General features: G+C 39.1%; 2 protein-coding genes and 1 long non-coding RNA gene across 4 annotated transcripts; 1 reads left to right on the top strand and 2 right to left on the bottom strand.

The window, feature by feature from the left end:
* Positions 1–31653: 31653 nt before the first annotated feature.
* Positions 31654–33453, bottom strand: LOC148223930 (uncharacterized). Its single transcript, XR_015803552.1, has 2 exons — positions 32113–33453; positions 31654–32002 (listed from the first exon to the last, which is right to left on the bottom strand). It is a non-coding gene; the product is annotated as an uncharacterized LOC148223930 (long non-coding RNA).
* A 111-nt stretch (positions 33454–33564) lies between these two features.
* Positions 33565–36103, top strand: SLC25A4 (solute carrier family 25 member 4). The gene is made up of 4 exons (XM_014889695.2): positions 33565–33773; positions 34016–34502; positions 34794–34934; positions 35269–36103. Exons 1-4 carry the CDS (start codon positions 33663–33665, stop codon positions 35424–35426), a joined length of 897 nt encoding a protein of 298 aa, XP_014745181.1. The 5' UTR covers positions 33565–33662; the 3' UTR covers positions 35427–36103.
* A 2099-nt stretch (positions 36104–38202) lies between these two features.
* Positions 38203–69314, bottom strand: CFAP97 (cilia and flagella associated protein 97). 2 transcript variants are annotated; one of them, XM_014889693.2, is made up of 6 exons: positions 69218–69314; positions 58961–59863; positions 58801–58872; positions 49723–49982; positions 40777–40927; positions 38203–40114 (listed from the first exon to the last, which is right to left on the bottom strand). In XM_014889693.2, the coding sequence occupies exons 2-6, from the start codon at positions 59841–59843 to the stop codon at positions 39987–39989; spliced, it is 1494 nt and encodes a 497-aa protein (XP_014745179.1). In that variant the 5' UTR covers positions 59844–59863; positions 69218–69314; the 3' UTR covers positions 38203–39986. The 2 variants fall into 2 exon arrangements, with proteins under 2 accessions (XP_014745179.1, XP_088019612.1); XM_088163486.1 differs by lacking the exon at positions 69218–69314 and adding an exon at positions 68984–69214.
* Positions 69315–70223: the final 909 nt, after the last annotated feature.

Below are 70223 nucleotides of genomic sequence, written 5' to 3'. Positions count from 1 at the left end.
AACACACTCAAAAACCCAGTGCTTGAAAGCAAAAGCAGCTGCCCAGATGCATTTGACTTTACTGCAAATTGCTCAGGTAGAAGATTGCCTGTCAGTCTTCTAATTCTGGCATATATATGATGCCAGCCACAAAGCTGAAGTCCACAGACATCATCTTCATTCAGCTGCTTTTATCCCCACTTTTGCAACATTACCTACACATTCCATCACATTCTTCCACTATCTTTCACTATCTTCTAAAAAACACAACCTATGAAAACATGGTCTGTTATTCCCTATCGTTAGTCATCGGTCTGTGCTTCACTCATGTCCTCTGCCAAGTTACATCCTCTACTGAAAAAACACTTGCAACTGAGTCTGTTTGAGGAAGCTGAAGCACACAGGGAAATGCACAACCAAAGCCACCCAGATCAGCCTTTCTCTACATCTGTGGTCTTCAGAGAAGAGTCAGCAGGAAAGAGGAGAGAATCTGATATCCACCTTACCTTTAATAGTATTGTTTGCAAATGGAGATAGAACAATGCCAGAATCCACTGCAGGGCAGAACAGCTGCCTGTATCAATGGTGGAGGGAGATGCATTTAAGGCAGAGAAAAAATGCATGAGGGAAGAGAAGCAGAAACAGGGAAAAGAGGCATGGATTCCAGAGAGGAAGCAGAAACAGTCTTCAGGAGAGATATCAAGAGGCATGAGATCCCTGAAAGAAAGGGTATGACAGACACCATGATACAAACTAAATTTTGATGATGGAGAAAGAAGAACTGAGTGGGAAAACGTGGATCACGTGCCATTTACTAGAAGACAAATAAGAAAGCAGAGGAAAAGACCGTTTACAGGTAAGAGAGACCACAGAGATAGAAAATAAGAAAATAAAAGTAGGTAAAAGTAAGCAGCAGAAAATCTAATACAGGAAAGATAAACCTCAGATGAACATGATGAGCCAGAGTCAGGAAAGAACACAAAAAGAAAAATAAAAGACAGTGGCATACATTGGTGAATCTTATTATTTATTGTCTCCTGTCCCACAATCCTTCACTGACAGGGCATCTCAGATCACTGCAGCTGTTCTTCCCTCTACAGTTCAGTAGTACAGTTACTTAACTGGAGAGCAGCAAGACTGCAAGATCTGATATCCCACCAGGATGTTCACAGCTTTCTGCCATGTGTAGGAAATTGGCCATAAGACTCCATGTGGTATATTTAGAACCATCCCTAAGGGACATATCTCCATCTCCTGACAAATATAGCTCAGCCAAGCAGAAGCTGGTTGACTGTACTTTTCATACTAGAGAAAAGATTTGTGCCATTTAGGGATGGACTTCGATAAGGTATGCCTGAACTACTAACTGGTGACTGAGCTGCTGTTCAAACTGATGGCAATAAAGACATGCAGGTGTATCAGGTTCATCCCCAAATGCCTCAGCTTTAAGGTTCTAATAAAAACCCTTCTTGGACAGTAACACAGCATTGCTCTGACCTAGTTTTTCTACCTACCTCTCTGTTCTTCACATCACCTGTCATTTTCCCCTCCTGTTCCTTCTAGCTAATCTCTCCTGTGAGTAGGAGAGCTCCTTCCTATCTGGCTTTCTGCCAAATCTTTTCTGCTCTATTGAAGCTTCACAAGATTCAAATAACATCTGAAAAAGTAGCTCTTTAAATATTCCTTTTCCTGCTCCAAATTTTGCTTCCAATTTAATATTGTGACTATAGTATTTCTTTTCCAAGACTGCTGGCAGTCAATTATTGTGAATAAAGGGCCCTACAGCTAAAAAATTAGGAAACAAAATAAGGCTGTATTGAGGCTGGCTGACCTATAGATCCAGCAAGGAGTGCAGGAGGGCATAGCAACCCACTGGGTACTGTGTTAAGGGGCTATGTCCGACAGCTGGCCAGGAATGAAAAATCTGTGTGTAAGAGAATGACTGGTAATTAGAAGATCAGAGCACTCCTCCTACATACAGTTTGGATTTGAGGAGACAACAGGGAAAAGAAAAGTTATTTTTAAAGGATGGGAGATTGAAGGGCACATATGGGTTAGGAAAAATGTTTTAACTTGTAGCTGACCTCTTGTCTTAGCTTCCTATCAGATGCAGCACTGAAAGGTGACATTCATCTTTCATCCTAGTCACTCCTGTCCATTGTCACAAACTGTCTCTGAAATCAAGCCCAAGTTTTAGCTATCAGTATAACTCTATACAGCAAACTAAATGGGTGTACTAACATGTATCTGCAGTACAGACTATTACACCCTTGTAGCTTTGAAACATGCTCAGCTCACTTTTCTGTAGGTGACACTATACTTCCCAATCAGCGTCATCAAAAACATACAGATTGTAAAAAAGTTGTGTGCAAGGCAAAATAACTGTTCTGCAGAGTTGTATGGCTGTCACTTTTCACCCAAGTGACTTGGTGTCAGTGATCCCTAATGAAGCTGTCACAGCTTACAATAGCTGACACAGTATTTTAGCACTCTAATTTCCTCTTCTTACAGAAGAGAAATAAATAAATTTGCCAAGGCTAGTTACTTAGGATTTTCAAAAACATTTCTTACGTAGTGCTCAATCTGAAAAGATGAAGTTTGGGAGAGGGTTTAACTACAGATTTCACTGCCATTAGGGTATATATTGAACACTTCTCAAACCTTATCCTACACAATTGGCATATATAATTTATTCCTACATGTACTGTACAAGGAATGAGCACAGCATAATATTCTTTCAAATACTGAAGGAGATAGTTCCAGTTGTGCCACTCACAAGGCAAGACTGACAACATAGTTCCACTGCAAGAGGCAAGGGATGAAAAGTACCATCATTAAAAAAAAATCAAGAAAACAGAACTGATCTAAACTTTTCCTTCTATGAATATACTGTAAGGGGGAAGAGGTTGCAGGCAGAAACATTGTAAACCAGTGCCTTAATTCTACCATACCATTTCCTTTATATTTAGTGTATGCAAACAGCCTGCTACCACAATAATAAGAAATTTGTAGACTGTGCCGGAGGAGCCAAGCTACTGAGGAACTGATGTACTGACGTACTACTCTTCCTGGCTAGTTTCCTCCTTTTGGAGTCTATGAGCAATAAATGCCACTATAACATAGCTAATTAAAGTCCATGTATCCATGTATCCATGATTAATATCAGATGCACACATATTACAGCATGAAGGTAACCATGATATGGTCTGTGGACATATCTCATTAGGTCAGCTGATAGAACTGGAGATAACAGAACAGCTTTGAGCACATACATCTGTCCTATTGTTTCAAAAATAATGTATAGAATACTACCTTTTCCTAGAAACCTTGTCTACTTATGGTTAATATCCCTGTGGCAGATTCTTAATAGCATTTTTTTCCTTTATTAATCCACTTACCATCCTTGCTAATATGAAATGCCATTATAGAATAACAAATTAGATTTTACCAATCTTGCTACACTAAACCTTTGTATGGTTTATCTTTGATGGTGGACAAAAGTTTCCATGCTATCCTTTCTGGTTATATTCCCTCAGACTCACACAACATCTTCTGCTTCTACTCAATAGAATTCTTTAAGTATTCAAGTTTAAGACAGCAAGTAAGTACCACACCCATCCACACCACATTAGGAGGGGGAGAAGAGATAAAAAAGTAAAACCTGTGAATTGAGATAAGAACAGTTTAATGACTGAAATGAAACAAAAATAATCTAATAACGATAACAATAAAATATAATTGCAGTAAAAAGGAAGACAACAAAAAGAGAGGGAGAGGAATAAACACCACTTGCTTGCTGACCAATGCCCAGTCTGCCCCTGACCAGCCATCAGAAGCTCCTGGCCAACTTACCCCCAGTTTATGTCCTGAGCATGACATTCCATGGTATGGAATATCCCTTTGGCCAGTTCAAGTCTGCTGTTCTGGCCATTCTCCCTCACAACTTCTTGTGAACTTCCTCACTGGCAGAGCCTGAGTGATGCCTTAGGATTTTAGCTTGTATATTTTTCATATATTTGCAATCCTGTAATTCTTTAGTGTATAGCTCCATATACAGTGCTAGCTACTGTCACATTTTGGTCAGACAAAGCAATTCCTCTCTAGGTCTGGGAATCAAGGACACCTTACTGTTTCAGGCCCCAGGAAGTGTAAACAAAAGTGAGTTTGGGGGGCGGTGGAAGCAAACTTGGAGTAAAATCACTTCATTAGCTAAAGCTGTAATTGGAAGATTAATCCCCAATATGCAAATGGACCAAACTTATAAAAGTGTGAAAACTAGTGACTCGTTGTCTATTTTTGGTGTAGTCCCTGGAGGGGCTTCTTCTGCCCAAAATGTACCTAAAGGCCCTTCAATAAATATACCTGCTTTTTATTCCCTTGATTTTGTCTGGCCCCTGTTTTTAGGTAAGCTCAAAAAGGCATCAAGGAAATTGAAAAGTCCTTGACTTGGGCTAAGCACTGCTTGGCAACAACCAAACATCAGTGTGTTATCAACATCATTCTCATACTGAATCCAAAACACAGCACTGCACCAGGAAACAAATTAACTCCATGCCAGCTGAAACCAGGACATTATGTTATCCTCTGGTTAGTATTTATGGGACTGGGAATTAACACATTTTGCTGAGTCTCCTGTACTTTTATGATCTGTCTCAGTCCTACCTGGCTGGATAATGCATGAGGGATGAAGGAGACAGATGACTATGGAAAAGAGAAAACCATCACAAGCCGATGTGGAGCCATCTTCAGCTGTGTTTAGACCTCCAAGAATACTCCTGTCCAATCAAAGTAACATCATATTTGAAGACATCGAATACATTTAATTTATAGCTCAATGAAGTCTCAACTCAAATGCTAATTCAGTACATTAAACTTCTTCATTGCCATTCTAATGACAGATTGTAGATTTTCCTAAATGCTTCTTTTAACTTCTGTTTCTGTATACATTATTTAAAGAAGAACCAGTATGGAAAAAAAAAAAAAAAAAGAAGAAGCAAGATTTTTCCTTTCCTAAGAGAAAATGGGTGAGAAGGGTCTAGGGAAGGTAAAAACACTCTGAAATTATGTCTAAACTGAGACACCTAGGTGCAGGTCCACACTCCTGGCCTGGCTGTGTACTGAGGTTACATCATATGTCAACAGTCTATCAATGCATCTCTTTCCTGTGCACTGTGCTGAAAAACCAGAAAAGAACCACAATATATTCGAGATTCATCCTTGATATGGAGAAGCTGGAACTGTGATTCCAGGGCATGCTGAAACTCCTGCAAACTCTGTGATTTAGATGTGGCCTCAATTTATCCCAGTGGAGGTTTCTTGATTTCTCCCTAGGTAAACTAGATGCCAAAACTCAGTTGAGAAGGAGCAATCTCTCCATGTGTAGGTAGGCACACTTACAAGAATAACTCTGCAGGAGTGCATTGTGGCTATCTCTGGTCAGATCCTCACAGCCCATTAAGCAACAGAGCTTCAGGACATAACTCAGCTACTGCAGACACATTCCTACCCTGCTGCCTTCCAGAGCAGGCTCCCCTCCATCCTGAAAGGGACAGCAGGCCACGGAAGACCCATGATAGAGCAGAAGAAAACAAGCAAGATGGAAGGAACAGCAGAGAGAAAGCATTACATCCTAAGCACAGACCCCTCCTCTCTACACACTGCTCCATTGGCTTCCTTGCTGAAGGGACTGAGTATAACTAGTAGTGGTAGCAAAGAGAGGAGCCTGGAGTAGAGGAGTGAAGTTGATCTTGGGAAAGGTAGGGGAGAGAGTTCTTTCCCCTATGTATCTTAATGTTTTTCCTTTTTATTCCTAAATTAGTAAACATATATATATATATATATTATTTTTTTTTAATATATATATGCAATAAATTACATTGAATTTCCCCAAGCCAAGCTTGTTTCACCCACAGTTGAAACTGGTAAGCAATCTCCCTGTGTTTAGTTCAACCCACGGGCTTTCTCTTTCATATTCCTCCTACTTTCTCCTGGTATCTCACTGAGTGGTTAGATGAGAGTTTGGCTGCTGGCTGGGGCCAACCCATTACATACAGCTGGGAATCTGGAACAATGCCTGCAAGCAAGATTTGGTCTTATGGAAGGAAAGATGGGGGAGTGGCTGATGAAAGTGAAAATTATATCTCAGTCCTACATTGCGTTCCCAGTTACACTCTAGTTTTGCACTAGAGTAAACAAAATTACCCCATATTAATATACAAGTAATCCAAGAGAAGCATCTGGCCTCTGGTTCTCACATTAAGACAAATAAAGGACTGTTACCTAAGCTTTGTTATGAGGCCTATGGACTCTCTCCAATTTAATCTGAGAAAAAATACTTGATATATATAGTGCTATATAATTATTTGTTTGGATCACATTCAAGCACAGAATTATGCCACTGAAGGTCAAAAGATTCCTGTATAAGCATTAATTACTTCTATACAACAGGTGTAAACTTGATAATAGTCTTTGAAATGGCAAAATTTAGTGAATTCTGGAGGTTCACTTCAGTCAGAAAAAAAGTGTTATAAAGAAAGCATTTCACCATCAAATGATCAGGTTCTATTCTTTCTACTGTGACAAAAGCCAGGCCATAACTTTAGTTCCTGAACCCCCCTCTTCCCTTATTTTGAGTTTCTGATCTAACAGATTAATCTGTTTTGCCTGCAATTAAGATAGAGCACAGCTGAGTGCAAAGCAAGAGAAAGGAGGTAGGGTCCAGTGTGGTCTCTGTGTGGTTTATTTTTTATTCTTTCGGTTTCTCAAAGCTTTTCCAGATGGCCTCTATCCTCTGTCTTTCCTCTTTACACCCTTACCACAGGACAAACAGAGAAACTCCTGGAGCTATGACATGTCACAGAAATTCATGTGCTACCTAACCCATGATAACTGCATCCCAGTCAGAGAACTACAAATTAAAGAAATGGAGTGGAGGCATTGGCATAAAAGTAAGTGAGGAACAAGAGCCCACCCAAATGCATTCAAGGGTTATTTGGAACATGTTTGGAGATCGCCTTGGAGATACCATTTAGAAGGTCACATACATCTCATTAATCCAGTGTCATATCCAACCACCTCATGTGCAAATATGTAGACAGATAATTCAGCCCCAAAACTTCCTGAAGCAGGAAGACAAGGACAGAGGAAAGGAAAGAGTGAAAGATGTTTGACTGGAATGGGAAGGAAGACACAATCTCATCAGGTCTGCAGTACTCAGTTGGTTTGCTACCTGAAGTTCAGGAAGGTACCCCATGTGGTTTCTGTACAGTGAACTCAGACTTCTACCTCGCCTTGTGTATATGCAGACTGGATATACCCTTACCTGCTAAATAACTCAAAATCAATAACTGTGCAGTCTCTTATGTGCACATACAAATATCTGGGACATTGCTGGGATTTACTTCTCTGGTTTTCATGGGTGGAATGGCTTTCTCCAGTCCTAGATTCCATAAGTCTTTCATTCACTTCAGAAATTACACTGGCTTCTGCCCTTCTACTGGCATGACAATTCTGGGCATAGTTTTAATTTTTGGGATATAATAGAATATCTTTATCTGGTCCAGTGCTTTTTTATTTTAATTAAACTAATTCACAACTAGGCCTTGGAGGGTGCACAGAGTTTCTTTTAACCAACATCAGCATCTCAGAAGTACTTCAGACTATATATAGGGCCTGTATATATATATATATATATATATGTTACTGTAAATGCTTCAAGTTCTCAAATATATATCGAGTACATTTATTACCATTTTCTGGAAATATTTAGCTTTTATTTAGAAGTCCGACATTTTTCACAGCCTTCAGAAAACACAAAGATTTATTATATAACTTCGAAGTCTTTCTTCTAAAATATGTAAATAGCATGTAAAGAGCAACTAAATTACAAACAGCATACATCCACGACATCAGCTAATTTGAAATGTAATCAGCACACTCTGTGCAAGAAATATGTCATAAAGGAGCACAGTTAAGAAATGAGATTCAGCCTGGAAATGTTATGCGAGCCTTTTAGATTAAAAATAATTCTACTCACAAATGAGAAATAAAATGCATATGCTGCATACCAGGAATCAAACCTGAGCATGAACTGGGGGTATCTGACATTTCCATCTTCATCAAGGGGGATTCTGTCAAGTAGCAGCTCAAACTCTTCATCAGTAATCTCCACACCAAACCTGAAACAAACAGGAGTTAGCAGCACTTGCTTGCAGAGTTCACATTTGGGTCAACAGTACCCACAATATCCTGAGCATATGGCTGCCATTAACTCTTTGTTACTGCTTTGGCCCTCAAGATCAAGAGCACCACGTGAATATCAGAGGTTAATCAGGGTTTTGATCGCTTCAGCTTTCTCAAAGAAAGAAATTCTACCCTAGAATCCCGGCATTGGTGGGGCACAGAAATAGAAATACTAGCATATTGAACTGTGTGCAATTGTCTTCTATAAAAAGTTATTCATTACACTAAAACACTGGTATTGCTTTAACTAGTTAACTCTGAAAGGCTTTTCATTTGGACTGTTTAGCATGAAAGAAAATGTAGAGAAAAACTGTCTTTTTGGGAAATGGCTTCTTAGTGCTTTTGGAAAGCATTTCATAATGGCTTTAAAGACATTTTGCATACAAATATTTAAAAGTGGCAGTGTTTATTCACTACTGTTTATTCAGCAAGAAAGTGTTTTCACCTCTTCAGAACAATCAAAACATAATCCTTGAAATACTGGCATAAACAGGAATGACTTAAGCAATAATAAAGAACAAGGCATTCATTCATCATTTTGCAAAGCTGATAAACTCAGCTGACTTTTGGAGGGATATATTTTATTTTTGGCAAGGCAATTGAAATGTATACAAAATAAAGTATTTATTTGTTGTTTCAGTTTTATCATCATGCTTTCCCATTTTACGTAACTCAAGAAATCTTCCTGTGAGAGTGTAATTTGTCCTTAACTCCTTTTGGGGATCTCTGATTCAGAGGCTTGGTGCATGGAGAACAGCTCATTCTGTAGCATCCTTTACTCTGCTTTATTTCTGAGGAAGTCTTTTGAGGAGAGCAGATACAACTGCTTTTGCATTTGCCCTCAGCTGACAGTATCTTATTTTACTAGCTTTGCACTTTACTTACCAACACTCACTTATCAATTACACACATGCATTTAGAGAAGCTTTAGTACAGTCAACAATAAACTCACACAGAAATAATGCACACCTGCAGCATTTTTTACCTGTTGATGAAGATAAAACCTAACTTGACCAGGGAGTGTCAGTGAGAACAATTTTCCAGGAATCCATAACTATTTTGGGGTTACATACTGTTGCACAGGTCATTTGAAGACTAGCTATTTGCACCTGATGAATGGACAAAATCTATTTGCTTACGTGATCAGTTAAACAAAAATCTCCAGATTGTTGCTCTCTCCTAATCATTCCCTTCACCTCTTGCATCAAGGGGTGTCATACAATAAAGGAGTTTAGGTCGTATATAAGGCATAACCAGCGGGAATCTCTGTTGAAAACCAAAAAGTTCGGTAAATTGGCCAATTTTTAACTCTGAAACTAGAACAGATAGATTATTTAGTCATTATATTACTTCTCTGTGTCTAACCACAGTCACAAAGAAAGCTAAAAAGGTTCCACATAAAGTAACACATGAGATCCACAGAAGAAAAAGAATAGCATTTACTGCAATATTTAAAGAAAATGCCTTTTCATATTCTTCATTAGTATCTTCAAAAACGAAGAGGAGCAACAAAGCCACAAACTGTTCAAAAAGCAAAATGAAGCTCTTCGAACAGTGTTCTGGATTTAAAGGCAAAAAATTGCTGTGATCTAAAAAATGGGAATAAGGACAGGAACATAAGTTCATAAGATTTGAAGATTGTCTTAATATTTATTACCCAATTTGTCCTCTCTTAGAGTAAGACTAAATAGTTACCGAAGGGAGGCTTCTCTCACAATGTCATTTGCCTCACAACAACAATTTTTATAAAGCATAGAAGTGGACAGAAATTCACACACAGATGATTTAGCACATCTAGTTGAAAAGAAACAGTCTTTCAAGCATTAATTAGGTCCAGTTGTCTCCAGGCTCTGGCTTATATTATTTTTTCCTCTCCACAGTAAAAGATGTGTCGTCTCATATAAGTTCCAATATAAGTCTATGAAAAAAACCACCAGAAATTGTAGGTTTTGTTTGTTGGGTTGTTTTTTTTTTTTTGAGCTAGAGAGATTTTTGATGCAAAATGAGAGAAAAATCTTCACTTCTGGTAACCAAATGGGAAAAAACCCCAAAACCAAAGTGCCTTAACAGGCAAATGAGTAAGAATTTTCTTGGTGATGAACCCAATCTGACCGTGATGTGTTACTGAGAGTATTTTATTCTATAGGTTCAATACTGCTCTGAATAGCTGCTCATTTAATTTCACTTAAGGAAATAATAATGATAATTCATTATTAACTGGTAACCTGAATTTGAGAGGCAGGTCTCTAACCTGGAGTGAACCAGGCCACTGAAGCAATCACAACAAAGGCTTCTGATCAGACTGCTTTCGTAAGAAGAATGTCTCAAATTGCTCTCCATACCCAGCCAGGTTAGGAGACCACAAAATAAAAGGTTTGTCTATGTTTAATGCTCAAGAAAGTTAATGAACTGTAAATTGCCAATATGAATATATTTATACTCACATGGAGAAGTTAACTACCTCTTTCCTGTAAATAATTTCCCATCCCCAGCCTTATTAGCCTATAACTGTGACCTGTAATACCCAATCAGGACAGCTGATCTCTGAAACTCCAGACATACACTTGACAGTGTGTAATACATTTTATGAGGAAAATACCATAGTCATTTTAAAAGCTAAATAAATAATATCATTTCTATAAGGAGGGCGGGTCAGAATCATATTCTCTTCAACACTTCACTGTTCATCAGCCTTCAAACAGTTTTAACTGAAGCATTGCTATTGACACACAACCCATCCCTGAATATGGTTGGGGAAAACAGCAGCTTGGAAAGAACCCAGTGATTTCTGGGTGCCACAGTCCCTCTTATGAGATGTCAGAAGTCATTTCAGTGCTGAAGGTCTCCAAGCTTCCCAAATGCATCAAGGAGACAGAAGTTAATCCTGAAGGTGTGATCTGAAAGCTTGTCTGTATATATTTACTTTTTAGGGTGGTCAATCCTACTAATGTAGGAGAGGTATCAATGTAAGGTCCTTGAGGGTTTCTTCTCCCTGCCATATATTGTGTCTACAAGGTCAGAAAATACATAGGCTGGCCCAAGGGAGTGAAGCTGGGGGAAGGGAGAAACAAAGCTGCACCAACTTTGCATACTGACATTTTCTCCATTATTAAAATTCCAAAGACCTATTTTACATTACTGATCTCAGGATTTCTGGAAACATGCTGTGACTACATTACATCCATCGTGCTCACTGGTGTGGAAACAGAAAAAGCATTGAATGAAAAGAGTGTATGGCCTAAACCATTTGTTATCCCAAACACTGATATTATACCTCTCATTCTGAACTTCCCCTCAAGCTTTACAAACACTTCCACGATGTACAAAAGCAGTAAACAGGAGAATCAAGTGTTCCAGCACACAAATGCAGCCACCTGAAACTAAGCAATGATTTAATCAAATAACAACAGCACATAACAGATGAATCACTGGGTTCTCTGGGGCACATTTTCAAAAGCAGGTGCAATGGGCAGGGCTTGAGAAAAAGATATCTATTAACTGGAGGGCTAAGCCTATTTAGACAGAAGCTGATGCAAAACACAAGGGATTGGTTAAGAGTGAGGTTGAGAGAAAATGCTTTGGCAAGAAGCCCAGAACCCTGGCAAAGGGAACACCTGCAAAAAAGTCACATGTGGTTTATTGTACCGATACCTACATTTGCACATGCAAACTAAGAAATTGTTATTTCCATTTTATCCCATATTTAATATCAGCAATATCCCCAAATAGAAGTTCTTACCTCTCATATCTTACATCCAGAAGACAGAGTAAATTAAGGTAGATTGGGAAATTCAACAACTGTTTCAGTCAGTTACTGAAGTGTCTTTTAATCATCTATAAAGACAGTACCACTGGGTACCTATGCCACAGCATGCTTTTAAAAGGTCATTATTGGAAAAGAGAAGATGCAAAACCACATCCTCTGCAAGAAAGCAATTGGGAAGAAGCACAGAAAGCAGAGGCGAAGAACTTAATAGGTGTCAAGACTAGCATGCTACAGGAGCAGAGATGGCCAGACAAATAAGACTGCAGACCATGTCAGAGGGATAAGCAGTCTAAAATTCTGATAGGCATTTGAAGCAAGAATGAGGCATTTATACTGATCTGATTGTAAGCAGAAGTAAGTGGGAGGAATTTTCAAACAGGACATGATATACCCAGAAAGATAAGCTAAGGGGATTATTCCAGCAGTGTGACCTCAGATCTGTCCCAGGAACAAGGGCAAGGCAGAGATACTTGCAGCTGTTGAGAAACTGCAGGCAGTTGTGGGGTGCACAACTCTACAGTTCCCATGTGCAAACATGTGCACAGAAACCATGGTTTCTGCTGGCAGGCAGAGCGTGAAATTAACTACCGTGCAGCATTTGGTTAAAAAAACATAGCCTCTGTCAGCACCTCTTTTGCATTTTCTAAGGGATCACCAGGTATTTCACCTGTGAAAGCAACATTAACAAATCAGTGTCATAAGGGAACCAGAAGCAATCTCTCTCACTGGGCAATTTTTAAGGAATCAGCAACAATGATTTGGGCAAGTACTTAAACATTTATGAAAGGTGATTTTAACAACAGACTTTAAAAAATAGGAATTTTATTGTATTGGCATAAATCACAAGTTCCACTTCCTTCCAGAAACCCTTCCTTTTCCCACCTCTCATGACACAAACACTGAAAGTATTGGCACGTCCTTATCCGTGGTGTTGGATGTCTATTTGGCACTTCAATCCTCTCATAGATCTCAAGGAAAACACCAACTGTAACTTAGTATTACTGTCTAGCAATTTTCTTGAAGAGGAGATACCTAATATATAAAAATTAGGCTTGGAAAACTGAACCACTGCAATCTCTGGGTAAAACACTGGCTGAGAAAACTGACGTGCAAAATTTAGAGGCAGGAAAAAGAAAATTAACCAGCTTTTTATTAATTCTTTGCTTATATGCTGTTGCCCCTCTGGTTTGTAATGCTTAAAATAACCTAGCCACTGCAATTCAACTCCAAGTCATCATTAGTTCATGATATCTTTCTTGCAGGACATTTTTCCAGCTAATCCCCAACATTTAACATTAAACAGGCCCCTCCATTCTTGGCACTTCTATTTACATACTGGAACACTGTTTCAGAGCATGCTTAATTCAAAAGCCAGATCCTTCAGCCACCTAGGCAAGCAGCAGTACAAATGTTTTCCCATTTAATTACAATTTCCCCATCAAAGCATCAGCAAGGATGATGCACACTTCAGCAGCAAAGTAGGGCTTAACCTAGTGCTCCAGCCAACATAGTGCTCCTGTTATTGGATCACATGACCTGCTATTCAGAGCCTGGTCTCCTAACTCGAGTGAGTTACTTAAATGCTTTCCAAAATTTGGCCTGAAAGTCTCTTGTTATTTAAATACAATCAAAGCAACAAAAATTTGTTCCATGAGAGCAGTGTGAAACGGAAAGGTAGCACCAGGAGTGCCTGTCTCCCTTTTGTTTCCCTATAAAAACTAAAGAGGTCAAACATTTCAGTAAGCACACAACAGCACCAGGGCGCTGATGGGAGGGGACAGAGTTTGGCAAGGGAGTTAACACAGACCACGATGTTTCAGGCTCTGGATTGCTGGTAAGCCAAGATCCCTGGAGTCTCACTAGCACTGCAACTCTCTTATTCACCCTATCAGTAGCACTTCAAGGAAAAGGCTCTCATGTTGCTAATGAAAAAACCAAGAAGCAAAGAGAAAATACTCCCCCTGTTATAATCCCCATATATATTGTGAGAAACTGTAAGCAAGTCCATACCATGCCGAATTGGCTATTATTAAGAGCTAGCAATGCAGCATGTGGCATGAGTACAGTATTTTGTTGAATCTTCCAGTGTGTTGTGTCTTTCCCTCCTGTAGCTTGTACTCTTCTACTCCGTATATGCATTAACCAGATTGCTCAGTATGTCTAGATGATTTTCTGTCGTCCCCAACACCTGTGCCCTTCATAAACTGATGGATTTTATAGTTACTGACATCTGCCTGCCATAGAAAGGAAAAGAGATGCATTGTCTAGTGTCACACAATGGTAGGAAATAAAACCAGGTATCATGAACCCTCATGCTATGCCTCTTAAACCATCCCTTAATACAACACCTTTCTTCCCTTACCAAAGGAATCCCCCAGATCCCAGCTCCATGTGTCTTCCCTTCAGGCAAAGCTATTTCAATAATACCATAGGTTTTATGTGTTACTGTAAAACTCAGACGTAGAGGAGGCTTAAAAGCTAAGTAGTGGTTAAAAGGCTGCAAGCTGTCACCACCTATCGATACTAAATATCCCACAGCAGCACCTCCCTTGCTGCTGAGTCAGTAGTAGAAACAACAGGAAGTGGGAGAAAATGAAAATGGAAAAAAGTAATTGTGTTAGACTACTAAGCACCTTTCCATAGTAAAACAGACATCCACAACAGCATTGTAAGGATCTGCTGCTGTTGCAAGCATTTCTTATCAGTCATGGGAAGTACAAGGCCTTTGCATCTTCTTACCATGGCTTCAACAGCACGTAAAAAGTGGAAGAATATCGAGAGACCTCATGGAGATTCCACCAGAACATCTGATCAAGCATTTATCAGAGTTATCTTTCTGTGGATGCAAAGCTCAGAGATGGTGTCATAAGCGGGGACACCATACAGAACTATAAAGCATGGGTGAAAAATCCAGTCTGGGTAACAAGCTACCAGACAAAATAAAGGATTATTTCTCACTGAAATGGACTTCTTTCAGAGGCAGATTCCTGAATCAAGAACTGCAGTGTTTGGTACTTGGGGGGTACAAAAGTAGCTATTTCCCAGCTCTGAAGTTCAAACAGATGGAGATGTTACAGCAGATTTCTGAAGTGAAATGTAGACACAGCAAAAGGAAGCCATTCAGATAGTGCAGGTGGCAAAAGAGAGTTATTATTATTAAAAAACAAAACAGAAAAAAACAACCAAAAAAAAAGGATTGATATTTGAAAGAAGAAGAGCTTTTCACTCACACAGGATGCTTTCTCTCAAAAAGGACTTTAAAAATGTCCCAGATAACTTGGAGGCATTTTTGCTACAGTAAAGCCAGAAATTTTACATTATATGCAATAAAGCAGCTGTTATTCCATTCATTTTAACTGAGGCTGCCTGGGCAATTCCACCAGGCACCTCTCAGCACGAAGCAGTGTACCAGCTGCAGCTTTGCCAGCACTGCCTGCTCTCCTCACAGCTGGGATCTGCACGCTGCATCTGCTCCCTCATGCCCACAAGGACGCTAAAAATATAGCATCTCCCACTGGAGCACAAGAGATACTTCATGTCTGATACCCTGGAAAAACACATGTCCAACTCCTGTTCAGATGTGACTGGAAGGCCACCAGTTAGGTCACCCTGCTCTGAATCTGCCCTTGCATGCAGATAAGACAGATAAAAAGGCTAAGGGCAAGCCTAGTGGTGTATGAATAGTGTAAGTGCAATACAGGCAGCCTCAAAAGGGAGATACTCTTGTGTAACAGACTAAGAATACCTTTTTTCCTGTGAAAACAGATGTGGATCGTTCCCAAACTGAACACAGGCAAAACACTGCAAAAAAATTCCTGTATTTCGCTATAGCCAAAGGATCTAAGTCATGATTCAACAGGCTTAAGAAGTGTCATTTGTAACAAAGCTTAGCCAGTGGAAAATACTATTAGTAAGTAACTTCTGAAAATGTGATTTGAAATTTGCACAATATGTCACACCATGTACCATTTAAAAATACCTTTTGCACAAGTTGAAGTGTCCTGTCTGAAACAGCTTTTCACAAAATATTTGTTTCCCTGAAATTACACTTTTCATTTTGTCAACCACATTCCTTTTATAATTTAACTAATTTAAAATATTTTTCACCACTTTTTAAAAATAAAGTATAAAAAGCATTCCAGAAAAAGAAAAATCAATCAATTTCAAACACCACAAAATATAAACTTGAAAATGTTGTCATTTTTATTAAATAATTTACTTAGTTTTGAGGAACTTTGTTAATAGGATCACATATCCTGATAAAGTCAATGTTAGCTTGTCATTATACTTATTAAATAAGTCAACTAATTAAAAAATTACCTATTTATCCACTAAAATGATAAAAGTTCAAAATTTTGAGAATTTCCCTACAAGTTTTCTAGATGTGTTAGTAAAGAAGTGCAATGCTACAAAAGCCATGACAAAGCACCCAGTTTGGTATATCTTTTACCTTCACCCCTCATGAGCTCACAGACTCGGTGATGTGGACCTGATCTTAGTGTGGTCATTTCAATTTAGCAATGTTTAGGGCTCCATTTTTTCAGAATAGAGGAGTGTTACACACAACTTGCCCACATACATATTTGGGATAGCAAATGTGTGCAATTTCCTCATCGTAATATTCTATATACTATAATAATTCCACTCTAAACGTAAGTATCCCTACGGTTTGTTAGCACCATTACACAAGCTTCATTCAGTTGAATTAATTAGATGAAGATCTAATCCAAGATGAAATTGGTGTGAAAGAGTGAAAATTAAAGCCCTCAAGTTCTCGAAATGCTAACTGGATCCTCCATCTGCAGCAAACTGTCGGTCTAAACTATTTAAAGCCAGATTCCAAGGTCACAGCTTGGGCTAGTCTGCTCTTTTGAATTCACTTCAAGGACTGAGTACTTCAAAACTTGGCACAGTAAAAACAGCACGTGCACAAGAGGCAGAGGTTTCTCCAACACATTCACTAACATATGGTTTAATTGCAGCTAAATCTCAGCTTTTCTTTATTATTTTATTGTGTCAAATTTGACAGAATTCAATCAAGGTCTCTATTTCACTGGGGAAAATTTAAAAATGTATGTTAGTGCTGTCAAAGTGCCTTACATAACTAGAGTTCTCCAGAGCTGCAGGCGCTTCTCACTCCAGCAAACCCCTTGATAATCTCAGTAAGAGGTTTGGACACTGAGAGCAAATTAGCGTCCAACACAGCCTAGCGCTGCCTTTATTCCAAGGGCACCCTGCCATCTAGTGGCCAGGACATTCCAGAAATATCACTCTGCCTTTTCAGCAGAGGAACTTTATAGGGAAATCCTCCCACATACGTTGCACGTATTTTAGATTTAAAGAAGAAAAAGAAAAATTGAAAAGCATGGCAATACTCCATATCTATTCGAATGACCTGTGTAGAGACTCTCGAAGAAAAACCATACAAAGTTAAATATTAATCTCCTCTGTCTATCTTGCACTGGCATAGATGATGCCTATGAGTGACTTTTATATCTAGTTCTATACTATACATTAAACATTAAGTTTCTTTTTCTAGTTAACAGCTAATGAGAGATCCGTGCATCATAGCTTCAGAGAATCAGATCATTGGATCCTTTTTTGCATGTACAATTTTCTCTAGCTAAATGCTCTAAGCTGAAGTAGCAGCTACAGACCACAGGATGATAGTAGGCATTTAGAAGGAGCAAAGTGGAGGCGGGGGACATTAATTAGGGATATATAAAAATGAAGAAGTACAACCAGTGTATAACAACCACCCAGCTATGTCACAAACTGACACATTTGTTCCTGAAAGGTCACTTCTGTCACTTTTCCCAACTCCCTGCTGTTGTAACAGCTTTGATTCACTATTGAGGACATGCTGAAAACTCCGTTTTTTTAAGACTTACACGATTGCTAGTGCTGACACAAGAGGAGATGGGGAACATATGATGGGAATGGAGAAAGAGTTGAGCTGTCACTGAGTCATCAGGATCCTTATGCCATCCATGAAACTATCCTGATCTACTATGAATTAGTGTAAAGAAGCCATGTTCTACCAGGTCTGGCTAGAACTGTGTTCAATTAATGAAAGCCCATATGTATTTAGGATTTGTGACTAAGCCAGTGTTGTTGATAACACACCAGTCTTTAGGCTATTGCTAAACAATGTTTGCACAGCACAGCATCAAGGCTTTCTCTTTCTCATGCTGCATTCTGTGCCCACCCCCCCGAATGGGCTGCGGACAGCAGGCATAAGAATCATAGAATAGATTGGGTTGGAAGAGGCTTAAAAATCATCCAGTTCCAACCTTCCTGGCATGAGCAATGACACCTGCCACAAGACTAGATTTCTTAAAGCCTTATCCAACTTGGCCTTGAACACTGCCAGGGATGGGGAATCCATAACTTCTCTGGGCAACCTCTGCCAGTGCCTCACCACCCTCACAGTAAAGAATTTCTTCCCAATATCTAATGTAAAGCTGCCCTCTTTCAATTTAAAGCTATTACATCTCATCCTTTCAAGAAGATGGGAGGGAACAATGCCAGAACAGCTGACTCAAATTGGACAAAGGATTATTCCACACCATATAATATCATGCTCAGCATTAAAAATTGGAGGTGGGGTTGTCTCCCAAGATAGCCCTTGTATCTGTTCCTAAGAGACAGCTTGTGGAAGGTGGCAAATGATTGGCATTGCATCTCTTTGCATTTTTTCTTTCACTTATTAAAATCTTTACTTGAACCCAAGTGTTTTATAACTTTTGCTCTTCCTGTTCTCTCCCCTGTCCTGTTTGGGAATGACTGAGTGGCTGTGTGGATATTTAGATGCTGGCCGGGGCCAACCCATCACATCCATCCAAGTAGCTTGTCACAGCAGATACCAGATAGACATTCCAGAATACATAGTTCAGTGCCACCCTTTTGCTCCACTGATAGTGCAACAATGTACTGAAAAGGCACCTCCAAGACAAGCAAGTCTTTAAATATACCCAAAGGAAAAGTGAGGTAGAAGGAAGCAATGAAGAATTATAGCTACTGGTGACAACCAAGACATCTGTTATTTCCTTGTTGAAAATGGACTGTAGGAGGTGCAGCAGAGCCTCCTGTTCCCAGCCGGGAATAAACAATGTAAAAAAAGGAATCTATTTGCAGAGGTGGACACAGAAGAAAGCTCTCTGTGAACACCAGTTTCTAAGCTGTTTGACAGGATAGCTTCAAATCCCCCACAATCTTGAAGAGACTTCAGTTATATTTGTGGTAGCAGGAAGTACATCTCTTCCAGTCATCATCTGTTACTTTTCACTCAGAGTGACTCCCCTCTGTTCAGGACAAGACCGAGAAATGTCCGCTAGTGAAATGGGTGAAATGACTAAAGAATCTCAGACACTTAGTGTGAGCCATCCACAGGCACATCTTGGTTAGAAAAAACAGAAGATGGGTGCAGCTGGACTTCCAGCTGAAAGGATTAAGAGGATCCTAATGTAAGCTATCTATTGCTGTGAAAGCACTAACATCAATAAAACCCTCCATATCTGAAATAAATGCAACTTACAGGGAAGTGCTGAAAAAGAAGAAAATCTGTGCTGAAGCAATATCAGCTGGTGACTAATAACCACCGTGAAGCTGATGCCTCCACACTTTCAGATAGACTGCAATCAAAGCATAATCAGGAACTGTCAAACTCACTCCTGCAGCGCTGAGATCTCCCTCTTAGAGATAGATGGCAGAAACTGCTCTCTGTATTCAGAATGAAGTACAAATAAAACATGCTAATATTCCCCTTAAAGATAAAGGATATTTGAAGCTACAGCTACGACACCATCATGAACAAAGGACAAGAATCTCCTACATGACTGAATGAAGAATAATGGAAAGATTTTCAGATTTTTAGTCTTCAGGTCATCGGTATGTTGGGCACACTGAGGATAGCAAGGTGGCAGAGGATTGTCCATTTGTGGCTTGTAAATGAAAAATCGACTGAAAAAATCCATTATTTCCTTGTCCCTTAAATAACACAGTTACTTAACATAGTTTCTCACCATCAGAAACATAAATGTCCTGAATACATTCAGCTGTAGGCACTATGAAAACGAGTGCTGAAGAAAACACTCCTAGGGAGTTAAAATTCTATGTCCCCACAGAGAGATTGTTTTGGACAAAGAAAGTAATTCTCACCAACATTCAACTGCTTTCTGAAATTCCTGATCATTATTCACCTTTGTCTTTAATTTGTCAGTTATTCCCGAGAAAAATATAAAAAAGACAAAACAATACTAAGAAAGCATATTTTCATCCACATTGAAAACAAATGAGGCCTAGGTTAGTGAAAAGATTTAACTACTTTAACCAGAGTCCATATTCCACTTGGAGAAAGGGTCCAATTCTATTTCAAGAAAGTTGCCCACCCTATATGGTAAGTGAAAAATTGTCTCCTTTCCCCCTCCTGGCGTAGAGGTTCAGCCTACACTGTTCAGGAATGGCATAGGACTTAATGGAGTTTACAAAAATACTGCCTTATATAAACAACATATCAGAGATCTCAACCAACCAACTAAACACAGCAATGAATTCTTTAGGACACTTTGCTAGCATATATAAAACTAAACAATTAGTTCTGAACTGGTCCTCTGTGACCAGTACTCCTCCAGAACAAAGCCTACTCCACTGAGAAACACACAAGTCCAGTTGAGAAGCATTAAAAAAAAAATAGCCTGAGAGCCACCTAGTTTTTTCCAATGATGTCAAACCCTAAGTGCAGGGATATTTCCACCTGCTAACCTAAAATGGTTCCTTAAACCATTTATCCAGCTTCTTCAAGAGGAGTGCAAAGGTGCTGAAGACTGAGGATTTCTCCAGTTTGTCTGCCTCTGTAAGGGACTGAGAGCACAATGATGGAAGAGGCTCTGCACGGCTACCGAAAGTAAAAAAAAAACAAACCAAACAAAAAACAAACAAACAAACAAAACCAAAAAAACCAACCAAACAAACAAAAAAACCAAAAAAAACCAAAAAAAAACCCAACCAACCAACCAACAAAAAAAAAACCACCAAAAAAAACCCCAAACCACCAAACTCCACCAAACCACCAAATACCTGGGAACTATAAAAGCCACATAATGAAAGAAGGATGATGGTCTTTGCAAGTCTGTGCAAATGTCCCTCCCTGAAATGAACTTAGTGATGCTGCCACTTTGCAAGCAATGGAGCCCACAAATTGTCACCCATCTTTCACTGCAGGGTTGGTGTAGGCTGGAATTCACCTGTTCCAATGCAGATATTCACAGAGTCTTTATCTACATGTCAATTCACTAACTATAAAATGAAGGATACACACGTTTAATGCATGATTTCTTAACACATCTCAGAAGGTGCTCATATGGTAGCATCAAATTGTGGATCCCTCCTATCACAGGCAATTTTCTGTGTAACAAATTTCACGGACTTCTTTGACTTCTGCAACTTCAGCAGTTTACACTCACAAAGGGGTCACAGATTAAATAAAATAAATGTGACTGGACAGATGTTTACCAGAATGTAGCCAAGAGTGAAATAAAATCAGACTGAACCAAATTTGCCCACTTTGCTTCAACTGCAGTCATACCAGATGCTGGACTAATTCTCTCATCTCCCATTTCTCTGTGAAATCTATGAAAGAAAAGATACAATCAAATTTTACCCAAGCTCTGAGACTACAAGTAAAACTGATCAGGCTTTTATCTTCTATTAGAATTGTTTTCTGCTGTAAATGCTAATGTGATGGAATTAAATACTAACCAACCAAACACCTAGGCTCTGTAGAAAGCAATATGATCACTTCTACTCAACAAGGTCCTCCTGCCGAATTGGCTGAGCTCTGAATACTGCTTGCACAAATCAGCATCCCAGTCAAACAATGGTGTAGTCTTGGTCTTCTGCTATTGGGAGCCTGGGAAATGAAGCCAAATGATAGCAAAAATGAAGAGTAAACCAAGTGGAGGTTAAACATGCTGGTTATACTGGTTCTCTGTCTTCCCTCAAACAGGCCCAGAGTTACGGCCTGGTTATGGTTTACAACACAAGCAGAAAAGTCCTGACCTTTAAAGTTCAGTTTGAGGTTGCAGGCTTTAATGTAAGAAAACAGTTGCTCTAACAGAATTAAAAGTATTCACTCCCGAAGGCAGGGGAAGCCAATAAACAGCCTCATAGCTCCACGATTACAGCCACTTCCCAAAGTGAAATCACACCTCTAATAATCATTAATTAACTCACATATTTTGAAAGAAGCTTTAATTTATTTTATTATTAATTAACCGCCTGCATAAACATGCCACCACGAGCCTCTGCACACTGTACAATAATTTGTTGAGTTGCTGACAGGATTAATGACTACAGTTGCTTTTATTTATGACTGTACAACATTAGCTGAGTCACAAGGTTCTGATCAGTTCTGCATTTATTTAGATTTTATAGATTTTTTATTATAGTCAGAAAATCAGAAGTTTTTTCCTTTGAAAGGGAGCCACCGGTACATTGATAGCTAAGTCAAAATCCCACACAGTCGGGACAGGATATTTGTGACAAAGAAATTAAAGGCAAGTGTTTTAAAATCAGTATCAAAAAGTGAAACATGCATATCACATTTAAAGACATAAGCATTAAGATGGAACCAAAGATTAACATTAACACTTGTTTTGCAAAGCGAAGTAGTGAGTTTCCGGAATCATACACCACAAGCTCATTTAATTCATTAGGGCCATGAAATCAGCCCAGCTCTTGCAGCTGTTGGGATGTCTGCAGATGTGCAAGCGTTCAGGGCTACACAGATTTCAAGTCTATCAGGAGTGTACTGCATCAGGACCAGGAAATACCCCTTATTGGCAATTCCCTCTAGTTCTGATGAAATATCGGATTACTTCCATTTTGCTTCCATGCTGCCTGATGGATTAGCTATGGTAAAAAGTTCCTAGACTCCTCCAGGTGTCATGTACTTAGACAAGATGGCTGTAGCTTTCTACACAACTTTGTAGGAAATATATGTAAGTAGGGAATGAAATAAATTTACATAATAACAATAAGTAAAGTTTTTAATATCTGAATTACTGCTGGAAATTCCTTACTCTGCATGTCCCCTGCACACTGAAACAAAAAAGTGTCAAAAAGCATGATTTCTGTCACAAGTTGCTTTGCAGAGCCACAAAGGGCCCTAACAGTGCTAACCCCCAAGAAAACGATTAGCTATGTTCTGTTGCTTTGAACAGAAATTATAGTGAAGATACAAGGGCACGTTTCAACTGGCTGAAGCACGGCCTGAAATGCGAGGCTGAAAGCACGTGTTCACCTGCTACAGCTTTCCTAGTTTTACTTTGTCACGGATTTGCGGGATTTCATCACAGATTTATTTTTCCTCCGAATCCAAACAGCAGAGGGCAGCACTAAAGCCTGGTTCAGCCTGGCATCAGCTTCTGGAAAAAGATTCCATATGGACTTTTTTGCTGTTTATCAGAAAGGTTATTCTAGGATACTTCTCTTGCACTGGGCATTGGCCCAGCAGTTATAGGCCCTGTCTACTTAGTAGGTATCTCTGCCTTCCTGAGTCACCCCAGCTATGAAAGGCCATGTTTCCTGGCTCTGCTCCAGCCTGACCTATTCAGGGGAAAATTAATCCTGCTTCAGAAGGCCAGTGCTAAAATAAACCCATGCTTGCTGGAGAGGTGGCAGGGGAAAGGAGACTATGTAAATGCATGCTTCTCATCCCTTGCTATAATCAACCACCTCCCATCCACATCACTGCTGCGCAAAACTGAGAACAACCTCCCCTGCTGAGCTGTGCCCAGTAGGAGAAAGTGCACGGCTTTAGGATAGCTTTCCCAAAACTACATCAACGGGGTCTCTTCTTCTCTTGAACTGAGGATGTTTCTGAAGTGGAGGAATAAAGGGAAGTGCTCTGCTTATGGTGCTTTGGTCTTTTAAAAACTTATTTTGCAGAGGTCAGGGGCAGAACAGGAGACAAAAGTATAGAATAAGCTGCTGGGTTCCTGCAACACTGCTATCTCACAATTTTTCAGTCGTTTAGCTCTTTTTCTCTGTGGATTATTACAGTGAACAAGAGAGCCTGCAACTTCAAAAACACCTCAAAAGAACGAAGCATGGCATTGATGGAAATGTACGGAGGCCAGAGAGATATTTAAATTGCATTAAGATCTATTTTATTTGAACTGTTTCTTCTGACCTGAGTCGCTGATCTAGTTCTGTGTAGAAAGAAAGGGTGCCAGCTTACAACAAAGGGAAATCACAAACTAGCAGCAGAATCACAGAGCTTCTGGGTGACTTCCCCATCACTATGATCCTGGAAGTAATTTACGAGATCCAGATAATTTATCCCTGGCTGACTATTTCAAGGCTGTTTCATGTCTGCACCATTGTTCCTAATATCTCGATTTTCCTCACTCTATATACTCAGAACATCTAGTCTTTTATCCCTTTATAGCTGTCTGGAAAATAGAAAACAGCTCAATCTCAACTTCTTCCATTACTGTATATTACTACTAAGGAAAAGAAATTAAATTGAGCAATAGGATAATTCCTTTTACAGTGTTGACCTGCAAGCCACTTTGACAGCATATATTCATTCATACCAACCTATAACTGTACATGCATATATGTCAATTTCAAATAATATAGCAACATTTAAGAATGTATGTTAAGACAGTATCTTCATTTATTTCTTAAGACTTATAAGAAAGTATTAAACTGAATTCTCAGTGCATCAGAAACTGGCAGTCATTCCCCAGGAATTAATGAAATACAGACTGTTTTTTTTCATCAAGCTGAGGTAATATACCACATAATCCAATTGTTTCCTGACTTCTGCTTTTGTCCCCATATTTTGTTCCTTTTCATATCATATATATCAGCTCAGCTGGGAAAATTCAAATTCAAAGTAATTTTTTTACCTGGGACTCAAACTGGAGTTTTTCCACAGTGAGTTCCAAAGCATTGAAATACCCCATGAAGGGAAAATGAGGTTTGATACCATGAAAACCATAAACTCTGGCATCTAAAGACTTTCTCACCAAGTTTTCTCACTCTTTAACAGGGCAGTTGTTATATTCAATATCAGCTTCCCACCTGCTGGGATTTTGGCTTTTCAGCAGCCCTTTGTTTTTTTTATGCATTTTAATAATGTGTGACATGGAACAGACCTTAATTTGTCATTTTCTTGCAAAATATAGAAAGATTAATGTTTCAATTTATTAAAAAAACATTTCTGGCATTATAATCAATGCAATTTGAATTACAACAATGTAATTGTGGGCCATTCAACCAGTATATAGGGTGACAAAAAATTGATGATGCATTCACTAAGTAATACAATTTATTCATTTCTCATTTATTTGAAAATAAGCTTGAAAGTCTATTAAAACTATTGTGCTAATAGCTATTGCAAGTATGAGTAAAAATTATATCTACATTTAATGCATGAAATTATCTCTTTATTATAAAAATATTTTACCTTGTTTTGCTATTGCAGTGCAGCTGACTGTGCACAAAACCATGATTTCATTAAATATATACTATTGTCAGAAATAGTTTCCGTTTTTCCTACAACAAATGAAAATAAAATTACTGTCAGCAAGAAAATTATTAACTATTGTGAACTATTTCACAGAAGAAAGACTAGTCTAAAGTAAAATCACAGCATGAGAAATTCTGCAAAATATCTTAAAACAAAGAGGTAACAACTTGAGCAAGAGCTAACAATATTGACACTTTTATTAAAAAGAAAATTATTAGATTATAAACAGGTGTATTGTCAGAAATAGCAGATAGAAAACAAATCACTTAAATAATTTAACAATTAAAATCTATCTGTCTGAAACAATAGATTTTAGAAAGAGCTAGAACAGAAAAATCACACAGAGAAACTACTTAGAAAATAGAAACCAGAAGATTAACAAAACAAACATAACATAAAAAGATCAATTAAAATAATTTCTGATACTCCAAAATTACTGCAACATGAAGGATGATAAAATGATGTATTGAAAAGAGCAAAGACCAACTTGAATTTAGCAGAGCAAAGACTTGCATTATCCCATTAAGATTTATACTAAGACAATATTTAGAAGAGTAAGCTTCAGCAAAATAGAAAAGAAAACCTTACTTAAAATGCTACATGAGATTTCCTCATATACTCTGACTTGAACCAATATTAAAATGGTAATTACTAGTTTATGTGGACCTAAAAAGAAAGAACAAGTTCCTACAACTCTAAGAACAGGCAGGCAATTGAAAACTATGCAAGAGTCACCAGAGCTACGGAAAGCTGAACACGAGTCATCACACAGGGTATTGCACGAATGATGTAAAGAATGTTGCACTACGCAAAGAGGGCTGGGTGTCACACTAGATATTCTTCCAGCCCAGAAGATTTTCTGAAGAAGAGCATGCTGTAAACTTCAGGTCAGAAAAGTCTGTATTAATACTTTAACTTTTTAATAGCCTTGTTTTGCCAGCCTCTGAAAACAAATCAGACCTATTTTCTAGGTCATAGAACTTAAGCAGGTGCATCTGAATTCTGCATTCACACAACTCAGTACTTCTCCAGTTTGGAAACAAACAAACATTTTTAAAAATCTCACTAGGTAAGCAGGAGAACTTGGTGAAGAACTTTATTTCCTGATCAGGACATAAAACACATTTGAAATGTTACTGCTAAGATGTGTTACTCACTAGCAGCAAGAGAAAATTGTGTCTTATGGAAAATACAGAGGGCTTCAGCCACAGCTTGGCTTTGCTCTGATCACACACCTGCCCAGGCATTGCTGAAACTGTTTGCAGCTGTCACACCTTCCAAGAGATCTGGTGAGCACCATGAGAAGCACATCCCTGGCAATATCCTGGAACATGTAGAAAAGCAAAGCACAACGCTAATCTTCTCTTAGCACAACTTCTAGCTGGGGAAAATAAGACAAAAAATGATAGTAAATAGAATATTTCAAGGTAGTAAATAGGAAAATGAAGCTTCAAGAATCATCAAATGTAACAATTAGGATCCTGGAAGTATAGACTTTGCTTGAGAGGCAAACCTTGCCCCGAAGGTCACAGATTTTGCACAGAACACTCTCCAGATCTTATTTCTTCAATGCAAAATTAGTTAAAAATAAAATTTAAAAACCCCCAACAAACCAATATATAAACATCAGAGATCCTCTCAGCATATATTTTTTCCTGGAAGCACAAAACTTGAAAATCACTGAATCCAAGAAGGGATACATTCCACCATGTAATGAAACATGTTTGGAAATTATTAAAAAAATTATTTCCTACAGAAATCTACACCAAAAGAAAAGTACAGAATTCCTTTCAGCTGCAAAGTAGGCTTTCAAATTTTGCTTTATGCTTGTTCTGAATAAGCTTTAATGGTATTATTGGAAAATATATAATCTTGGCTTTTAATATTATTGCATATATATAAAAAATGGCATGTGCAAGAGATTTGGCAAAACTACGAAGGCTCTATTCATGCCTTGCTCCACCACACACTGAAAAAATGACCTTGAGAAAGTCACTTCACTTCTCTTTGTCTTTTCTTCCAAAATGCAGACTGAGGATAGTGAGTTATACTTTATATCAAAATATATTTACCAAAGAAGAGCTAGTAAATAGTAAATTAACTATTATGGGGGTCTAACAAGTCATTAATTTGCTTATATAAATGGCTTGCAAATTGTCCACAATATCTCTGCTTTATGTGTTTCCCAAAATCTGTAATGTGTACTGTTATGTTTGTACCATGACTGCATTAATAATCAAACAATTAATAGATATTCTAGAGTACTTTAAATGTTTATGAATGTCTGTAGAATCCATTAATTATCCACTGTAAGGTACACCTGTGATATGAAAGATTATTTTTGTTTTCAAGTTATGTTGAGACCTATGAGGAAAAACCACAGGAGTTCTGAATCTTATCAATACTGTTATTCTGTCTACAGCATACCAAGTATTTACTGCACAGCCCTATAGAGAAGTAAAATTAATTTCAGAGTAAAGATTGTGATTGCAATTCTTCAAACAACTAGAGCAGCAGAAATTAGTGCTTGTCTGATTTGAGTACTGTAGCCGTGGAAAGAGGTTTTAACCCTTTAAGTGCAGCAGAAATAAGATGCACGGCTACATGGTCGTCTTTCATGATAGGAAGAAAGAGACAAGTTTATTCAGAAACACACTTGGTTTTATAGCATGACTCGCAATTCCAAGAGTAGAGAAGAGGTGATTGGTTCAGAGAGAAGACACCCCATTCCCAGGGCCTGGTCATGCACCACAACAGGTGTTCTATCTTTGTTATTAATTCCTTTTTATTTTGACCAAATGATCACCCTGGGAGAAATTCTCCCTAGCCTTGAGCTGGACCAGCTTATCGGCTGGGAACAGAGCTGAAAAGCTCCAGCCTGGAATATTTTTCAGGCTGTAATTTTCTTACTTTCTCAATATATGTCCCTACAGAGTACCAGAGAGTTTCTGGTTTAGTTCTGTTGCTCTGAGGATCTGAAACCTGTGTGAAATAAACAAATCCCTGATGAGGAACCAAATCCTGCAGTATTGGTGCTTGATTTGTTTCCTTCTCCCTGGTTCCTTATACCTCACTCTTTCCCAGTGATCTTTGCCTTCTCCAGTACCTCAGAGTGGCCACTGGTGAAGTCAATGAAGCATTGAAAAAGCTAATTAACCTTAGGTTAGTTGCCTTCACCAGGGCAATTTTTAATGTGGTAGAAGATATCCAGTTAACACATACACTTTCATTATTAGTTCAGTCAACAGGGAATGTCAAAAGTATACAAGAGGAAACCAGCCACTGCAGACTGGGGAGACTCAGTCTATCCTGGTTAACCTTGCTTGTGGGCTATTTCTCCACATCTCTCACTTGCTTTCTTAATACAACTTACTTCTGTAACTCCTCTAGTTTTCCTTCACCTGGTTTCCTGTCTCCCTTTTTATTCCTTCAGCTGCTGCTTCTTGTTTCTTAAACAATCCACCTGAGGCAATGAGCCCTACCCCCTACTCTGCCTCCTTGGTGCTATTTGCCACACCTACACTTCTCTATCCCCACTCTCAACACTACCATTGCTCAACTGGCCCTTCTTGTATTCCTGTTCTGTCCTTCCGCCTGGTCCACTCCCCTTTCTTCTCTTCACTTGCTGCAGCCGGGAGATACACTTTAAATACCTCCCGCAGGTCTATTAAATCCTAGCGTCCACACATTCTGGATGCCCTTGCCTGACTCTCTGCAGATTCAGTCTTTTACAGAGACCTCCATTCTCTCCACCCCATCCCACCCCTTACTCCCACACTGAGGCTATCTTTACAATCTCCATCACATTTTGTCTGGTTTTGAGCAATATCTCAGCTCTTTTCCCATCTGAAGAACTGCCAGCCAGTCAGCCAGCTCCTCCTGATCAGTCTTCTGTGATTTCTACTGACTTTCTTCCCTTCTCCACAATTTCTCACACTCATCCTCAGGAAGCTTCCAAGCTTCATGCTGGTGTCCTTCATGGCACTCTGTAGCAGTCACCTGTATGTCTCCTTGCCTTGGCCCACTCACTTCCCCTGCACCTCACGCCCCCTGAAAGAGCCATTCTTTTGACATGGTCTGCAGCAAGAATTGCTGTTCCTCTGACCTCTTCCCATCCTTCCTTCATCCCATCCTTCCTCTCTGATATTTTCCCTTCCCTGCCATGTCCTTCTTCATATCCTCTCACTTGCTTTTGCCATTATTTTCATCGCATCAGATTGAGAATATCCCATCTAATCTCAGCCCACTTCCTCCTTCTTTATCTTTCTTTTCCAGCACAAATTGATGGTAGACCTGCTCTGTTTCTTACTCTCCACTCCCATCTCATGAATTATGAAGTATGACTGCCAAACACATAATCCAGTCTGCCTTCAGCTTCAAATTCCTGGCTGATCTGTGATCAGGTTTACTTCATCCACAACCATTTAATCTCCTTTTCCAGTTGAGCCATCCTTATACATTTTCTTCCTACTTTCCAAGTTAAATGAAGACCTGCACTTTTCAAGTGCTCTCTTTCTAAACATCTTCTGCACAAATCCTTGCCAAAGGAAATATTAACATGCTCACTTCCTACAAGTTTATTCCCTGTGTTACGGGTTGGGTATTTTTTCCCTCATACTTCTATGTCCCATGCTTGTCCTGTTACAACAGAACTCCTGATCTATTTCATATTAATTTTTTTCCACTTTCTCAGTTTTCTTCGGAAATGTTGGCCCTCCTCTAACTCCTCATCCTCGCATTAGAGACATACTCTAATAAACAAATACACCTTATGTTGACTCTCACTGCTATTTCCAGCACTACTGCTTCCCTTCTCAATGTGCTGCTTACACTTACTGTCCAATTTTCCCAGCTCAGTGTAGAGTCCTAAGATAACTAACACCAACATCCAGCTAAAATAACCCTCACTAACACCTGCCCAAAACAAACTCAAAGTTCACACTACTTCATCCTTCTTGATCATCTTTGTCATCAACAGCTTCATTATTCGTCTTCAACTATTATCCCCAATAAGCTCTGGTCTGGTTCTCTTACTCTCCTCTTTCTGACTTCAAATATATATCAGTCCTAATAATGAGAACTTACTACAACCCCACAAATTCTTCCTGAAAAAAAACAACATATTTCTTCGTCATCTTCCCAATACACTCTCTACTCACCGCTATCTAGGCTGGGAGTCAGGATATTCTGACTGATTCCTTGTGCTCCCCCTTGTGTCTGCCATCCGGCTCAGACTGCTGACTTTTGATGAAAAGCTTTTTTATTTTGTGTCTGGCTTAGCCTCAGTGGTAGGGTTTCCAGTGTCTTGGATACGTATGTAAACAAGGTAGGCACTACTTTGGAAAAGTGAATCTCCTGTAGTATTTCAAGCTGACTATTCACACACCAAAGCACAATGCAGTCAGTCACTAATCTCTCTCAAAAATCTAGATCTAGGTTATTTTTAGCTCAGAATTTTTAAGAACAAAATGCAGTGTCTTAATGCTATGTCAGTAGTGCAGAGCACCCACAAACTCAGCCTAGAAAGAAAAATAATCCTTCTAAAGCTGTAAAGATCTAAGAAATATGAAGCTTGAAAGATTGCTTTAGTAATTCAGAGAGACTGCATTTTCAGAACTGTTTTAGCCATTTATCTAGGAAAGTATCAGAATATTGAATAATAAACACCAAGTTACTCCATGAAAAGCCAAAGGTTCTTCAGCTTTTTTAAATTACATGCTTAAGGTACTGGTGGAGTTAGCAGTAAATTCCTTACAGGATAAGTTTGAACTTCTACACTAAGTAGCAAACTGCCCCTCATCATCATATATAGGAAAAATCCAAATCAGGTGTTTGGAGCAAAAATCAAACAAATGAAGAATAATGCTCAAAGTGGCCAACACGTCTTGGTCCAGCCCTGCTTTTGTTAAAACTATTTGGAAGCAAAGTCTCTCGTGGAAATACATACCTGCGCTCAGAGAAGGGAGAACAGAAGCAGAAAAAGTGGCAATTCACTTGCTATGCAGTCCTTTCTTTAAATACTGGCAGTTGTAGGTAAACAATACTAGTGCTACAGAAATATCAGATCAAATAATCACTGTGGATGTGATGATGATACCCAACAATAACTTCAAAAACTAATTGGAACTCTTGTTAATAAAGACTTTATTAAAATGTCATTTTAAAAACCTCAACAATCTAAATGACCTAAAAAAATAATTAATACCCCCCACCAATCTAAATCAAAGATGGTGGGGAAGGGGCTGGTAAACAATCCTTTCAGGCAAGACCCCCCTTGCCTTTCCTACCCACAAGCATATCACTGCCACTCTTCCCACTCACCATACACCAGTCTGCAGGGTTGACACCTGAGTGCACACCCTGAGGAGACCTTATCAGTCTGGGCAGTCAGGCAGCAGCTGTGAGCATCACTATCCCAGGGGTCTGTGTGAAACCAGCAGCAGAAGCCTCGAGATGTTAAAGGGGGGTTTGCTTTCCTGTGAAAAGAGGAGACACCAGACCTGGCGAGTGAAGTATGAGGGAAAAAAAGGAAAGGTCAAAGGTAGCAGGCAGCCACATACGTTGAACAAAACTCCCTCCAACTCACAGTGTAATTCTAGGGATCCCCTAGCACCTGCTTTTGGTCCCTGCTTGGGGAAATATCTCTTTGCGGGGGGGTGTCTTTTTCTCTTTCTTAGAAGTTGAGGAAAGGCTCCATCTTCTTCTCAGGAGGCCGAGGTACAAAGGGTGCTTCTGGAAATCACACCTGATATCCACTTCTCACACTTGAGGCTCATGAGAAGAGACCTTAACAGACCTAAGAGCGGCAGAGGGCAAGAGAGACAGGGGATCAAATGTACCATCCCATTGACTCATGCTAACAAACACATTGGTGAGAAGAGGTGCACTGCCCTGTCAAGAATGTCTCTTTGTGGGACAGCCAAGCTTTCAGCATCTACATTAAGTTGAATTCTATTTTCATTACTGATACCATATTACCAAATCTAAAGAGACCCTTACGAGTTCCTCAGTATAACATTTTTCTCTCTTAACAGCTTTTTAGGGCAATCTCCTCAGTATGCATCTATACCTTGCCGCATTGCCTATTCCACACAACTAAGTCACCCAACAATTAATCATAAGCTCCTGCTTTCTTATGAGGGTCAGCCAGAAAGAACAAATGAGAAACAAATGGAGGAGCCATTTAATCGTCATTTGAGATTCAAGCATTTTTCCAAGAACCAGACCCTGCTTGAAGGCAGAGCTTCCCTACAGCCTTTACTCCTCTTTCTCGGTGCGAGTAAAGCAACTTCAGCATGCCTGGGGCATGTGCTTCCCACGGTCTCCTCCTTTCCCTCCCTCCCTCTCTGGAGAGAGGATTGTCTGTGGGCCTTGCAGTCTGACCTTGCAGGGGTGATATGAGGGTACAATGCAGAAAGGCATGCTGTCTCCTCCTCGGGAAAGCCGAGTCTCAGAGCATGCTGGGGTATTTAAAGACCTCGATGCCTCCGAGTTGCACACAGTGCGTACAGCATGAAGCAGCTCTCTGGCCTTGACTCAAGAGAGGTCGAGTCCAGCCCTGGTCACTGATGCCTGCGAACACAGCACCACCTTCCAGGCGAGCAGTACATCCCTGTGGAGCTTTGCTGTTGGGCACGACATCCATGTCGCCCCTCTCTGCGTGAATCCACACATATGAGGGCAAGGCTTAAAGCACTCTCAGCCGGCTGCTCGCACCCTCAGACCGCTCCGGGCAGGCTTTTAGCCCTGAGCCGCTGCCTCTCCTCTGCTCGGAACGGTTAACACGGCCTGAAGCTCCTGCCAGCTCCCCATATTCCCGGTACCTCCCGGGAGCTATAAATACAGCCGGCACATGCTCTGACACCGCGTTCCCCAGCAGGCACAAGATAACTTTAATTTGCCCTTTAAACGTCCCGGGCCCCGCGTCCGTCGCGGCCGCCGCTCGGGGGAACATGGCGGGGCGGGCCCGGCGGGCCGCAGCCAATGCCCGCGGCCCGGGGGGGCGCCTCCTCCTATCGCGAGAGGCCGCGGGCTATAAGCGGGGCGGCGCGGGGCGCGGGCACATTTGTCCGGCGGGGTGGGGAAGTGTCCGCTCGTTGCCTCTCTCCGGGCGGGGCTGTCGGACCGGCTCGCGGCATGGGTGACCAAGCGCTCAGCTTCGTCAAGGACTTTCTGGCCGGCGGGATCGCCGCCGCCGTCTCCAAGACGGCTGTCGCCCCCATCGAGAGAGTGAAGTTGCTGCTGCAGGTGAGGGGGCGACGGGGGGCGGCGGTGCCGTGCCACAGGTGGTGCTGGCGCCGCGGGCGCTGCTCGGCGTGACTAAATATGGGAAGGAGCTCTGCCGGCTCCGGTTACGGGGGAGCTGCCCGGGACGTTCGGCAGCGCCTCGCGGTGGCGGGAGCAGGGCCGGCCCCGTCCGTGCCCTTCAGCTTGCGGGGTCACCCCTGCGGTGCCCGTCTCTCACCGTGCCGTCCTTCTCCTCCCTGCAGGTCCAGCATGCCAGCAAACAGATCACGGCCGATAAGCAGTACAAGGGCATCGTGGACTGCATAGTCCGCATCCCCAAGGAGCAGGGCATCGCCTCCTTCTGGAGAGGCAACTTGGCCAATGTCATCCGGTACTTCCCCACCCAGGCCCTTAACTTCGCCTTCAAGGACAAGTACAAGCAGATCTTCCTGGGCGGAGTGGACAGGCACAAGCAGTTCTGGCGCTACTTCGCAGGGAACCTTGCGTCTGGGGGTGCTGCGGGAGCCACCTCCCTCTGCTTCGTCTACCCTCTGGATTTCGCCAGGACCCGACTGGCGGCTGACGTGGGCAAAGGAGCCGCCGAGAGAGAGTTCTCTGGCCTGGGCGACTGTATTGTCAAGATCTTTAAGTCTGATGGCTTGAGGGGCCTGTACCAAGGATTTAGTGTGTCTGTCCAGGGCATCATCATCTACAGAGCAGCCTATTTTGGTGTATACGACACGGCCAAGGGTAAGAAGTGCATGGAGGAGTGACTGCAAGGGAAGATCCATTCAGTAAAGGCACTCTAGGGCACTTGGCAGGACAAGGGCAAGCAGGGCTTGGCTCAGCACCAGTTGAGCGTAGTGCTAGAATGCACACAGGTGTTTCTGACATGCATTCCTGCCTCCTTCTACTTGCTGCTCTGAAAAGCCTTGGGTTTGTATTGATTCAGAGGTTGGTGGGTGATTATTCCTTCCACAGCCATGTTTCCCACAGCCCTTTCCCTGTGTACTTATTCTGTTCATTTGTTCTTGATGACAGGTATGTTGCCTGATCCAAAGAATGTGCACATCGTAGTGAGCTGGATGATTGCCCAGAGTGTCACTGCAGTGGCAGGGCTGGTTTCTTATCCTTTTGATACTGTGCGACGTAGGATGATGATGCAGTCTGGCCGAAAGGGAGGTAAGTGCTCCTGTGGTGTTCTGGCTGCAGAAAGTTTCATCAGGATAAGATAAGAGATACTGTGTATTTTTTTTGTCTTGTGGAAAATTAATAACCTTCTCATTGGAGTCCTTAAGCTTACGGGGAACACATTGCTGGTTATTTCTATCATGTTGATCTAAAGGACTGAGAAATTACTTGATTTCCTATGGAGGATTAATTTTCCTTAATTGATTACTAAGTTAGAAATCCTCAGCTGTACTTTGCTTATTCCTTGTTGTTTTAAAGATACAACAGTTGAAACATACTTGCTGTATAACTTCAACCCTTCTAACCTTTATGTTTATTTCCACAGCTGATATTATGTATAAGGGCACAATTGATTGCTGGAGGAAGATAGCTAAAGATGAAGGATCCAAAGCGTTCTTCAAAGGTGCCTGGTCGAATGTGTTGAGAGGCATGGGCGGAGCTTTTGTACTAGTACTTTATGATGAAATCAAGAAGTATGTCTAAAACTTAACATCATAATGCTGTAGTTCAATTGTTCTCAATCAACTTTTTAAAAAATACCAACTTGTGATGTAATGGACAACAAAATATTTCCTAGGGAAACAGAATAAAATTTGAGTAACATATCTGGCAGAGATAAGGATGCATTTATTTAAAAATTGTCCACAACATCACAGTTACATTTTCTATGAGAATTCTTCCACCATTTGTATTGGAACCTGTGTATATATTATACTTCAAATTGCAGGTAATAGATTTTGTCTAAAGACAAAATATAAGTGGTCTATACCTAGTCTAAAATCTACTATTGTGAATTCCTACTAGATTGTCGTAAATATTTATTATACTAAGTAATGTCTCTGGCTATCCAACACTGTGATGACATAACATGAATTAAAATCATGTTTTCTTCTAAAGCTCTATTTTTTAATATAAAAAGTGAAAAAAGTATGTCTGAAATAATAAACTATACTAAAGCACCAGGCTGAATTCCAGCCTCTTCCCTGACAAACTAAATGGTAATATGCTTGAAACCATAATCTGATTTTTCAGACATACTTTATATAATATGGAAATATAATGTTTCAAAAATTCCCTGTATTGTCTCAAAGGAAAAAGTTGTCTGCTCTGATGTTCAATTGAACTAAAACTGAAATGAAATAAATTAATATATTAATGAACTTTTTCCTGTGGTTTTCAGTACACTGAACACATTACAAGCATGTCCTCCAAGGTGATGTGCTAAGCAAGACACTGTTAGTGGCTGTTTCTCTTAAAAGTTTTTTTTAACAGAGCTTTAGGTAGGTGCAATTATTGATGTTATTGATAATTCTACAACTGCAAAACCAAGTGGATTCAGTTTAAGAGAACTGCAGTCAGAGATCTTAGAGATAAGCTTCCACCTAGTCTTAGCTGCTTGCATAATTTGTTTATATTATGCTTAACTTTGACACTTCCAACAAGAATGAAATTTTCCTCATTGAATACTGTAGTCATTACTGCTTATTTTACTTGAAAAATTATTCTAGAATTGAATACTCAAGAAAAAGAACAACATGTTGAACGACTATGCACACATTGCACTAATAATGACTAGTGAGATCAGAACATGCTCAATACACTTTTTAAACTTTAGATGCTGCAGGGTTGTGAATGCATGGAAGAACAGGCTGTCTGATTAGGCAAAGGAGGGGAAGTGAGGTGTGGCCATTGCAGTTGTTCAGTTAGACTACATACAGACAACCATTTGCTGTGTACCCACCTAGGGCAAAAACCATAGAATTAGAGCATAGTTTGTGTTGGAAGAGACCTTAGAGTCCATCTAGATCCAACCCCCCCAGCCATGGGCAGGGACACTGTCTACTAGACTCAGTTCCTGGCCTTGGACATGTCCACGGTTGGGGTGTCCCCCATGTCTCTGGACAATGGGGTAAGACTAAGCAAGTAATAATCAAATAAGCATTTATCTCACCTTCATCTTTTACTACTTCACACATATGGCTTCAGGTTATTCTTTTCTGATATTTGAAACACTTATTAGATACAGGTAAGTCACTGTCACTTGGTATGAGAGGCTCTGGTTCTCTGCCACGGCTCTGTTCTTGAAGACGGGTACCAGCTATTAACCACTATCTGGAAGCAACATCTATCCACTTGAAAAAAAGAAGCATTTGGGAAATACTGGTCCAAAAAATAAGACTATTTTTAAATTAATCAAATACAGATTTTATTTTTTGTCCCAGGACAAAACATGGCCTGATTGTTTCTTTCATCTCCCTTTTTCATGGTTACTCTCTTAAATACTTGCTTTTCTAGATACCTGGTCTGTTTTCTTTCCCATAGCAAATACCCAGAGTTGCAATCTATCAAACCGTAAGTTTGTGAAGATATTTCTACTGGTTTTCAAAGTGCATTAGTTTTCCTTAAAAACTGCCAGTTTCTGCTCCTTCTCTTTTTTCTCCTTCCTCTGCACTTTCATAATGGTTCCTTATGAGAAGCTTGCTAACACAATCTAGCGATCCAGTTCTCATTTAACTCCCTGATAAGGCTGCAAGTGGCATTTGGATTTGCTAAGCTGGCCACAAAGAGACACTAATAGGAAGAGGCAAAAAACCTTGGGGGAAACGTGTATCTGAATAAGATACTTAAAAGGAAGCAAAGAAACTTCAAATAAGTGTAAATGAAAGAAGTTACATTCCAGGGAAGGAGGCAAAATAGAGAGACTAAGGACTATTAAAAGGGAGAGTAAGAAGTATCAACGCAGGAAAATGCCACTGGGCTAAGAGAAAGTAGACGAGATAAAACATATGGAAAACACAGGTAAAGGACTCGTTTCTGCTTAAAAGCCAATGCACACTGTGGGAGATAGCAGGCAGTGCTCTCCATAAAGATACCTGTGGTTAGAGCCCAAAGCTGTCAATGAATTAACCATTCTTCTGAAAGCAGCTCTGCCCTGAGTCAGTAGCACTCAGCATAACACTTGCTGAAAGTGTAACCTAAATTGCAGCCATCAGCTCTGAGAGGTTAGAAATTAGAAGACTTAGGAGATGGTCTGCAATTGCTACTTGAACTCCCATTGTCACAGTCAACTGATACTACTGCTTTTGTACCTTTACAAGAGCTGGTCACAGACAAACTAAAGCCAGGGACAAAACCATTATTCCCTTACATCTAACACTTGAACAATGGAGAACATGCATTTTTTCTATATCCCAAGCTATTCAACCTTTGCACTTTAATATCAATTATAAAAATCTGCAAGAAGCCACTGCAATCACAATTCATGTTAAATATTTTATTTCTTATGATTTACAAATACAAAATTGACGCTCTTTCATACCAAAGTTAAATAAGATGAAGCAATTAAAAGTAATCCATTGTGTGAGTTTCTTCACAGAAAAAAATTACAATATGAACATTCAGAAGTATTAAACTGTTACTCTGATATTCACATTCAAAGACAAAAATCTTTAAATAGAGAATAATTTTCATTTGCACAATAATAAATACAGCAGCACTATACAAAGAAATCGTTAACAGTTCCTAACCATGAATAATAATTGCAATACAAATCTGTTTTTCACAATGCTGCTTAAAGTTAAAAGTTCCAAGTATTGTCAAACAGCTAAATTTGATCTGCGGGTCACCAAGTGAAGAAGCTCTGCCAAACTATCACAAGGACCGAGTAAAAAGTGTGTTACAATGCAGAATACCTGAAAGCCTAAGCCCTCATGCAAGCACTAGCAAAGAATAATACACTTTTTATGTCAAAGACCCAGCATTACCAAATACAGCTTTTTTTCTTTATCCATAATACAGCGATTTCCTTCCTGGGAAGAAGCTGGGGAAGCAAGCAAAGTTTCAGCAATATCCACACATAGTGGCATCACAATTTGTGCTGTTTATAAGGCTACAGTCCTACAAAACAAGCTCACTGAAAGTTTGCCTTTACGGACAGAGATAAACTACACCACCTACTATTGTGATTGCCAATACCATTAAATTTTACTGCTCTTATAAATGGATGTTGCTATTGGAGCTTATCTGACATTGCTACAAATGCTAGATATGAACATGACATTTAAAAACAGGTCAAGAAAAGTTAAAAGACTTGGTTTTCTACTGTCTTTTTTTTCCCCTAAATCCTGGTTAGTAGTCACTCAAAATCAATATTGAAGATGTTTCCTGCAACTCAAGTTTACATCTCCCCACTGAGAACAGCACACATCTGCAAAGCAGGGCCATGAACTATTTCCCTTACTTAACAGTATTCTCTAGTTTGATAAGTAACCAGAACTTACTCTTGTTTACACTAAATCTGAAACTGCTGTTTACTTCATTCTTTATTGTTGTTCAGATAATATCAGATGCTTCTTTCCTATGCAAAGATCCCAGTACGTCTTCCAAAATTCAGTACAACTTCCAAAATCATTTTGATCTGGAAGAGATGCAGCCTTGAATAGAAAACACACTCCAGGTGCTGAATGTTTAACAGTGGCAAAACATCATCTTCTGCATCTCAGTATTCTAGCTCACCATGGAGGAATACACAATCTGCTTTTCACCTCTTGACACTGCTGTTGAAGATTCTTTCAGTCAAAGAACATGACCCACAAGGTTCAGAAGGCTGTTAGATAAAGCCAGGATGTAAAGCAAAGACAATCCAGGAATTAAGCATATGCTTATAAGCTTAATGAATTATTTTATATTATTATTAGTATTTTAAAATTTTTATTTACATTTTGCACCTGTAGTGCAGTAATTCTGTCCTGCCGTGTTATAGATACAAACTCCACTTATGATCTGAGACTAAAATAATGGTTAAATTTCTATTTAACTTGTCCATTTAAATACCTCCTTCTCTTTCATAAGTTCATCCTGTCATGGAAAACACTGACAGAAGTGTTTTATACCATTTTAAGACCATTTTATAAGCAATTACTCTAAATGCAATTCATTTTCATCACTGAACAACGCAGAAAATATTTTTGCACACAGAATTTACAAAAGCATTAAAAATAGAAGTTTGAGTTATCATCTCAGTATGCGACGCAAAGAACACACTTATAACCAAGCAGCATGAACATTTGTAGATTTAGGTCTCTGTAATGCCCCACTGGGTGAATCAGACATGGGCTTTTCATTCTTCTGGTTCAGTGTACTTTGTACAGTGGGTGACCTTGAAGTTGCTCCTGTTAACACACAAACACATAAAGGGAGAATTCTTACACTGAGCACAACAGAAAACTTCATGTTATGTTAGTACTGCAACACTAGCTCTCAGAATAAACCAAACCAAATCGCAGTAAATTGAATACAACCTGAAAAGAGTTAATTATGAATTGTTTACAAATGATCAGAAAAAAAATTCACATCTTCGGTTCTTCAACTGGACACATATGGTTCTACAGAGATACGTTGCCTACTTCCAAATCTTACACACAGAGTTTCTGAGAAAAAAAATGCTACTATCAGTAGATCTACGTTTTCTAAATGAGAATCTGGACATTCATTGATGTTATTTTGGGATTTTTGATTGGGTTTGTTGTACCCCCTCTTTCAATAAAGGGTACTGGCAAAATGAAAAACACTTTACTACAGGGATTTTTACTTCTTGGAAAAGACAATTGACAAGATCATTTATTAGAAACTTAGGATGACAACAAAGCAATGCATATAGTAATCACTTTTGGTGACTAGCAAAATCATTTTGATGACTTCCATTTCATAATCAATCTAAAGATGACAAAGAACATATTTGCTATTCTTAACAATAAGTGCTTCACAATTCTGAATTATATAAAGATAAACATATGCAAAGAAATGCAATAATCTGCAACTTCAAAGTACTTACTTGGAGGACTAAGATGGCTAAAAGGAGATTTACCCCTTCTTACAGAAGGTGAAGAAGTCAGGTAGCTCATCTGGCGGTGATAGTCTCTCAGTTGTTCAGAACGCCTCATACCAGCTGTTGGTTTCACTGCTTCCAGTCTTTTCAGGAAAGCCTTAATATTGAAGAAAAATGTCATCAAGAAAGACAAAGAATGAACAAGATGCTGCAAACAGTTCAAACAAACAGCAAACAAACAGTCACAAATTGATTTTTATTTGAACTCCAAAAAGCCCCAAAATTTTTAGCAGTACACAATAGGAATTCCTCCACTGGTGACCAGCATATTAGAACAATACGAATTAGAATAATAGAACTGCTATTCCGTTCTTTTCTCAGTGTTATGACACAAACTGTAACTGTCCCTTGCACTGAGTACATCTCTAGTACCTCACAGTTCTCAGTGCCTTACAGTGATTTGAAACAATATGTCTATTTGGTGACTATCACCAAAGGTAGAGAAGAAATGGGTTCCACTATTCTAATCCTACCTTTGGTTAGTCCTCCCGTCTAAATTTCCAGAAGAATGAGTAGTTTGAGATTTAAAAAAAAATAAAAATTTGCTTTGCAAACAGACTATTTAATATTGTCCTATACGAAGCCCAGAGAGGATTACTGAACGCAATTCTGTGAAACTAATTTCAAAAGAAAAGCACATCTACAAGACTTCATTTTATCCACAATCGAATTTTAAGACATTCTATTTAAAATTATTGATACAGACAATTTCCTCTTGTTGAAATTAGCCCTGGAAATCACACAGCAAGGGATATATTGGAATAACTACTTACATAGTATTTTAAAGATATAATTTCCTATTCTGTGTTAATTATTTCTACCTGAAACAGAATTTATTGGTTTAAGGCATTTCAATAATATAAAAAAGGATCTGTTAAGATGAAAAATTGGGAAATACCACATGTATACAACTTCCAATTAACAACTTCACATTTTTAATATATTGCACCTTTAGTTGCCTCACATAGATCTATTTAGCTCCTCTTCTAACTAATTTCAATTCATTTGATGGCTTGCAAACATTAGGCAATGACACAACTTTTGCTGGTCTGGGCTCTGACATGCACCCTATGAACAAGAGACAATGCAAACTGTATTTACAGTAAGTCTCCAAAGTACTAAAGACAACTCTATAAGATGCATTGTCTAGATGTATGATCAAGAAACTGCATCACCATTAAACTGCACACCCAATCATGTACTGATTTTTTTCTTTTTCTAATAAGAATAAAAAAAAATATAATAAGTGACTTAGGAAATAGTACAGTATTCACAGGATGTCAATTGTCATTGTCTAACTATAACAGGAATCTACAAACTCTTGGTAGTTTATGCATGGGCACGGGAAACCTGCATAGAGTGCACGAGAGAGAAAGGACAAGTGACTTTGGCTCAGATGTAACATGTCACAAGTACTTGTGTCAAGTGCCAGCCAGTTCATCGTCAAGCAGGAATACCTAAGTAAGCAAAAGTCAAAGGAAGGACTTCAGCTAGAAATAGCTCTTCACTAAAGCCAAGTACAGAACATGAAATGGTAGACTTGTCTCTAAATGTTATTGTCTCTAAATGTTATAGCCAACATTTTTCTCACAACTTCATTCACATCTCCTCAACTATATATATTTAGACATACAGAGATCACTTATTTTACCTTCATTATTAAAAATGGAAGCTCTCAATACATTCAGTTCCATCACAAATAGATCAGGTCAATGGGAGAAATTACTTTTCTCTGAGAGATCAACATGTTTCAAGTCTGCACTCAACTGTAACAGCTTCATAGAATTTGCATACCTTAACACTGCAGTAATTTCAAGCTTGATTCTGACCAAACAGGGTTTTCATACATACATACATATATATATATATATATATACACACATATATGCCTACTTCGTTCTAGCTTCAATAAAATTGTCTGCTTTTATGCCTGTATTTTGAAAAGTATCAAGTTGCCATTAATGAAGGGGGGGCAAAAAGAGCTACAGAAAAAGCAGATACAGATTCTGTGGTGCAGCAGTGTCTGAAGGAAAGCTTTTCTAGACAATAAGAAAAGAGCTCCTGTGGTTCCCTTGCCTTTTGCTGTGGATTGTACGCAGGGCATGTTAACTTCCATGCTATTTTCAGTTGTGAATTCTGCCATTTGGAAAACAGCCTGCTGCATGCAGAAACAAATGCATCGACACAGTGAAACCGCAGTCCTGACCTACTAAATCTGTAACCCGGAACTAATCTGATATTATCAACCCTACAATCTTGAGGTCCTTAAATGAGGAACTACCTGGTACAATAGTACCAGCACCTTGAGCAAATGTTGTTTTTCAGTCATATGTATAAATCTACTAATTCTTTATGTTCTCCTTTTGAGAAATGAACTGAAGGAAGCTGACACTTTCCTCGTTCTTCTGAAGTATCAAATCTCTGGTCCCTTAATCCTGCATCACTGAAGTAAATAGATATTTCATCACTGATCTCAACAATCAAAGAATGAGATTGCAGAACATAACTCAGGTGTTTATAACCAAATATATATGCCCCATCAAATTTTAAGGAACAAAAATAAAATGGGGAACAGACACTAAAGGCAGGAATGTTATTAGTTGCTCTAAATTACATTGTAGGTATTCAGAGCTCTTGATTCAAGCTCAAATCATATATAGTATTGTATCATTGATGATCTCTCATCTTGGCAAAAGACTTCCCTGGCTTATATTTCCCCCATCTTCTTTTACTTTAATACTGAGTTTACAGTAAAAGTAGAATATTAAAAAAAGAAAAGTCACAGAAGGTGTTCCCGCATGATTACCTTCTAGGAATAGGATAATCCTTTATAAATCTAGACATCTGGACATAGATTAGTATCTATAAAGATACTACAACACATATTGTCAATGACAGAAATGTCAGAAATGCAAACAGTTTGAGAACAAAGAAACCCAACACAATCAGAAAACTGCTGCTATACAGTGGGCCAAAAGAAAATCTGCTAATTCAATTTTGGACACATCAGGAGAGCAGTGAAAGTAATTCTTAAGCTCTCTGTCAAAAAACGAAAAAAACCGCAAACATAATTAGAACAGACTCTGTTGCAGCTATGTTGACAAAGGTATGAAAAAAACCACTGAAAATGTAGCACTCTTAAACTAAGTTTAGAGAGAAAGTTAAAAATTTTACTTTTCCTTGGTTTACTCTGCTTGTTAAAAGTATGAAGGCTTCAGTTTCACCTCCTATGAATCCTAATCAGCTGACTAGAGTGCCTTGACAGCTGTTCAAATTTATTTATATTACACCTCCTCTAATGTCACTGATGTTAGTGATCACACTGTCCCTTTGCAGAGTCTAGGGGGAAACAGATAACTGCACTCAAGAACAGCTTTCTGTTCTTATCAATACAAGTATTTGTAATTTTCTTTAATTGCCAGTTGCATTAACTAGCTCTAACCTTACAAACTCTAGCAGTCAGAAAACTCTTAAAGGTCCTCAATTTACAAGAAAAGTCTTTTTAACTGAACAGCTATCAAGTTTATGTGTGGTGGGCAACATGACAAGGAAAGTAGCCTAGGAGCACAGAAAAGAAAATCCCACAAAATTAAGCAGTTTGCGAAGTGTTCAAAACTTTCCTTGAACATGCCAATTAGTCAGTCTTTATTATAATTCACATAGCAGTGCTATGGTAATCTCAAGTCTGGGTCAGGAATCTGAAAACCCTAAAAATCTGACCACAAAGAGCCTATAGCCTAAATACTGTCATCACAGACTTATACTATATTTGTACTGTACTCTAAAATATTTTAACCGTGCACATCTGTGTGCCAATCCCAAATCCTGAGAGCTTCCCATTATGACAAGGCCATGGAAACCGGTTGGCATTGCATTTTTTAGTCTCAGGAACTACCAACATTTTGTCTTTTGGTTTGGCATACACCGCCTTTGAACTAAGTGAAGTTTCACCTTTGAAGTAAGTGAAAATATAATATAAAATTCTGTGTGCTTGAGTTTCTGAGGAGTCATCAATAATACAACATGAGTATTTCTGAGCTCCTAAGACCACACATGAGACTACATTGTCTTTCATAACTGCATTTTGCACAGCTTTCTCCTCCAGACTGAGATCAGTGAGACTGAACAAGCTTGGTTCAACCACCGAAATGTGCAGCATCCAAAACTCGGTGATATTCTCTAACTCTGGAGATAGTCCTTGGGGACAGGACAAAGAGAAGGCAGAGAAAATGCAGTATGGAATGCTTCTAGGAAGGAAAGTACAATGTGCTCAGGTGCAATCCTGATGAACCAGTGGCTTTCCTCCTACTCCTTTGCAGGCCGAGAATTTACTCCCCTTGTTGCAGCACAACACAGCTGGCAAGGCAGGCATAGTGCAGCACAAGATCAAAGGAATATTCTTTGTACATGGTGTCAGCCAGGTAGGGGGATGGCCAAAAGCACTATCCCTCCCTTGCCCTTTACTCCCCACCCAACTATGACAGCACATCTGCACCATTAAATGAAATGAAGACAAATGAATACACATTAATTTATGGCAGTACAGCAAATGCCTTTCTAAAGGAGATTCAGGATTCCAGCAGGACAATGTCAGCTCTGACTGCAAGAGAAGGGAAAGTCTCCCTGAAGAATCCTTGTGCTGGTAGAGGCCACTGACTGCAGCAAGCGGTGGCCAGAGCAATAATGAATCTGCAGCACAGAGGACTCAGGAAACCAAGTAAGTGAAAAGAGATGGCCCTTGCAGACAAACACAGTAAGTGACTTTTTTTTTAAATTTGTTTGGAAGGGTTACTATACTGGAACTGGGATCAGAGCTGGATCTTTTAGGGCTTAGGGTACATTTTGTAGGAAAAAGAGGTGAGGGAATGAAGAACATGGACTCTTATGTGCAGTGAGCCATAACAACATGAGGTATAGAAAAATGTGCAGGAATGCATGGAAAGACCAAATATCCACAAAAAAGGAACACCCTTATCCCTCCTGAGCGAAGATTTGAGAACTGCCTCCACCAGAGCTGCTGAGATCTTTCAGTGAAATTCCAATGTGAACTCAAAAGGTCGCTGTTCCCTAGGAACTTGACTGAACATAGCAGCTTAGCTCACTGAGCTTAACACCTAAATCCTAGTCAGAATTAATAAAAATGATGAAAAAATCCACCAGAACACAACAGAGAGATATGAATTTCTTCTAAATTCCGAGGAAGTGACACTGAAGAATGATGTGATGACTACAAAACAGTATTTAAAGGACCCCAAACACTTACCTGTATATGCCAGGTATTACACAATAAATCATTAAAACTTTCAATGGCATTTAGTCTATGAAGTTCAGTGAAGTTCTTATTCACACTGGTAAAATGATTACTGTATCAATACAGATAAACACACATATATATGCAGACATGGGAACAAAGTAACATATCAATCACACTTAAGTTCCTTTCCCCTGAAGAAGAGGGATTGAAATTCTTTTCAAACACAAGAGTAGAATGTTTTCTGAATCAACAGCATCCTCTATTGGCAAGAGACACACTCTGAACTTGCTAGCTCTGAAAAGCAACCAAAAGTAGGTTCCATTTACGAAAGCAGTCAAAAGCAGCAAGTATAAAATACTGGCATTAATTTTAGCAGTCACCTGTTTTGCTAATTGTGTTTTTTCCATAAATTTCTAATCAGTACTTTAAAACTAATGTTCATGAGAGCAATGCATCTTTTTACTCCAGCAATGCTCTAACACAGTCTGTAGGAATGACATATTTTTCCAGTACCTCTTGGCACCCTTTCACAAAGATAGGGAGCACAAAACCGCTCAGATTCCTCTCTAATTTCCTAAAATTGTACTTACTTTACTGCATCATCTTTGATACTAAATGCCTGCAAGATAAATCAAACTTTCTGATAACAGTAAGTACAGGCATGACTTCAAGAATGTTGTGGTGGAACAAATGAACATTTTCCATAAGCAAGTTGTTAACCTCAGGACAAGAAATTATAAAACTGTGTCAACACCAGGAAAAAAAATAAATCTCTGCATCAAAACTCTTAAACCCCCTGCAGAGACTACTGTTGTAGATTTCTATTCTTGAATCATTTACAAAACTCTGCATCCTTCTCCAACAAACATTTCACAAAGGTGTATCAAACACCATATTCTGTATGCAGTACCCTCAGGCCTTGTATAGAAGTAAGAGCTAGAAAGTTCCACAGAATTCCGCCAATTCCACCTCTCTAAATTTATGAAGATGAGGAAAGCTGCTGACTAGAATAAAACAGGTTCATAAAGTACATACTTTTACCAATATAAAGAAAAAAAAAAAAATCAATGTTCAAGGTAGGGCTGCTCTTTCATTTACAGTCTCAGAGAAAAGTATGTCACACCTGTAATCTCAAAAGGTAGTGCTACAAAAATCAGTATGTCCAAACTGTGATGCTCTAGGTATACATACACTTCAAACAGAATAAAAACAAACAAAATTGCTAAAAAATTATAGCAAAGTTAAACAAAATGGAAGAGCTGCACTGATGAATCACTGATCCAAAAAGAAGAACAGAACATATAATCCTGAGTTTGGGGAAAAGAATAAACTAAATGCTTTTATAGTCTAAATTAGCATACTATCCTAATATTAATTCTCATATCAAACATGTCCACCCACATTGCTGACAACAACTACTAAGCTATAAATGAGTAAGTAAATGAACAATACTATTTCTTGGACTTCATGAAACCACCACTCATCTCTAACAAGTACTAAAGCAGCTATATGTGAAATGACTCAAAGTGTTTAGGTCTGCTGCATTTTTGATCCAAAAGTTGCAAAGACAAGACAGTCTTGAACAACACTGCAATTTATCATAAGAGAAAGGGTTTGTGGCTTTGAGTAAATAGAAGCGCACGATAAAATATCCTATAAATTCATTTACTGTAATAATTAATTGTTATGCAGTACAGCATATAACTGTTACATCCTGAGGCACTGTGGCACAGCACTTCCTCCCCATCACCTAAGAATACATCCTTGTTATTAACAAGGTTCATGTGGTAGAACAAGACCTATTTTCAACACCTGAAATAAACACCATCAACACCCTCCTACCAACCTAAACACACCAAAGCCTAAAAACATTTCTTCCCCAGCCAATGACAAGTATCACACATCTATAACAAAATCTTGTACTAAATTCTTTCAGACTTTAAAGTGTAATGTGAACTGCAGACTAGTGCAGCTGGGGAGAAAACTTCCTAATTTGCAAAGTTTTAACAATCCCAATGTCTGAAAGCTGGAAGAATGAAAACCTAACAAATTTTCCCAAATAGGCAACTTTCTCCATGTTGAATCTGTATCTCCATGTGTATAGAAAAGGAAATTGCAACCTATACTTACACAGAAAGTAAAAAGTAATAAATGACTTCCAGTATACATTTTCCAATTATTTTAACTATAATTGTGCGTCTTTATCAAACACACCAATTGTTGGGGGTTGAATGCTTTGCTTTTCTTTCTGTGGAATTTCTCCCATTGTTATGCTAAGTAATTGTGGCTACACCTTAAAACGACAGATAATGTTCTCTCGTAGGGGGGTGGCTGGAGGGGGAGTGGGGGGGAACCGGAAAAGGAAAGGTGGGATAGGGGGGTCTGGAGCGGGGCTCTCTCTCTCGCTTGGCTCCTGGAGTGGGAAGACAACCTGGGCTCTGCTCTGGCATCTTCCCCTGCCATCCCAGCACTGAGATCCACGCTCCCTGCCTTTGGACATCGCTCTGCTGCTCTCCCAGCTCACCCTACTACCTCCGGACACTCTGCTGAGCACCACGACCGACACCGTGAGGGGGGAGTCACTTTCCCCATCCCCTCTCTCCCCTGGGCCGCGGCCGCCATCACCCAGCCCTCTTCAACTGCGCGGGACCTGCCCTGCCCCCACAGCACCGGTAACAGCACAGGGAGACGGCCTGCGGCCAGAAGGGACTGGAGCGGAGCTAGACTGTTTCTGTTGCCAATTTTTATAGCTGTTGTTGTTTTTCTGCTTTGTTAGATACCAGTAAAGAACTGTTATTCTTATCCCCATATCTCCTGCCTGAAGGTGTCTGAATTGGACCTAAAATAATTAAAAGGGAGGGGGGTTGCACTCTGCATCGCAGAAAAGGGGCTCCTGCCTTTCCTTAGACCATACCTGTCTTTCAAACCAAGACACCGACAAATACATAGAAGATATGAAATGACATTACGTGTATGTATTACAATTCAATTGCTAAAAGTATCTTATTTAAACCAGTTTTACTTCTATTATTTGAGAACTCTGGCAATATCCCTACAAATGAGTCTGAATTTTTGTTTTCCAGTAAAATAAGCTATTGTAATTGCCATTACATTGTGGTAATCAGAGTGCTACAAATATTCAAAGACAGAGATAGCTATGAGTCAAAAAACAAAACTGACATTGACTTTCTTATCCTCTGTATTTCAAATATAATGAGTTTGATACTATCATATTGGTTGTTTTATTTTATGCGAGCCTGTTTTTGAGAGATTAGTAGTCATGACGTGTGAAGCAGAATGAACGGTCAGACTGCTATCCAGTGTTTTGAGTGTGTCTACAGTAACAGTTGTTCCTCTTAATGTAAACGATACCAAAGTAGAGCAAACACATATATAAACTAAAATCTACTTCCATCTGAAAAAAACCCATCATTACTCCCACCTCTCTCCCAAAAATCCAAGAAACTCATCCATTTGAACAATGATGCCAACACCATAGTAATGTAAATTTATTGAAGACTTACTGCAGTAAAGGTCCATGCACTGCCTCATCAATTTTCTAAGTATTTAGCAACAGCTCATCTGACAAGAGGTAGTCCTTCTCAATTTACTGATCCACATCCACACTCAAAACTTACCAGGTTTTCTCGTTCAATTCTTTGCTGCTCTTTTTGCCTGTTGAGGGCACTGTGGTACATTCTAGCTGGTGTTACAGACGTCTTCAGCGTGCTGCTTCTCCTTGGCCTTGCAGACTGTCTGGACAGTTCTTTTAGCAGCCTCTGGTTTTCCCGATCAATCTGTCGTACTTCTTCATTTGTGAAAGAGTAATTTTTCCTGATTCCTTTAGATGGCTGATCGATGGTTAGTTTATGTTCTTTTTTATCCAACTGTAAGAAAGCTTTAAAATAGCAAAAAGTGAAATAAACAAGGAGATTAGAAAACACAGTTTCAGGAACCTGAATCATAAATTAGAACCAAGAATTAAAATGTAAAATTAGTATTTAGATATTTGCACATAAAAAAAAAAAGATTAAAACTTTGCTCCCAAGTTAATCTAAAGTATCCATCTCAGCTGAGAGACAGAATAGAAATAATGTTTCAGACAGAAAACTGACGCTGGAGAAGCCTGACTCAGAGACACAAAGTGCACTTCCTGAAGTGATTTTGTTGATACTTAACTTCTATAGCAATTCTACATCATGTTAGTAGAGGAAATGCAAAGGGAATGATGAAAAGTAAATTTAATGAATGGAGAGAAATGAGTGAGCACATATAACACAAGAAAAATTACTGGGGCATGAAAATTCAAAACAGTAAGCACACAACAATCAAACCATGATAATAAGGTTTCAAGATAAGGAATGCACGCTTAAAAATACACAGCAGCTTGACGTGCACAATTGTAAGATAACTGGAAAAGCTCACTCTTTGTCAGAGCCAGCTATATTTATTACATTTCCACTGGAGCTGTGCTGTTAACCTGTTTCTAAGCTTTTGCTTTCTAAAGCTCTGCAGCAGGTCTTCTGGCAACTGCTGTGTAAGAGTTTTGCTGTCATGGTGTTACCCCATCAAGCCATTGCATTATCTATGGTATGGCAGTACCAGGTTAGATTAGAGAGATTTTTGGAGCTGAGACACAGACAAAAAAGCCTTACTTGTACAATTCCCCACACTTCTCCAATACTACAGTGCCTTCAGAAGACCTCCCTCACTCTTACCCCTAAAAGCCCCACACAGGCAAAACAAGCATCCAAAGCAGAAAGAAAAAAAACCAAAAACCCAGGCAGGCAGTATTTCCTCAGAAAACACTTCTGCATTAGCAATCTGTTTGCAAGAGATGTCCGAGGCAGCCTAAGAGTGGAAAAACCCCAAGAATGAAGAGCATTTTTTTATTTCAAAATGAAATGAAATCTTTCTTGTGGTATCTCAACTGATTTCATTCCAGAATTGATGCAAGTAAATATTGCTACTGTCTGAGAAATATAAGAACAGTATTCAAAATGCAAAATCTAAACACTTTATTAATTTCAACATTCATCTGGAAATTAGTAAAGTTGCACTATCAGCATGCTAGCCAACATAGGCAACTGTCCCAAGACAGCTCTGCGAGGTTGTCCACACCAGCAAATTCTGCTTTTGTTTTTCAAGAGAAGATGCAAATCACCTCAAAACCAAGACAAATGCCATCTAGCACAGATCAAGTGTGCCAACCAACAGGTTAATACAATATAAATGTCTTGAAAAACATCTCTACAGTTTAGTAAGTTATTCTCAAGGTGAAACTAGTACAGCCATCAACGCTATTGGAGGAGACAAACCTGGAACGAGACTCGTCTGGATAAGCCTACAAGAGACAAAGAGAAATGCAAAGAAAATAACCAGAGCTGCACAATTCACATCAAGCTGCCCATACACCTCAGCACAAAACATTTTAGAATGTCTTTATTGGACAAAAAAAAAGCAAAATCAGCACTGCAGAGCACAGCCAGAAGAAAGTAAATTGAACAAATATCTGAAGAAGATATGTTACATAATCGATAATTGTATTATTATGGAGCTATGAAAGGTAATTTAACTTTTTGCCTTATACCCATAGCGTTTCATGGGTTAAAGAGGACTGCACGTCATATGCAATAGTGGAAATCCGGTTGTGACAAAGAACAGTTGTTAAACTCAAGTCCTGATCTAGCCTTGTGGCATCAATGCTATTGATGAGGAAGTCTATTACAAGAGGCATTTAAATTTCTGAATTACTGTCAGCACAAATTTCCAACAATTATTTTGCCTCTGTGGAAGATGCCAACTAGTAAAAATCAATTTAAAGCAATGGCATTCTGGATGAAGACTTTTTCAATTAGAAATATAGGTTTCATGCCTTCACTGGTCAATGACTTTTAATTCACTATAAGATGGCAGGCTATACTTTGGCAGAGACTGTATATACTTTTGATGTAACTATAAACTATAGGCAGTAAAGAGATTAAAAATGCTTCAAGGTAATTACTGACTACCCATTTTCTGACTTGTTCACTTTTCCGGTAAACTGCTGCTAGGTGTGATGAAAAAATAAAACCAGAGCAATGATACGGAAGGAAGGCCTTTCCCTTTTAACCCAAAGCTGGTCAGTAGAAACAATGATTCAAGGAACCCTGTAGCGATTGCTACATACATGGCTCAACAAGCACTTCGTTACTTTGTCACTCAGATCTCCAGGGGGTAATGACATGCAACTATTGTAGCATTAAACATCCCCTGTTTTACCAGAATATCTCAGGCAATTAGAGTGAATACCTATCTATGCACATATCCATGCATTGCTCTACTGGATACTACTTCTCACATACGCAAGGACAAAATTTTACTAACTTTACTCTCCTCTTCCAGCTTCTTCAGTCACATCTCCCTTCAACACAGACTTTTTTTTATTCATCTCTTCTTTCTTCTTCATTTCCTTAGCCTTTTTCCTGTGCATATGTATCAGTTCTACAGGGCCTCATCCACACCTTTTATCACCTCACCACAAAGACAGCCTTTTCCACTTGGGTCAGGCAGAGACTCCATCCCACTTTCTTCAGTATGCTGTTCATTCTTAGCCTCATTATTGTTTATTTATTCTTAATGTAGAAACAGACTTTACTACTGCCAACAGCTTTCTGGCAACTTTTGAGGTTGAGAGCTTGCTAACAGTCATAATATTGAATTTATCACAACTCAAGAGAAATACATTAATACAGTGAAAGAATTAAGAGCACCACAAAGGCTCTGTTGTGAAGTTATTCAGTGAAGCCTTAGTGGACAACTGCCAAAACTAAGTAACCTATTGATAGATGTCTGAATTACAGAAGACTCATTAATTTTGTATCAGAAGTTCAGACCAAATATAACACATGCAGCAGCAAGTGTTTTTTCAAGAGGACGGAATGAAAAAATTGAATGATCTATAACTCTCCAGTTCCTCAAATGATCTTTTTATTATTAGACTTCTATGACCCAAGAAGCCATTTGAATTTTCACAGCTAGCTTTCTGTTGCAACACTACTGCAATACACCGAAGCACTGGATCAGGTAAGACTGTAAAAGTACGGTACATAAAAGTGGTTTGTGGTTCTTTAATCTGTTAATTAACTGGAGTTACGTTTTACTTGGTTAAGATCTATGTTCAGGAATAATTTAATCTGCAAACATCACAGCAAAGCAAACCATAGCTTACTGGACCCTACCTATAGATAGTCTTTTTAAAAATCAGTCAAATGCAACACTGATCTCCATAGGAACTGTGTCACAGGAAAGTCTAAAGTTTAGTAGAAAAAAAGAGACAACACAATGCATATGCATAATTTTAGTGAAAGAGCATCACTAATACTACAACATACATATTCCTAACAAAACAAGCAGAAGAAATCACCACTCCTTAAATGATGTTCAAATAAATCACAAAGCAATCTAGAAAGCAGTGGGGTGAAACTTCTGTAGGTCTTCCTGAAGCAGGGGTGACATTCTCTTCATGGTTCAGACAGACACTTCTGATACCTGAATTTCAAATCAGTAGTAATGGCTGCCACTGCTTCCAGTCACCTAACTGAAAATCTGTCCAACCTGCCTCTGCAAAGCACCACTTATATAGCATCATACTCCTATTCTCCACATACTTGCTATGACAGAAAATTAGGTAATCCACAGTAGGAATGTATGGCAAATATGCTCTGAATGCATGCTGCCACTCACTGGCAACATCACTTTCATGGCAAAGCAGTAGGTGTCTAAGCAAGGTTAGCACATGCCCACAAAACCAGAGACAATTCATCAATAAGCAAAAGAAAAAGTAAGATTGCAAATGCTATTAAATACTGGTAGCACAGATCATGGAATATAATTCAGATGTTTGAGTTTCATAGTTATTTCAATGATTTATTTATCAATGCACTCACACTACTCTTTAATCACAAGGCCTAAGTGTTTGAATGGTTCACCTGACTATTTCTGCAGCAGCCACTGACAACAGGAGTTATAAGTAACAACACTACACTTTAAGGTTATGACTTAAGTTTCTAAAGAGTTTGTAAGTTTTGGAACACTGAAATATGATTTACCTATGGGTAATGAGTAATTTTAACTAAACCACTAGTTACTTTCATTTACGGTCAGTCAGACCTTACATATAATTTGGGGTAGATGATAAATAAGCAGCAGCATTTGCATAACGACTTGAACAGTGTGCTGTCTACTTCTCATTTGCTGGTAAGCAAGAAAAGAAAATTTCCTGGTATTCACAGGATTTCTATGAAAGCTGGTTTCCATGGAGAGATACCTGCCCTCTTTTAAGCCATAAACAACCTGTTTATTGCTTTCAATTTCCAAGCATTGAAATAACCTTGCAGAATGAGAACAGCCAAACCTTATATAAAACACAACTTATAATTAGCAAGTAAAATGCAATAGGACAGGATGATACAGCCGTCATTAAGGCTAAAAGCAAAATCATGCATGTTTCAGTGTATCTTTTGCAACCCCTATATAAATTGCTTCAATACTTACACTTGACTGATATTTTATTTTATACTGCTACAATAGCACATGTGTATCACATTTGAAAAGTATAAAAGGATTAAATACATTACAGTTCTTCATCAATATATAGTAGTTTAAGAGTGAAACTATTTCCCTGTGGTATCTCTAAACAAATACTTCCTAGAACATCTGTTATTGCAAGCCACATAGCTCTTTAAAAGGGATTTTTGAAGAATTTAAGATTTAGCTTTTTATTAAGAAAATGAGAATGTCCTTTTCAGGTAAAATTTTTCTCTATTTAAACATGCTTAAATAGGGCTGCTAGTTATCTCTTGATACCATGAGAAAGATGTCTTACACATGTTACATTTTTTTTCCCCATAATTACAAAGTTTCTCATGGATGTCGGGGAAACCTGTATCTCTTAATAATCTCACAGATTTTCAATCTCTTTTCAAACACTAAATATATGAATAAGATAGCAATTGCTCTTCTATCTCAACACAAGTTTCTAGGTTTGCAAAAAACAAAGTATATGAATACACATACATATAGAAAATTAGTTTGAACTCTCAACATATGCACTAAATGGATTTCCACAGAAAAGCTATATATGCTTAGTTCAACTCTACAGTTTGGGTATGTGTATATTGTAGAGTCTACTTTAAATTTAGATACTGCTTAGCAGCTTTTCTACAAATACACTAGTTCAGCATGAATGAGCACACAGATAACATATCCCTAAAGAGAACAAAGTTTCAGTTATCATAAACTTGTTTTATTTCCTGAGTGACAAACTGCATGAAAAAAAAAATTCAAGTGATTGCTTCATGTTCAGTTGAAGCTGCTATTTAATTTTCTACAATAGATTTTATTCAGAAACACAGAGCTTTTACTTTCATAATAATGATATTTATATTACAGAGCTTTTCACAGAGGAAGCTCTGACTATTTTAAAAATGTAAGGCATAGAAGAGGCAAAAAGATTTATCAGCACAGAGGTCAGTGGAAGCTTCAAGGATAGAACTTTAGTCTGTGGCCAATTGCCCTACTTACCCCACCATGCCACCTCCTCAAGTTAATAATAGCTAATACCATGGATTTCCTGACTAATTCTCACAGACACTTCTGTAAAATAAGCAGGTATCAACCCCATTTTACAGAGAAGAAAACACGAAGTACTAAATTCTTTAGCACTGTATATACCTTGTGCTATCCCATTGTATTGATACCAAACAAATTAAGAAAGAGATACAAAGCAATTTTAGCAGACAACTCTGCTCTGAACTACAGAAATCACGAGATCTGTCTAAATACAGAGAGCAAATCTGTGGCGTAATGGGTTGAGACAGATGAGTGCTTAGTTCACACTCATATACTTAACCATCTCATTATCTGCATAACTGAGACATAGGATCAAGCAAAATAGCATCAGAAAAATTTCCAATTTATCTTATTCCCAGCTTTCTAACATGGTGATTTATGAAATTACCTTCAAAAACAGTATTTTATGATCTATTTCTTTGCATCGCCATACTTCTCTTTTTGTGTTCAAGTTACTCAAGAGTACAGCAGAGGAAATAACTCTTGACATTTTTTATTAGTATCTGTTTAGAACTGCTTTCAGTTATTAATTTTCTGAAATATCTTTAAAGTTTATAGCAAAGGGGAAACATTATCAAATCACAAGACAATTACACACAAAGATCTATATAACATAATGAAACAACTGAAAAGCTGAATTTCTACCTGAAAATTTATAAACACAATTGCTATCAGCACTACCCATCTAAAAACAATCAAAGTGCAATATAGAGCAGGGAGACTATGAGATTTCCAACTAGAAGTATGTTATTCATTTTACCTTATTAAAAATGCATAATGGAAAATTTGGCTTTTATCAAGAACAAGCATAACTTTAGGAGTTGTAAAGGCATGATAATTTTTGTCTAATACAATTTTAAAAATGCTTACAAATGAATAGTTTTCAATATGAGCACAAATAGGTAAAGGACATATAAAGGAAAAACTTTTCCAATTACTTTTAAATTTAACTGCAAAAGTTTCTAAATGCTTCAAATTAATTCTGCTTGAAGATACACAAACCACCCTGCTGCCTCTAATAATCAGTCTCTTGTGCTAGTCCAAAACTTGTTCTTTGAACAAATTTCTTTCCTTTTTTTATTCTTGCAGTTCTTTTTTTTAATACAAGAGATTCCAGTCTTCCCAAATGTATGCACCGGTAATGTGAATAATCATACAAAATTAATTACTGTGTGCCTCGTAGAAACAACACAGTAATAGATCACATGGAAATTCTGCAAAGTATCTGGTGACCTTGGGAAACTAAACTTGTATAACTTCTGTAAATGTTTAGGTCCAGCTATATTACAAGCATATTTGACAAAAATTCAAATAAAATGCTTCATCAGTATAAAGTACTGGAAGAGTATGATACTTTAAAAACAAATCATGATTATTTAAATATTTTTTCATGCACTCAGATCTGGGCTTGCAGTATTCTCACTGGAAGCAATGTTTATGCCTACACAGTTCTGATGAACATTTAATGGAGACTGGCAGGTGGAGGAAAATTATTTGAATTTTTTTCCCCCTAATGTGTACAAAAAAGTCTGTAAGCAGTAACTCAGAATAAGATTAGCTCCTATTTCCCCAGACTCGTTACTTTCCACCATTAATAATTCTGCCCTATTTAAACTTCAAAATGCCCAAACTAATTAAGCCATGTTGTGCTTGCTGATTTAGAGAAGCACTTGGGAGTAATATACACATTAATCAGGAACATTAGCTGCTAGACCATATGAATTCTACTTCTAATTACTCTATTATTGTTATTTAGAATTGGTTTTCAGTTTTGAGAAAAAAGTTCCTCTCCCCAAAAGAGACTCATCTCTGAGAATACCTACTCCGAGCAATAATACCCATTTGTTTTAGGGATGAGATGAATCCATTGATAATCACGAGCCATTAAATAGCTTCTTGCTAACAGGGAACAAATAAGGACATAGGACAACTGGAATCATAATAGCAACAACTCTTCTGACATCATGTTTGACAACTGGTTGGAATTGCTTCTAGAATGAAAAAATGGCTGAAGCACAAGGACTGCCAGAGATGAGAAAAAGCTCTACCTTTCTAGACGGCTAGCATTGCTTTTCTTAACTTCTGAAGAACTTCCATACAAGGAAAATCGTCATTTTTTACACATAGGCAAGTTAAACCATGTATACAATACATTCTAAATCATTCACTAGAAGCTCAGTCTGGCAAGGTGGAAGGTGAAGAAACACAACACGTGCAGTTTTAGTCATCCCAGGCCTACTTTAACACAGCAAACCTGGCTTGGAATGTACCAGGTTTAAACAGAGGCTTTTCTCACCTGAGATCAGTAGATTTCTTGAGCCAAGCCTTTTTTATTCCACAGATTTTAATACTGAAAAGTCTGGGCCATGAAAAAAAAATGCATGTAGACCTTAAAATATGCACATGAGAGGATACAGGGCATTGTCACTCCACATAATGAAGGTGTGCAATGAATGCAGGGAAAGAGATTGCAAATTTTCTTAGGCTTCATTATTAAGATTTTTAAAGCCTATTAGGCAGAAGCAACCACTCGAGTTTTAGTAAAGATTATCTGCTATTTTGCTTTTTAAAATACCTTTACTCAACCTATGGTATTTTAGAAGGCAGACAGTTCAGAAAAAAATTTCAAATACTTCTGTTTAATTATCAAAAAGGTACTAGAAGTTTAAGTATATGAATACCATTTATAATGCATTGAAATTTTGGATTGTCTTTCAGTTCTGGAGGTTGATAACTAAGCCTTTCAACAGAAAGGCTGATGTTTTAATTTAGATATTAAATTGTGCCATAGTCCAGTACACCTTAAAATGCATATGCAGTTTTATTACCCAATTTATTAATATATCCAATCTTTTGTGGATTCACCCTCTCTGTGTATCTTACTTCTAGGTATATGAAAACCAATGCATACTTCTTTTCTCTACTGCAGAATCAGTGCTATTACATAGAGAAAACTTCAAAGAATTAGATCAACACCACTTAAACAGCAACCAGTTTTAAAAATAAACATTGCATATGAAAACCCCACTCTCTTCTATTAGAATACAGCTGTTCTCAACAACTGGCAGATATTGGACATTGTAGAAAGAAAATTTAAAAATCACCTTTCAGAAGCTGATTCAGGTCCATGGCGTCATGCAAGACTTTTTGACTATATCTGCGATCAAACTCGGAATCTAACGAAAAAAATACAGATATAAGATTGAATTTCCCAGCCCCACAGGTCTTACACATTTAGTGTTGTACTTAAAATCTCAAAATTACCGTATAATTCTTGGTTCACATTTTCCTGCCTCTTTACTTTTAGTTTCTTATCATTTGATGCTACAAATTCAAAAGACTGGATAGGACTGATGTCTGGAGTTGACAGAGGTGTTACGTCAGTCACTGTGTCTTCAGACTCCTCCAAGTCATCACCAAGCTTTGGTTTTCCTTCTGCTAATTTCATTGCTGACTTGAATTTTTGTTTTGGAGACAGAAGAGCATTTCTACAAACATTCCTTTTTGGGGAAGAATGAGAGGAATCTGATAAACAGCTATCAGAATCTGTGTCAGAACAATCGGTATCTGAGCTTGACGATGATGATGAGGAGGACGAGGAGGAGGAAGAAGAAGAGGAGGAGCTGATAGTATATTTTTTGCTAACCTTTTTTATGTTGTTTGGTTGCTTAGCTGACTTTGGTCTAACCTTCTGTTTTTTACCATCATCACTACTATCTTCTTCATCTGTATAGTAATCTTCTTCACCTTCTTTAACTATCTTAGGAATTCCAGCAGGAACAATCTCTTCTGTTCCTCTATTTGCTGCAGGTGTTGCTCCAGATGCACCTGCATTCTCTGCAACCGGAGGAACTGTCAAAGACGAAGCATCTTCAACAGGATCCTTGCTAATTTCTAGGGACTGATCCTTTTGCAAATCTATCTGCTTTTCTTCACTTTCCTCCTCACAACGCTTTTCATCCTTTGAATTAGAAACCAAATCAGTGTCTGCAAGAGCTGCCTCTATACTTTCTTTCTCTATATATTCACCATTTTCTTCTTTTTCCATTTTCCATACACCATTTTCTTTCTTTTTCTCGTCCTCAAAGTCACTGTCAAAGAAGGCATGATCCACTTCACCATCTGATATGTCTTCAAAACGGTCCATAATGAATTATGAAGTGCCACCTGCAAGCATCAGAAAACATTTCCAAAGATTTGCATAAAAACAGATCCAAGTATATTATATACTTTTAGTATAATAGTTTAGCTCTTCACTCTTTTAGCCCTAGTAATTTATAATTCTGCAATTGATTGCACGAAGTTGCTAGAGACAATTCCATAATGAGCTCAGGAAAAAAATTTAGTGCCACCTTATTGTACACAGTTTATATGTTAAACCAGAAAGCTTTACTTTAAGCCAACCAATCACAACTTCAAAACCACTACTTCTAAGCAAATTTGTCAAACACTGTTAGTGGCTAGAAAATCTTAACTATTACAAACAAGCAATTAAAGTGTCTTATTTTTTCCCTTTAAGCTAGAGCCATTTTAAGCTAGACCCACTTATGAGCTATCATTAGTTGGAATTTTATATTGTTAATCTTGTTTGTATACAGTGGTCACTATCTTGGCTGACACAGCCATATACACTGCAGACTTTCAGCACTTAAAATTAGGAGAAATTTCAATTTACATTGAAAGATCCATGGCTCCAAGGTTAAATTGTGACAGATGCAGGGTGCATCAGTGTTCCTGTTTTACTTTGCACAAGAAGCCTGCTTTTCACGACAGTCCTCTAACTCACACTCCACAGTACAGTAAGGAAACGCAATTCTTTCAGATGAACCTAGACTTTAAAAAATGTGATCCAGGCATAAAACCAGTGTTTTTAAATCAGAAGTCACCATTCAGTCCATGGGACTAGATCATAGCTAGCCCAAATACATAATGTTGCAGGCATCGGGACTTCAATGTTAACCGTTATGTTCTACAAATCTGCTCCTATTAATATATAATACTTTTTAGACCTAAGGAAACAAAACATGAAGACAGTGGAAGCAGCTATACAAGGCTGGAGAATCAGAATATTTTACAAGATGGATAGTCTCCCTTAAACCACATATAGTTTGTTGCCATGGCAAACAGAGGTGGAAAAAATTAATTTCCAGGAAAGGTTCTAGCTAAAAATGACTTCAAAATACAGAGTCTTTAAAGGTCACTCAGATATTTTGCGACTTCTCAAATAATACTGGTTTGGAGGAATTGCAAATATGCTCCTCAAATCACAACATAAAACCACAAAGTCTGGAACTTCCTATGGTTTTAAGAATCACAAAGCCAAAGAACTGAAAAAAGACTTATTATGGTTAGATGTTGTAGAAAGCTGAAAACCCTATTAACCAACACAAGTACAGATCAATTTTCAGGACCACAAAGACAACTCTAAAGCACCTAGCTCCTCCAAGAGCAACAAAACAAAAGAGTAAAACACTTCTGTGTGAATGCAGATATCCAGCAAGTTAAATTCTCACACTAGAACAGCCACTAGCCACGGTGAAACATCACCCTGCTGCTTACAGAATACTTCATCTGCCTCTTCATCTTGGCAGGGTGGTCTGTAAGAGACACCCCTCAGGATGACTGCCTTGTTGGCCATGTCCTTGCCTCTCACATGCAGGCACTCAGCCTTACCATCACTATCCTTGAGCTCTACACAGCTGAAATATTCCCTAATGTAGGCAGCTTGCATAGCCTGCAACATGCAACTACTGTGTGAATTCCTCAAAGCTTTTCTAGAGCAGCTTCCTAAAAGGATAATACATTTTAATATATAAAACCATGCACAATAGAAAAATTAAAAACAATCAGAAGAGTAACATATTATTTAAATTTTATTTTCTACCTCATGTAATCTAAATCAGAAGGGATCAAATCCTGTAAAGTCTAGATCATGAATTATTTATTTAGCAAGTACAATCTGAACAAAGCCAATTCTACGAAGAAAATTATTATAGGAAGTAGAGTTGAAAAATAAAACCCTTTCTTCTCCAAGATGAGAAGCTTCTATTACTTAAGGAACTAGCATCTCTCCAGCTCATAACTAGAAATATTATGACTGATTGGTAAAAGCAGGCATGTGGTGTATTTCACTTGTCTCAAACACAGATTTGAAATACTGTTAGCACTGTTGTATACATAAGAGCATAAGGGGCTAAGGCAAAAAGTTTTGCAGGTGGATGCAGACAAACTAGGATAGCTTAATATAGCTGAAAACTTTAGTGTAGCTTAAAATATAATGTTTTCTGAGTGTAATCACATCCATGTATTTTTAGTTTATGTAATGCTACACCTGCAAAGAAGACTGAACTAACAGTATCTCATGGGCTATAATGTGTAGTCACACCACGGCTTCTCAGATGACTCTTTTGAGCACAGTCTCTGCAGTGAGAATGGGATTAAACTCAAGACAAAAGGGCAGCGTAGAGCTGGCAAAAGGTGATAAAAGATAGCTACAAGATTGTACATTCCTTTCAATCATTAATGCCAGCCAGGCAGCACACATCTTCCCACTCCACAAGATTCAGGAATAGCTCACCTGCCAGGGGGCTGTTTCCCTAGGAAGACTGAGACATAACTGCTTAGCAGACAGCGACCATCAGCACAGGAGAGATCATTTAGCAGTCTGGTCCTGCCCAAGGAGCAGCAGTCACTGCCAAACGCATATTCCACTCCTCTGGTACAAGTCCCTAACAACTTTAGCCTTTATCTTAATGGGAAACAAACATGCCATGTCTCTCACTGACACTCAATCATTCACAAACTAAAGATTAATTAATTCTGTCATTTATGTTAAAAATAAACAAGAGAAAATAAACAAAGAGATGGCATTCTTGGATCCAATTCCACTCCTGCATCGAGAGCGTCTGCAACAGAGCTGGAATTTACCAAGACGATTGAACACAGAGGAGGTAATTTTGCTGATAAAGCATGCCTAAATCAGCAGATTGTCTCTGTTTACAGAGACAATTTCACACACATTTATATACAACACAGAGTGTAATTTGACTTCTGGGAGAAATACAGAGTTCTGTATGCTGCCTGTTTTTAAAACACAGAGTCAACAAGTGATATTCCAAATCTCAAAAAAGCTTTCGTTAGTCAAATACTTACCATTAATTGCTAATTTTAGTGACCACTGTATTTATTTACAAAAAAACCACATGCTTTTTGTGGCTTTCTGCCACAAAACCCTCTAACACAAGCATGATCAACTCCAAAAAGCAGGCTGGCTATTAATTATTTGCCAGTTCTTTTTTTACTGTAATATTTATTCTCCCCATGTAATTCTCTACCTCTCACCCATTTTTCTTGCAACTGTCACAAGCACTCATTACCACTGCCAAGCGCTCCCTTTTGTCTTTGGCTCTTCCAAGAGAGAAGAGACCCAAAGTCTCCCTCCAGATCTTCTACCCAAAGAACAAGCAGCATTTTGACATCCTCCTCCATGTCAAAAAACAGATCAAGACCCTAATCACACTAAGTGTACTGAGAGTTTTTCCCCTGCCAGCTGCAAACCTGCCAACTACAGCACCACCTGAAATATTTTTGTAAGCAATGCCTAAGAGCAGGCCATTAGGCATGATTGCAATTTGAAGTATCTTCTACAGAGGTAGGATGGCACATAAAAAGTCATGTAATGAGGATACAGACTTAAATGTGGGTTTGTGTTTCAACATATCTTGCCTTTTGAAAACATTTTTGAATGTCAGAAACTAACACTTATGAAGTACATTAAGTACCCAGTGAAAGATTTGAGGTGTTTTAACTTGGTTAAACCTTGGATAACTTGAAGTTATCCACTAAATCTTTCACTTTTTAAAATGCACACCATCTGCAACTTGTTCGTCCAACAGTACTGAAATCAATCATAGAAGAAAAAAAAAAAATCAACATTCAGGTTCAAGCAGTGATCAACTTTCTTTTCTTTTAAGCATTCTACTTTTATAATCAAAGAAGAGAATGATTTATATAGAGAGGATAACTGGGTTTTTTTCCTTATCCTGTAATACAAAAGTTCTTAGCATGCAGACTATCATGCTCCAAAGAAAGATGTTTTTTTCCCTATCCAGTAACAAATTCCTAGCATGTAGGACACCACACTCTGAGTTTGCATGTTATGCATCCTCTGAAGGGCCTAAAAGTTTTCATGACATAGTAAGCTTCTGGTATTTAACAGAAGGGTAAAACAAGACCTTTACACGTCCTAGGGGCTGAATCACAAATGTCTGATGTTACTGTGCACATTCTGTACATCACCACAAAGGCCATAACACAGCACAGCTATAGTACACAAGATGAGTCAATAGCATGTTTATAGCAACAAAAAAGAACAGATATCCTCTTAGGATGTAGTAAAAAACATGTAAAGCATCAGAAGCAATATAATATTGTACTTAGCTCCAACAGAGCACCTTCTGTTTAAGGGTTGAAAGTGTTCTGGGTTGAAAGTGATTTATTTAAAAGACTTATACTACCAATGGCACATGTTCTTTATGGCACTCCAAAATCATATGATTTGACATTCTCGTTATTTCCCCTCTGGGGATCCCTAAACCTGCTGACTGCCAAATTGCCTCTTGGATGGTGAACTTGGGAAAGGTTGAAAATGCTAAAGGAACTGCACCTAGTTCCTTCTCCCTCCCGTCCTAATTTTTGGCTGAAGTGTAAAAAAACCCAAGCAAAGAAACAAAAAAGACAAAATTGAAAGCCTCTAGAAGAGAGCAATAAAAATGTTAGGATAAGAAAAGTTCTACTTTTGGGCATTTGTTAGTTTAAAAGAGGGGAAATATGAGAAAATACAAATCTTAAAATCTGTGTGACAAACCACATATTCAGCCCTATTTACCTCCTCTTAAATTAAAGCTTTCATATTTGTACTAAGAACAACAAAGCATGCAAAGGAAGAAATACAGCTCTTAGGAAACCACTTCCCTTAAGCGAAACACCCAACGAATGAAACAACCAGTGTCTTTAGCAGATATTCTGATTTTCCAAGCTCAGAGCACAATACCTGCTACAGCTGTTCTGCATCTTTGGTTTTCCCTGCTGGACACAATGGAAGGCTTTTCCCCTGTATGCTCTAAGATACAGTTTATTAACCCCAAAACCTCTGACAGATTAGCACTCAGAACAGCAGTTCTGTCTCAAACAGGTAGGCTCACCGGAGATGCTTCAAAGTACTCTTGAGTCTTTTAAAAGGAGTTGCAACAGAAAGTCCTGAGTCTCACAGCTATTTCAAGTAAGAATTCAGTTCAGCCAATGGGCACTAGAAAATCCTGGAACACAGTCAATTGCCACCATGGTTAGAGCAAATGAAAGCACATGACCACCAAAGAGTCCCATATAATTGCTGGGCAAAGGCTTTCAAGTTAATGTACAAAGCAGGGAGGAGAGAGAACAGGCAGAAATGGGGAGGGAGGGAAAGAGGGAGGAGAAAAGAAAAAAATATTTCCTCCTGAGCCAAAAATAAGCCATTCCCCTACTGTGAAAAGCTGCAATACATTATGCTGAGAGGTGTGTATCTGTAGCTCCAGGACTTCACTCATAGAAACATATTAAATATTTGTTCTTCAGGCTCATCAGCAAAGATCACCTTGTGATCCTTTGAGCAGAAAGGCTGGGTCAGAGAATACTGAGGTTAAATGATGGGAATGACGATGGTTATCAGTTCTGTCTAAACAGACCATGGCCACTCACTCACTGCTGAGAATCCCAAGAAAATGACTCACAAACCCTCTAAATCCAGGAAGAAAAGAAATAGCTTACAAATACCATAAAAAATAAAGACAACGAATCATATGTTGGTTGATAAAAGCAGCAGCAGCTTCTGGAATGCCTTCCATTTCTACAAACATGACACCACCCACACTGAAGTCTCATGGGGCTGCTGCCATACAATTTCTCACTACCTGGAAGAGTCCCAACTCCAGCTACCCCAAAGACTAAAAGGCAGAAAGCTACTAGGGGAAAACTGGTCACTGGTATTGATCTTTCCCAAAAGTGACCCATAGCCACAGTCTTTTGATAATATAGGACAGGTACAAAAAGCCCAGAAAAGGACAGACTCAATGGTGAAGAGGAAAGTAAAGGTCTAGCTTTGTTTTCCCACTCCTCCTATACTGGTACATATCTCTGAAGAGCATTTCTGTCCAATATAAAGATTTAAATTTGGGGGCAACATGTATTCAAACAGGTTATCCACAACTGAAAGGGGAAAGTCTGGCACAGCAGTTCAAAACTGCATGCAAGAAAAAAGAAAACAACTGCTTTTATAAAAGCAAAGCCTCAGCATATCTGCCACATAAAGGCTGGAGTTATATTTGCCAGTCCTGAAAAAGATGGCAGGACCATAAAGGAATCAAGTACACCACTTCATAAACTACTGATGGAGTCCAGCAGCAGATAAATCACAGCATATTTCTGAATATCAGGCCACCTCTACCAAGTGGCAGAACACATGAACTGTGTCCCACAATAGAAATCCCCATTGAACTACAAGTGTTTTCATGCTTCTAACATTACAAGTTTAGTGTGCTTAGTGACCTGACTAGACAAATAGGTGTATCATCAGCATTTCCTTTAACTGCTTGCATAGATGTGCTTCAACACACATCAAATAGACCTGAGTTTCTGGAAGAATTTCTTTCATAAGGCCCTCCATCACAAGATGTGCTTATTATCACAGTTTAAAATACATACAGTTTTATAGATGTAACAATCACATTCTCCATAACCACTGAAAATAAGATGCAATTCTTAATCTTCAGTGAATATATTTCTATATAAGAGGAGCAAGCATTGCCTGGTACAGATAAGCAGGAGAAAGCATAGAAATTCAGTCACTAAATCAGTATATGCAGTGCAGCTTCAAAAAATATCACTTAGGAAGAATCTAAATATATTTCTGTTTCCTCAGAATGTGTGTAAGGGGCAAATGAGGTAAAAGCCTCTTGAGATAATCTCTTGCATTACATTTTTGTGACTTGTTCCTTTCTTCAGATGAGAAAATATCAATTATGGAAAAGCAAGTAAGATGTTGAAACAGAGAGCTCTATTAAAATTTCAGCATAAAATATGGGTTTCCTGGAGTTCCAGTGTTTATTATTACAATGAAACACTGCAAGAATGACAAATACTCATTACTGAATTGTGATGTAAATATCAGTTGAAATTGTTAGATGGAAAATAACTCGGCAAAGCAACACAGATCATGTTTTAGACCATTACCATCACCAGTCTTGGTCAAACATAACATCGGGAAGCAAAGAATGAAATGGCATCAAGAAACAGCTTTGGTGGAAGGAGCAAGGTAACAGTCTGCCTATCTCCCGTGAATTTAAGGAGTGCCTAGGCTCACCTAGGATCAGATTCAGGTTCTTACATCTAAGCTTCAGGTGTAATATTACGTCATCTGAAAGGGCAGACCTTAAAAAGCTTGTAGACGATCCTGTCACCTATGCCACAGATGACCATATGCCACCCATCCTACAAAATTTGCACTTTATGTGTTCCCGGGTTGAGTCTTTCAAGGGATTGGTCAATTGCATTCAAAGCCTCAATGGGCTTAGCAGTCCTGATGGCCCTTTGAGTCCATCTAAGATTTATGAAGAAACACAGGCCCTCTGAATGCCCTTCTAAACACAGGCAAGCACAAAACCAGAACAAAAATCCCTGTAGGTCAAAACAGCTTTAAGTTCCAAGAAAATAAATAGAATGTCCCCAAACTACTTGCCCTTTTCTCTGGTTTCTATTCCAAACCATTAAAGTATTATCTAGGTTTAGAAAACCAAAAGAACGACATATGCACTACAGAAAAAACCCAAACAAACAAAGCAGGAAGAAGAGCTGGAAGAGCTTGAAGCATTCAAGAAATAGAGTGCAAAGTTCTGACAACTAGACTTTTAAATGCCAATTATTTCACAAACCGACCCTTAAGCTTACTTATTTTTTAGCAATGACAACTTCATTTTAGTCTTCAAATAACTCCACTGAAGAATTTAACTTTGTGGAACTTTTTTCTCTCTCCACTGACAATTCCAGCAACCACTTTCTATCGAAAAAAGAGAGATTAACTATTTTTTCAAAGAAGCAAAAATGTGTACAATGCATTCTATGCACTATATTGAGCACCTCACTACAGACAAAAGCAGGGAAAGAAATTTAGCACTGTTATTTCCATTACATTCATTCCATCCCACATTGTCATCCTGGTGTTTTTATGAATGCCGCATAGAAATTTTAACAACACAATTTTAAAATATGTCCATGTCCAAATGCAAACACTAGATTTTTTTTTTTTTTTACATAGTAAGAATATAAAAGTACAAGTATTTGCATACTATAATTAAACCAGTTTTCAAAAAAATGTTTGGAAAGGAAAAACTTCAGCCAGGCATGAAGATTATATTACTTTAAATTAAGCTGTGCCACAAACCATGCTGAACTACATTTTAAAATGCTGGGAAAACTCCCGAAAAAAACCAATGTTTGACAAAGACAACATATATCGAGTTTTGTTGTAGCATCTCACTGAGTCTCTTTCAAATTAATTCAGAACTCTGCACTGCTGCAGGAGCCCAGGTTTCAGAACTACCTTATTTGTGATTTCCAACCTAATCCAGAGAGGCCAAGTGATTTGGTGGCTAGTTATTATTCCAAACTACAGCCCCACTTTGGGAGCCATTACTGCAGAACACAGCCCTGTGCTGGGCAGGGAGAGTCACACGTGTGTCAAGAGGAAAGTGTGGGAACGTGACTCTTGCGATGATTAACACGCTCGAGGCAAGCCGTTTGCAATAATCATTCCAGCTGACTTAATTCCCACTAATTAAGTCCAACCCCTCTGAACTCGATTTGGGCATCACTGCAACGTGTCTCTCAAAGTCCGGAACTTTGAGGGTAGCGCACACGACACCGTAACTCTCTCCCAAAGCTGACCACTACGGCGACAACGAGGGCCGGTGTTCCGGAGTCTCCCACCTCTCTTCCGATCTCCCCGAGGAGCGGAGCGGGCAGGCAGGGCACTGGTGCGGGGCCGAACACACCTCTCAGGGCGGCGTGACCAAGCTGGCAGCTCAACGCCAGCCCTGCAAAGGCAGCGCACGACGCGCTCGGGGGACACCTACGTGAGCGTCGCTCAGGCAGGGGCGCGAGTAGGAAGACAGTTCGTTAAAACAAAATTATTTTTAAATTATAGAATAGTTTAAAATTATGTATATGTACACACGAACAAAACATGTCTCCCACCTTGTTTCGGGAAAAAAATTACCGCAGACGGGGGAGGAACATGCCCGTCGTCTCCAACCGCCCCCAACCGCCCTGCCGGCACCTTCCGTGGCGGGGAGGCACCGCAGGCCCCACCACCCGGCCGGCACCCCGGGACGGAGCAGCAGCAGCAGCGGCCGCTGCCGTGTCCCCCTTGGCCCCCGCTTCTCGCGGCTTTGTTGTGGTAACCGCGCAGGCAGCCGGGCGGATACTCACAGGCACGGGAGGAGAGCGAGCAGAGCGCCGGGGAGGCGGGAGCTGCGCAGCGCTGAGGCCGCTCCCTCGCTGCCGCCCCGCTCCTGCGCAGCCCCGGCCCCGCGCGCCGCCGGGCGGGGAGAGGCGGCGCCTCAGCGGGGCGGGAAGGGAGCCGGGACCGCCCATGGGAGGGGCCCCTTCGGCACGGGCTGTCCGCGAATCACAGGAACAAGGCTGGAAGAGACTTCTGAAATAATCGACTGCAACCTCTGACCGAACACCGCCGTGTCAACCAGACCACAGCACTAAGTGCCACGTCCAGTCTTTCCTCAAACGCCTCCAGGGACCGTGGCTCCACACCTTCCTGAGCAGCCTGTTCCAATATCTGATCACCCTTTCTGTGAAGAAATTCCTCCTAATGTCCAAACTAAGCGTCCCATGGCGTATCTTAAGGCTGTGTCCTTTATTCCTGTCACTGGTTGCCTGGGAGAAGAGACCAATCGCCACCTGGCTACAGCCTCCTTTCAGTGATAAGGTCTCCGCTGAGCCTTCTCTTTTCCAGGCTAAATAACCCCAGTTCCCTCAACTCTTCCTCCTAAGACCTATGCTCCAGACCTTTCACCAGCTTCATTTCCCTTCTCTGAACTTGCTCCAGTGTTTCAATGTCCTACCTCAATTGAGAGGTACAGAACTGGACATAGTTCTCAGGTAGTGGCCTTACCAGTGTCAAGTTCAGGGGAAGAATTACTTTCCTGGTCCTGCTGGCCAGCTACTTCTGATACAGGCATCAGTCCCCTCCTGCCCTTCTTTCCTCCGTGGGAATGGGGCAGAGAGCTGGGACTCTTCCTAAGGCCATGAGGCCCCAAGACGAGGTGATCATGCCCCAAGTTGCAGTGATGGGACCCCAGGTTGCAGTGATGTTGCTCCAGGCTGAGGTGACGAGCTATGTGCTCAGGTGATTGTGCCTCTAGCTGAGGCAATGGGGTTCTGGATTGAGACAATGGCATACTGGGTGGAAGCAATGGAG

This window comes from Sturnus vulgaris, chromosome 4, assembly GCF_052056855.1.
Source record: "Sturnus vulgaris isolate bStuVul1 chromosome 4, bStuVul1.hap1, whole genome shotgun sequence".
Taxonomy (NCBI): domain Eukaryota; kingdom Metazoa; phylum Chordata; class Aves; order Passeriformes; family Sturnidae; genus Sturnus; species Sturnus vulgaris.
This window is presented reverse-complemented; position numbering and strand designations above follow the sequence as displayed.

Excerpts from the sequence above, each read along its gene's own strand:
- SLC25A4 (XM_014889695.2), top strand. The coding sequence starts at position 33,663 with ATGGGTGACCAAGCGCTCAGCTTCGTCAAGGACTTTCTGGCCGGCGGG. Across the intron at positions 33,774-34,015 it reads GAGTGAAGTTGCTGCTGCAG|GTCCAGCATGCCAGCAAACA; the intron begins GTGAGGGGGCGA and ends TCCTCCCTGCAG. Across the intron at positions 34,503-34,793 it reads TGTATACGACACGGCCAAGG|GTATGTTGCCTGATCCAAAG; the intron begins GTAAGAAGTGCA and ends TCTTGATGACAG.
- CFAP97 (XM_014889693.2), bottom strand. The coding sequence starts at position 59,843 with ATGGACCGTTTTGAAGACATATCAGATGGTGAAGTGGATCATGCCTTC. Across the intron at positions 49,983-58,800 it reads CCTGAATCAGCTTCTGAAAG|CTTTCTTACAGTTGGATAAA; the intron begins GTGATTTTTAAA and ends GCTATTTTAAAG. Across the intron at positions 40,115-40,776 it reads TAGCCATCTTAGTCCTCCAA|GAGCAACTTCAAGGTCACCC; the intron begins GTAAGTACTTTG and ends GTGTGTTAACAG.